The following is a 68,239-nucleotide window of genomic DNA, read 5'->3' on the forward strand; positions in this document are numbered from 1 at the left end:
CATGTTTTCAAGCTCTACCTGTCTATCAACTTGCCTTATAGAACCAGTCTCAGATTGCTGTGTGGGTTGAAATGGAGGGAATCATTCCCTCCACAAAATATACGTCATGACAAAAACCTTGCTTCTGCCAGGGTGTGTGTCATCATTGAAAGTCTTTTAGGAGGCTGAAGTTATTCCTTCTTTAGAAGATCATACAGGGTAGCACAAAAAAGAGAAGCTGCTTAATCCTTTATCCTAAGCAGTCCTGACTGCAGTTGGCATGAGTCAAGACTCCACCTTCATACATGTTAAGGGGTGGTTGGCTATTTCCTTCTGTGCTGGTTTAAAAGACTTCTTCATCCCTGCTCTTCCCAAAGCTCCAGATCCACTACTCTGCTCTCTCCTATTCATAATGTGAAGGGCTAAAGCTGTGACTTCACATCCACTACCTTGTATTTCCTTCTTTGAGGGCTGGTCCTGGTGGCCTGACTATACTGCATACTCTTCTTGCTTTTTGGTGTCTTTCCAGATGTCATTTTGTCATGGTTTGATGTGAGAACCTTTTTTTTTTCCTCCTCTTCCTTCAACAGCTTGGGGGGGGTAGGGAATGGGAGGATGTGGTAAGTCTCTCACAGATGGGCTCTGCTACTTCTCTCTTCTCAGACGAGGACTCCTTGCATTCTTCTCCTGCTCCTATACAGAGTCCCTCCTATGGGACATAGTCCCTAATGAACCTCTCCAGTGTGGGTTCTTCCCAGCAGCTGCAGCTTCTGATGATACAGGGTCCCTCACATGGGACACAGTCCTTAATGAACATCTCTGGTGTGGGTTCTTCCTCCCAGTTGCAGCTTCTGCAGATACAGGGTCCCTCCCTCAGGACATGGCCTCTTCTGGGCATAAGTTTAATGAGCTGCTTTGTCATGGGTTTCTTCCCACAGTTACAGCTTCTGTGAATATGGGGTACCTCACATGGGATACGGCCTCCTCTGGCCATAGTTACTGCCTCTGGCACAGGGTCTTTAACAAAGTGAGTCACTGCCCCTGATGCAGGGTCTTTAATGAAATACAAACAAATCACTGCTTCACCAGTCCTCTCTGCAGGATGTAGGGCACTCTCTGCTCTAGCACACATCCTCCTCTCTTCCCACACTGACCTTGGAGTCCACACGATTGCTTCTCTCTCTTCTCACTCCTTGCACCACTACCAGCCAGAAAAGGGACAGAAGAAGGAAAAAACAGGAAGAAGCTTCCTTTTCCGGCCTCTTCTTAAAAAGTGATCGTGGAGGTGTCTAATTGGCTCAGCCCCAGAAGTGGGTCTGGCTCAGAGCTGGGGAGAGAGTTTTGAGTAACTTCTTACAGGAGCCATCTTTACAGCCCCTTCCCTCTTACCAGAAAAGACTGTCATGTCAAACCATGACACATTTGAGTTCAGTTTCTCAAAGCATTCAGTCAAAGTGGCCATGTCATTTGAGAGATGAAGCTGTAATCTCAGTGAACAGCTCTGCTTGTGCCAGGTAAAGCTGTTTAGTTATGCAGTCATAGTGTCCAACGTGCTTTGTGTCCCACTGGTGTGGTGATGTGCTGTAGTCGCACCAGCAGTGTTGTTAACTAAAGGCTAACTAAGCAGGCTTTGGTGATCTGATCATCCTTTATTGCTTGGCTGTATCACGTCTGAAATAGAAAACCACCTGGGGTTTTTTTCTGCCTGAGTAGCAATGCCAAGGTCCTGGGCCTAGGAGTGTGGTAAGGGCTTGGACTGCCCTTGTTGCTGTATCCCAGAGTTCACACTAGTGAATGTACAGGGATGCTCTGTGCAGTGTTGCTCCCAGCCCTAAGTACCAAGGTGGGCCTTCTAGTATTTCCTGAGTAAATGCCTACATCCCATGGTTTTATTCCCCACAACCTGGCCAAACATGATGGATAACAACTAGGCCTAACAAAGTGCTTGTGAGTCAGACCTAAGAACTGAGAGTTCCACACCATGACTGCTCTTGTCAACTGACTTATACAAAAACCACAGAAATTGTGTTGATAACCTGCATCACTGGGGCACGTGTCATCTCCGTTGGAGTGTGTCCTGGGTTTGGCTGGGATAGGGTTAACTCTCCCTTTGAACATTCAGCCCAGCACTGGTAGTCAGGGTGCTAAAACAGTTATACTTCTGTCCCTGTCACTTCTGAGGCAGCTTGAACTCCTTCATATGCTGCCAATATCTCCTCCTCAGTTGGAGTGTATTGAGCCTCGGATCCTTTGTATCCCCGACTCCACAACCTGAGGGGTTGGCCTCAAGTCTCACCAGGTCCTTTTTGCCAGAGGCTCCAGGTAGGGCCATCCTCTCCTGCTGCAGTGTAAAGCACATTTTTCACATCTGGTCCTGCCTGAATTGGCCCAAGGGCTACTGCCTGAGCAATTTCTTGTTTTATCTGTTGAAATCCTTGCTGTTGTTCAGGTCCTCGTTTAAAGTAATTTTTCTTCTGGGTGACTTGATAGAGAGGATTTACAATCATACTGTAGTTGGGAATATGCATCCTCCAAAACCCCACGGTGCCTAAGAAAGCCTGGGTTTCTTCCTTACTGGTTGGTGGAGACATTGCAGTAGTCTTGTTGGCAATATCCATTGGGATATGCTGACAACCATCTTGCCATTTTATTCCTAAGAACCGGATCTCCTGTGCAAGCCCTTTGACTTTGCTTTGTCTTATGATGAAGCTGGCAATCAGGAGGATTTTAACTGTTTTCTTTCCTTTTTCAAAAATGTCTTTTGTGAATTGCCCCACACAATAATGTCATTGATATACTGTAGGTGTTCGGGGGCCTCACCCTTTTCCAGCGTAGCCTGAATCAGTCCATGGCTAATGGTAGGGCTGTGCTTCCACCCTGGGGCAATCGATTCCATGTGCACTGAATGCCTTTCCAGGTGAAGGCAAACTGGGGGCTGCACTCAGCTGTCAATGGAATTGAAAAGAATGCACTAGCAATGTTGATGGTGGCGTACCATCTGGCTGCCTTGGACTCCAGTTTGCATTGGAGTTCCAGCATGTCTGGCACAGCAGCACTCAGCAGCAGCGTGACTTCATTCAGGCCACGATGGTCTACTGTCACTCTCCAGTAGACTTTCATACTGGCAATATGAGGCTGCTAAAGGGTGATCAAGCCCTGCTGATCACCCCTCGGCTCTCCAATTGACAAAATCAGTTTGTAGATTGGAATCAGAGAGTCACTGTTAGTCTGATATTGCTGCAGGTGCACTGTTGTGATTGCAACTGGAACTTGTTGGTCTTCAACTCTCAGCAGCTACTCAGCAGAAGGATACTTTGAGAGGCCAGACAGGCTGAACAGCTGTTCAGTTTCTTCTGTCTCCAAGGCAGCCACATCAAAAGCCCACCAATACCCTTTCGAGCCCTTGAAATACCCTCTCTTCAGGTAATCTATTTCCAGGATGCGTGGAGCTTCTGGGCCTGCCACAAGGGGGTGTTTCTCCCATTTATTTCCTGTCAGACTCACTTCTGCTTCCAACACAGTGAGCTGTTGGGATCCTCCTGTCACTCCGGAAATACAAATTTGTTCATCTTGTCTATAACTTGATGGGAACCAAGTGCATTGTGCTTCAGTTCTAGGCTATTGGCCCCATTATCCCAGCATCGGAGCAGCCACGTGACAATGTGCTCCCCTGGGTGACGGCTGAAGTCCTTTCACATGTCTCAACTCGCTTAGGGATAGGGATCGGGTGGTAATTGTCTCATAAATTCCACCTCTTCCTTCTCCTCCTCCTCTTCTTGTGATGGTTCTGCTTCCATTTCTTTCTCCTCTCCCTTTGTAATTGGAGTTTCTTCCCTTTCTAAGCGAGTTGATTTCACATCCAACATGTCTTCTTCTCTACAGGGGCAACTGATACTGGCACAGGTTGTTTTCCTGATTTGGCTGCAGTGCCTGCCAGCAGGGTTTGAGTAGCCATGCTGCCTGTTGCTGGGGTCTGTGTAGACACAGTGCATGTCATTGGGGCTGGGGTAGCTGCAGTGCCTGTCAGCCTATCTGTCTTCTCTTCCCGGAGGGTGCTGTCTAATGTTGAGTAGCATTTGATAGAGATACTAGCCAGGGCCTAGCACAGTGCAGTCAGTTGTGCCTCTCTGGAATAGAAATAGCATTTTCTTTTCATGTACTCTATCAGGGTCATGTAGCTGTTCCAGGGTGAAGTTCCAGACCATTGGAGGTGAGAAGTTCTCTCGATACGTGCCCATATTCTCCCACATGCCATTCCACCCATTACTATGCAGTCTTGGGACAGATCTTTGGATGAGACTTTTAACAAATCTTACAACCTTAAGCAAGATATGAAGTGTATTCAGGAGACAGAACAGTAAAAGCAAGATGACTGGAATGTCCCAACAATATCCAAATTTCTCAAATGTTGTTGTAGTTATCCAGAAGGAAAGAGAGGAAGTAAAAGGGTGGGAGAAAGTATCCCTCCCTGCCTTCTCCATAGGTTGAGTGAGATTACTAATTAATTCTGAAAGGAAAAGTCTGAGGTATGGGAGTCACCACAACAGTGTATACAAATACCAGCTAAGCCTCATAACCACACAGTTACTCACTCCTCCCTACCTCAGCAGGATGGGGAGGAGAATCAAGAGAGTTCTAGAACCTTGTGGGTTGAGATAAGGACAATTTAACACAACAGCACAAAGAGTAGGCAGTTGCAGTGCTGGCCAAGGGACCCGGCAAGCGAGTGCTGCCCGATGTTGCTGCTCCCTGCCCGCAGTCCGACAGCAGCTGCAGCTCCCACACTTGCCACAGCGCCTCCGCAGCTCGGCCACTGCCCTGAGAGCCTGAGCGTGAGGTCACGTCCTGGCCATGGCCCCTGGCGGCGGGGGAGAGTTAACCCTATCCCTGCCTAACCCAGGGTAGGGTGCATGTTACCTTGCCACTTTCAGCCTGCTCACTAGCCATCTCCAAGGACCTTACTGCCTAAAGAGAAGGTGTGAAATAGGAAGAGGGTGAGATGTGAGGGCTCTCTCTGGTTTAAGGATTTTTAAAATTACTTGTTTTCAAACTATGATAAAAATGGTTGATCTTTTATTTCTGAGATCTTTGATTGCTTTCTAAGTTAGAGATGCTAAGTATTTCAGCTTTGTCAGCACAGTGGAGTAGATGTGTAGCAAGTCTTGTTTTGCTACATGTCTCCACCTTAATGTGCATTAGCAGAATGCTCTCTTGCTGTGTCTCATGACTGAAAATTTAGGAATGTTTTTCATCCAAGTAAATTGCAACTTTAGATAATTTACAGAAACACGATGGATGCACACTGTGTAACCTGTCACTACAAAACTTGGAAGGCAAGTGTTGTGCACTTCAGAGGGGGTGTGTAAAGGAGAAATCAGGATCTCTTACTTATTAAAAGTTATCATAGTCTTATATGTTCCTACACTTCCCTTTGTTTTATTGGAAAACTCTGAATCCTAAAAGGCTGCTTTATAGGAGAGCATAAAGGCATACCATACAGCTTAGATGTCTTCTACCCTTGCATTCTGTTTTCTACCACTTATGTAAAAAGCTCTACCTGTTGAGAAACTCTGTGAGGTCTACATTGGTAATCTGTGAACTTTCTAAAGTAGGAGGATAGGCTGGAAATGTTGGTCTTTCTTGATGCTCTTTTCATCTTTAGTCAGTAGCATTTGTGTTTGGAGACAGCATCTGGAGCAGCAATGACTATCCTTGATCTTGAACTGTCCATCTCATACCACTTCCTGCACTGTTGGATTGGTTCTGCATGTTTGAGCTGAAGCCTGCTGAAGGCTTTAAGTTCATTTGGCTGCTGCAGGTGATATCTTGGCAACACAGAACTGTAAGTGGGTTATCTTAATGCTTCATTTTGGAAGGTAGATAGCTGACCTGGCCATATTTCCTTTGGCTGTTCACTTACACTTTTTTAAGTGTTCTTTTATTTTCTTCCTTCCTGTGTAAACAGAGAAATCTCAGTCTTCAACCTGTTCTTTTGAGCTAGAAAAATGAAGATAATGTGGGTGATGCACCATGCATCACTATGCAGAAAAAGAAATGGAAAATACAAAGTTCAGGTTAAGGAAAACTGCTTCATGCATTTCAAGCTTTTAACCAGTTTAATATTCAACCCTGTTATAACCCCTGCTATCTTTACACCATATCTCTTTTAAGGGATGATGCTGTGCCAAGGGCTTGTTTACCTGCACATTCTGTATCAATGCAATGGTCCATCCAAAGTCTAGAGAGCTACCTACTGGCAAAGCTACATGAAGACTGCACAGTGCCAGTGAAAGGACTATCTTCTGTGGCTAGAAGAAAGCACAATGATCAGAGGAGCTATGTGTTCGTCCTGGCTTGGGGTCAGCTTGCCAGGCTGTTAGTAAGGTGTGCTGATGTAAGCTGGAGTGTCCCGGGACAGCTTCTGCTTCTGTAAGTGGTAGGACTGTTTAAAAGAATTATGTGCTGGAAAACAGATATGCTTCCAGAAACAACTGAGAGCTGTTGTATATTGGAAAAAAATAAAGCAACAGAGCCTTTCCTGGTCATATATTATAAGGTGTTTTTTGTTTATTGTGAGCAAGAGTTGAGAAAGCATTACTTGCAGCCAGGCCGTGAGAGAAGCCCTCATAAAACTAAACCTCAGGTATGTATCAGCAGCCTGACTTCTCTCCTTTAATTCTAGTGTTCCTGGAATGGCTCATTCCTTTCTCACCATTCCTTGAGAAGTTACTAACATCAAACCAGTAGATCAAACTCAATGTCTCTTTCACTTTACATCCCTGCTCTCCCACTTATACCCTCTGGTGACCCCAAAACAGCAGGATCGGGTGTTTGCATGTTTCCTGCTGTGCTTGTATTTTTAATCTGAAAGAAATTACATTTTTGAGATTGTGTTCTCTGTTCTCTACTTCCAGTTCTCTACCATCAGACCCTAGCTGAAAACAACCTGAGAATCAGAGAGTGACTTCACCTGCAAGCACAAGCTTTGAACAAACAACTTACTGCAGTGTTAGCTATGCCCAAACCCCAAGTTTTTACAGGTAGCACATCTGTGAATGGAGAGTTTAGCAGTTTCCAGCTACAGTACTTTGTGATGGGAAAAATGTGCTAATTGGCATTGTACTTTAATTCAGTTTAAAATCATCAGAAGAGATGCCAGGTGTATGTCACGTCAAAGGGCACCATATCTAAGCCTAGAAACTGTAAAGTGGCCAGAGGCATGGGTGTTAGTTAAACATAACTCTCCTAAACTATCATCTTGTTGATGAACAGCCCTTGTTCTTCAGTCATGACTCCTTGCGCAGTGCTATTTAGACATGGGACTGGGGAGCTATCCTTCTCATGCCTTAGCTTCTGATATTGCAGTCTTTACAAAATTGCTAGCTGTTAGCCTGCTTCAGCTAACAATGATTGGAATTATTGTATCTTGGAGCCTACTACAGTGGTAGAGTTGTTTTATGATCAGTGTGGCATTTCACAGTAAAACATTTAGAAGTATTTTTTAATCTTGTCCTGGTGCAAACTTAGCTGCTTCAGCTTTCATTTATGGGGGTAGTAAGTGTTGACAGATTTGTGTTTCACACTGGATTTGTCGATGAAGGATGCTTAAAGCTGCAGTATTTGGTCCTGTCACCAATCTATGATCTCTGCTTGACTGCTTCTAACTCCCCAAGGAACCCATTTATTCAGAGTCTTAAGGCTTGCCATGAGTATGAGCACAAGCACCTTTCCTAGGTACAAGTGCTCTATAGGACAGAGAAGCTGCTGGCAGCATAAAGCTCTCCTTTTGTCCATTCAGAGGAAAGGCAATGCCCTGAAAGCACAATAGAAAGGTAACTGGCAGTGCAATAGTATTTGGAATATTGCCAAAAGATGCACTTGGTAAAACATGGTAATGTGGAGTGTTTTCCCCCACAACACATTTCCCTCAGTGAACAGAGGCAGTTACGTGATTGTGGTTTCTCTTTGTTGGTGTTTCCTCTGTTATTACCCTGGAGTGGTCTCAGCATGCTACTGAGTGAAAATATGCTGGGCAAACTTAATTTTCAGGTGATAGCATGTGAAAATTGCTTCTAAATATAGCAGAAAAAGAGTGTGTGTGGGAGGAGGAAAAAAATCCTACACAATTACTTAAGGACAGGCAGTCCTTACAAAGAAATCAGATGCAGAGAGACTGTTGCTTTCCATGAGTGTGGTTCCAAAGGTCCTGTGAATATGTAGCTGCCAGAATCCCTGCTCAGCCTATATGTTTAGATAGGATGCTTTTTGCTACTGTCAGCTATTACAGGTCTTGATATTGCTCCTGTTGGAAACAGACAACTTTTAATTGTGACCCTACCACTAGACACCACCTCTGCATGGTAACATCCAATGCTGGGCTTTACAGCAGCACCCAGAGCTGCTGTAGCCAAGTTTGAGACTGCTTCTCTTGCAACTCAAACAATGGTCTTGCTGCCTATTTGTGAGTGAGTGTGGCAGCCATGTCTGCTTTGATGTTCTCTATCTCAGTATCCTAAAGCTTTGCAGGTTTCTCATCGTGGCTGGAGCTGGATGGCAAAGATTCCATTGCAAGTGGTTTCTGTGTATTATGTTTAGGAAGTTGAGATTGAATAGCTCAATCCAGAAATGCTTTTTCAGTGGGATTCTCTTCATGAAAGAGAAGCATGCTGTACAAGGCTTTTCTTTTTCTTGCAGTCCAAGTGAAAGTGATTAGCTCACTCATGTGGCATGTGAAGACATCCAATATCTCATTCTCCAGTCAACTAAACCGCGCATCTCCCCTCTTTCAAGAAGATGACTGTCTATCAGTCTATAAGCTATTCAAGTACAGCCTACTGTTAAACGACTCTATTTGCATTTCTATGGAGCACTTAATCTTCTTCAGGCTGAAATAGTATAAACCCCAAAAATTTATCCTGGAAACAGGGAGCTGTGGGTTCTGGTCACCTTAGAGCAGAGCACTAAATATCTGTTTTCCATTTTCTTGAGCAAGGGCTGTAAATACAACCTGGTATGATGTTGGTGGGGGGGAGGAGAACAGGAACACCTGACTCCATTTTATGCTATTGAAATCCTAATCCTTCATCCCACTCGTGCTTGTAGTGAACATGCTCCAAACAGAAATGAATCTGTCAGAAACAGACATTTTCTCAAACTTGGAATATTTTTGTTTGCTTCACAAGGATGATATCTTAAAAGTTTTCACATATTTTGAGGATAATCTTGATGCTTCCTTTTACTGCCCTAACTGAAATTCACCTGCTGAGCTGGACCAAACTCCTCTTTCTGTTGGTTTGAAATGATCATTCAAGCCTCGGAAAAGTGTGTTGGTTAAAAGCCTCTTAAAGCAGCAAAATCTACACAGCAGTCTGGAAATCTACATGCTCCTCTCTAGGTTGTATTGATTTACTTGCTCATTTTTGTAAGATAAGTTTCTCAAATGACATGTTTTAAAGCCTTTATGTAGAAGAATCAATGGGTACAAGAAGCTGCACTGACAGTAAGGAAGTCTAGACTGACTGACAGGATTCTATATCTTGGCAAGTTATGGCTAAACCAGGCTCTCTTCTGTCAGGTATGTAAGTGTGTGGAGGGCTATGTTCTGTAAATTCTGTCTCCACCGTGTCTCAACTGTGATGCTCCAGTTGTGCTTCACTGTGCTCTCACACTGTCACGTGCAGCAAAATCTAGAGATTTTTTTGTTTAGTCCATTAAATTAAACGTGAATAAAAACTGGGAGTCAAACTGATTTAGATTCACCATTCAGAAATCTTCTGCCAGGCAAGTCAAGGCTACTCTTTTTGCCAGTTTATAATAGAAGAATCAAAAGGATCTCAGCAACTGATGTCTAAAGGCAAGAGAGCCAGGATAATTTTAACAAGTTTATTTGGATTGAAGCTTGGGCTGAAAGTGTTTTTCCTTTCTGGTGGAAAAAGCAGACTCGATATGAGGTATTCACAATATTTACTTTGTGCATCTGAACTAAAACCCAGAGGAGCAAAGAGGGCAGCCTGTTTTACCTGTATAACCACTGTTAAGGAAGACTGTCTAGGAGGAACAGTTGTTGGGTCTACCATAGGAAGGTATCAAGTGGAAAGTATAAACATGCTGCATCTGCGTGCTGTAGAAAACATTTTCCCTATCCACTTAATTAGTATATGTGTGTATATGAGGATGCCCATTCAATAAGGAGGATAGAACACAGCCGAGAGTTGTTGAAAAACAAAACCAAACCAAAAACTCGGGAGAGCTTTATATCAACATGAGTGAAGGTCATGTGTAAAGTTATGGAGATTGTTTCTCAGTCGAAGTGAATGTCCCAAGGACTTTCTGAAAAAGTCTGAGGGCAAAGGTAGCCTCAAATAACTAGTTCCCAGCGATCTGATACCTTATAAAGAGGAGTGGAGACAAACTGATAGTAAAATTTCTTTATAGTGTTACGTATTACAGGAAAATCAGATTAAAAAGACAATGCTTCTCTTTCTTCAAAGTTGCAGCATTTTGAAGATGTTAAGACAGATCTGAAGAATTTTAGATGTACCTGATTCAACCAAGCCTTCTTGGTTGTTCTGGATCTGTAAGATGAGACTATCTTGGACTATCTTGTTTTCTTGTTTTCCTTTCTTCTTTTTTTTTTTTTAAATTTTATTTGGTTTTTTTTTTTGTTCCCCAGCCCTTTGAGTTTCAAGTAAGGCATTGATTTATTTTCCTTTTGAATGAGGTTTCAACAGAACAAAAGACAATATCGGTGGGTTTGGTTGTCAGTAAACTTTAACACTTAGCATGCTGACACTGTCCACTTTGATAGTCAAGTGCATGCTTTGCAATCAAAAGGTTATGGACTCCACTCAGCCTAATATCCTGAAATCCCACACTGGGCCATATGCCTGTTTTGTTGTCTGCCTTATATAAATGGTTCAGGTAGGTGCCTTGCACTCTGTCTTGTCAGCTCTTCCAATTCCCTCTGCCTTTACTCTGGTTTTCCATGTCAAGCTGACATCTGCAGTGTTCTGAAACTCTCCTTTTACTTAGGGCCATGTACAACACCCTCAGTCAAAACCACTAATTTCTTACAACTTTTGAGTTTTACTGTATCAACCAGAAAGACCTGCAAAACAAAACTTCTGGAAGGGCCAGTGAGAAGAACTGTGTGCACAGCGTTCAGGCTTTGCGCCTGCGGGATAGTTTTCTGGGTTGGGTTTTTTTTTGGTTGCTGCTTTCCCTTCCCATCAAATGTTAAATGAAGCAAGGCTTCATTATTCATTGTGGCCAGCTTCATGAAGAGAAAGGAAATGTCAATATGCACCAGTTAGACAGATGCCTGTGGTGGTGGTGTAGAAGTGTTTGAATACTGCAGTTACATTGGTCAACCTGTTCATGATGATGCAGTTTAGCAGCCAGGCTGCACAAATGTACTGCCTGTGCTGCAGCATTTTGGGGATTTCAGTTTTCTACTGAAGCAGAAAGACTTTGTATACATGGAGCAATGGAACTGGAGCTGGCTGGTGCCAGGTGGGATCTACTGAGTCATTGAAGCACAAATTCAAGCTGAACTCCAACTCGAGATGTCGTTCCCTGTACCATTTTCCCATCTTGCTTATGCTGGACAAACCTGTCTGTTCTTCCTCCATATCATGCCACTTCCTCAACCCCTTTCTTTTGTATCCACAAGCTCTTGTGGCTGCAGTCCCTCAGGCTGCCCCCAGAGGCTGGCCACCTTGCACCCACACCACTCCCTGGGACAAACCCTCTTGCCTTTGCATCTTCAATCTCCAAGACCCCTTGATGACAGATCCTCTAGAGGAAATAATTGACCTGGGAGGTAGAAAAGAAATGGAGGAGCAGAATTTGGACAGCCTCCTCTTTGTGTGGGCCCTCTACAGCTGCTTGGTCTCTGTGCTGACTGCACATGCAGTTTGTCCCCTGTCTGCCCTGGGACTTCGTGGGGTGATGGAAGAGGATACAGGCTTTTTGTAGAATTGCTTCAATCTGGGGTGTGTTGGGCTGGGACAACTTTGAGAGAGGTTTTGTTGAGAAAATTTATACACATGAGATTAGAGGAGACCAGAACTATTTCCTTGTGAAAAAGGGAGAGGAAAAAAAGACTGTGTCCACTTTTAGTAGAGATTTTGAAGGGGCCTGAATGAGAAAAGAGCTTTGGGGATCTACCATAAACAACCTTGAGTATTCTTCATTTCTAACCATATAACTGGGAGGTAATTGCAGCTAACTGAAGGAAAGAATCTTAATTTTAAGAGTTGGAAGAGACCTGGAGAGATTCATCTAGTCCAACCCCCCGCCAGAGCAGGCCACCTAGAGTAGGTCACACAGGAACTCATCCAGATGGGTTTTGAATGTCTCCAGAGAAGGAGACTCAACAACCCATCTGGGCAGCCTGTGCCAGTGCTCCGTCACCCTCACACTGAAGAAATTCTTCTTTGTATTTTTTTGGAACCTCTTATGTTCCTATTTATACCCACTGCCCCTTGTCCTACCACTGGACATCACTGAGAACAGCCTGGCTCCATCCTCCTGGCACCCACCCTTTACATATTTGTAAACATTAATGAGATCACTCCCAGCTGAAGAGCCCCAGCTCCCTCAGCCTTTCATCATAAGGGAGATGCTCCGCTCCCCTAGAATCTTCGTGGCCCTGTACTGAACTCTCTCCAGCAGCTCCCTGTCCTTCTTGAAGATGACTGGATATTGAGATACTCACTGTTAGAGCTGCAGACAGCAAATGTCTTCTTTTTTTCTCTACAGAGGATTGTGCCTCAGTCCCGTCTGTTTCTAACAGAGACCAATCTGAGTAAGGCCCATCTAGCACAGAAATTCTTATTTAATGTGCTTTGCTCATTGCTGAGTTAGCTTGCAAGTTTCTCTGCATTTTTCAGTCTGTTAATTATGTGGCATGTCAGTTTGCTTCAAATTAACTGTGTTTGTATTGGATTAACATTGTGCACGTTTGCACTCAAAGGATTTTTCTTCGCCATTTAATTCAGAACTATTAATTTAGCACAAAGTGACTCGTTTTGCCTTCACTAGAGCTCAAAAACTTGTATCACCATGTGATATTATCATGTATTCTAAATACTATACTGGGCAGTCCTAGGTGCTACCAGTCCAACCCATTGCAATAGCAAGCTTCTGCTGGCCTCTGTGGGGTTTGAGTCAGGTTGCATGTACATAAAGCAAGTGAGTACAGAGCATGTCTGCCTGCAAACTATGGGATGGTGCACCTGGGCTCTGCCCTCTGTTGTGTCCTCTCCCAGGCCTCCAACAAAACCAAACAAGTGGCTGCACCTTGTTGGTGTCCATGGGAGGGAGAGTGCTTTAGGGAAGAGCTGGGAAGAAGCAAAGAGGGGTACAGTGATGAAACAGATATGATTCTCACTTTTCCTCATCCCACCCCTTCTTCTTCCTGATTTTGGCCACAGTTTGGCTGCATTTAATGGAGGCACCAGAAAAGTGCTCACTGTGGTAGTCTGAATAGAGTCCTAACCTTTTGAAGGCATTGGTGGAGTTATCCATTATAAGGCGTTTTTGTGTCAGCATTAGAGACCAGGAAGGTTTTCTTTTTCTTATGAGAAAGATCTTGTCCTTCTTTGTTCTGAAGGTGATCTTTGACAAGACAAGTAATACTATTCATTTTGTTAAAACCTAAATAGCAGTACATTAGTGTCTGGTACAAAGAACTGAAAAATGAAATCAAACAGGTTTTATACTCAAGCTTATAATTCAGTCTTTCTTTCTCTTTTAGAAAAAAAAAAAGATTGTGGGAAATACTATACTTATTGTGCTTTCTTATTGTTCAGGAATCCATTGGCAGCAGCAAAGTAGTCCTTATGGAAACCATTCTTGATTTCTCTTGTGACAGGGGTTTCCTTTACAGCTGTTCTTGAAGGTGCTTTCCGGTATGTCTATAAAAGCAAAATTCAGATGGATTTACTTAGTGCCTCCTCCAAACACTGCTTATGGTCAACAGTGGAGTTGTCTGATGTTGTTCAATACAGGTGTTCATATTTGCTTCGGCCTGCATTGAGGGGACTGCATTATTTTCACTTGCATAGGTGATAATTACCTTACTAAGTATTACTGTAATACATCTACTAGTATTACCGTAACACTTCTTGTTGTCAAAATAGACTTTAAACCTTTTCTCTCAAAGCAAGCGGGGTGGAGCCATCCCTGCTAAAAAAAGGTTGACATAGACAATGCAACGACAGAGCAGCTTGCAGAGCAAATTTAGGACTCTTAAGTCCTGAATGTGGTACATGACTCGCTATACGAGTGCAGAAGAGCTGAACTGCAATGGAAAGGTCATAATTACTTAATAACTGACTCTTGAGGACATTATTGTTATCTATGATTTCTAGCTGACATATATATTTTAATACAAATACATTTTAAGGACTGATGCTCATTCTACACATGAGTTCATCAGGACTACTATCTGAAAAGTTTGGGTGGTTTGTTGTTTTGGTTTTTTTTCCCCCCACTCTTGTCAGAGATCTCTTGGAAAACTGCTTACCTTAATGTAGAAGTTTATGAAGAGAACGACCAGTGTGGCCATATAGGAGGACTGGAACATGAGGCAGCCAAAGGGAAATCCACATGGTTTCACAGCTGCACTGAGTGTGTGCACAATGGTGAGCAGAAACTGGATCTGTGGAGGAAAGGTCATGCATGCGTGTTTGCTGAGAAAGGGGCAGTGCTAGCTAAATCAGATATAACAACGTAATTTAGTCCTGCTTTTCGAAAGCTTGAGTACTCTTGGAAAGTCTTCCTTTCTGAACCTGTGAACATATTGTGAGGGTTAAGTTAAAATGGTGCTTATACCTTTTTGGTTTTTTTGGAAAGAACAGCAGTTGGAGGTTTCTAGAAATGAGTTTATAAGCCTAGTTGGCAAAATGAAAGCTCTTTCATTATTTTTTTATAGGAGTTGTTTTATCTTCCAGACTCATGCCGGGTACAGCATTGTCTCTGTTCCTGGGCAGAAACTTGAGAAATCCTTGTGAAGACTCCAGGCAATAGCTTTGGAAGTCTGAAGGGAAAATGGAAATCCCAGTTCAGGAAAGTTGTTGCTTGCATTAATGGAATTAAGATTGGGACAAATGAAGTAAAAATGAAATGCAGAACAAATTGCAGAAGGCTGCCTGTGTTTAGGACTGTGACCCACAGTCCACGCTGGTGCATCTGATTCTCCTCAGCCAGCTCAGAGTGCTTTTTGGATTGTTTTTCAAACAGGACAGCAAGTTTCAACTGCAGGGATGGTCTCAGACTAGACAGGAAGCATTTGCTAAACAATTTCGACACAGGCATTTTTAATATTAAGAGACCTAAAGATAAAAAAGGGAAAGGGAGATATATTTTATTGATAGAATCTCTTGATGTGACTCTGCTCTTTGGGTATAGCAACTGCTGGAACAGACTTTTAGAAGTTGTACAACTACTGTCTTGTGTAAGAGTTTGTTTACATGATTTGCCCTTTGGAGCTGTACTGTGAGGTAGTGGGTTAGCCTTGATTGGCTGCCAGGTGTCCACCCAACTGCTCACTTCCTTCCTCTCATCAGTATAGTAGGGGCAGAAAATACGATAACAAAAAAACTTGTGGGTTGAGATAAAGTCAGGGAAGGTAGTTGATATTACTTACCAATTACAATCACATGCAAAACAGGCTTGGCTTCAGGAAGATTAAATTAATTTCTTGCCAATTAATAACAGAAGAATTGTGAGAAATAAAACAAAACTAAAACTACATTCTCCTAAGTCCCTGTGTTTTCAAAAGCTCAACTTCACTTGTGACTCTTCTACTTCCTTTCCCCAAGTGGTGCAGTGAGATCATGAATGGGGTTTGTCATCAGTCCATATTGCTTTGGATATGCCACTCCTTCCTCCTAATACTCTTCCCCTACTCCAGCGTGGAGTCCCTGTCCTGGGAAACAGTCCTTCATGAACTTCAAGGCAGATCTCTCCTATAGGCTGCAGTTCTTGAAGACCTGCTCTGGTGTAGATCCCTTCCACTGGGTACAGTCCTTTCGGAACAGACTGTTCCAGTGTGTGTACCCCACAGGTCCTGCCAGAAAACCTGCTCCTGTGTGGGCTCTTCTCCATAAGCTGTGGATCCTGCCATGAGCCTGTTTCTGTGTGGAGTCCTCCACAGGCTGCAGGTGGAGCTCTTCTCTACCATGTAGCTTTATGGGCTGCAAGGGGACAACCTGCCTCACCACGGTCTTTGCCTTGGGCTGCAGGGGAATTTTTGCTCCTTCCCTCCCAGCTGCTGTGCAGCATTTTTACCCTTTATTAAATGTGGTATCACAGAAGCATCTCCAGCTTTGCTGATGAGCTAATTTTTGCCCAGTGGTGGTTCTGTCTTGGAGCCATCTGGAGCTGATTCTGTCAGACAGTTTTTATAACCTTTTAATCAGTCCATTTGTCATGACTAACCACTGTCCATTTTCTAAGCAGGAGATCAAAAATAATAGAATTTTATGGACTGTAGAGTTTCTACTTCATTGTAGAAAATTTCTGAACATTGTTACCTTTATTAAGTTATATTAGTCTGCACTAGTGACTTATTCTGTATGATAGCTTTATTATAATTGAATTATGAATGGCTTAATTCTGCAAATGGCAATGTTTTTCCATCATTCATTTTTTTCCTCTCTGAAATTTTGAAGGGTTTCTGGTAGTTAAAAACAAGAATAAAATAGATACATACCAGTTGTGCCTGAGTGAGGTATTTTTTCCACCAGAGATACTTGCGCATAGAAGGGATGACTGACAGTCCATAGTATGAATACATAAGCACATGGATAAAGCTATTCAAAGTGGGTCCAAAGAAACCTGTAAAAACCCATCAAGGAAAAACATCTTTATATATCAACTGCTAAAACATGAGAGAAGATACTGCTAGCCATGTCTCTTGCAGAGAATAAGACTTCTCTTTGTGCTTATCCCTTGCTAAAGGCATTCCTGATGTGAAGAGACCCTATCCTAGGGACAACTGACACAGGGTTTTTCTCATGCTGAATATTGTGTTTTCAGCTCGTATTTTTTATTTGCTCCATTTTCCTTTTCCATTTTGTAGTTTGCACATTACTATTTTTGTATCCCTCCTAAATACTCTCCTTTGCATGAGTCCTTCCATTATTACTGTAAGCTTTAAACACTGAGAGTGACTATGCTGCTGGAACCACAGTTTAGGGCCTTGAGAGGTGACTGCTCTGATGCAGTACTGAGGGCTTTACTCTGGATTTAACTGGCCATCTATGACTCAGGAGCATTGCTTGCATCATCTTCTGTGGCTCTTCCAGAATTTCACTCCAGATAATACCTTGCCACTCTAATTAGCTTCACTTAGTAAATACTGATTTTTAGAGCAAATTAATTACCTTTTGCATTACAGACTGAGAAGTAGCAGCGCTGCTATCTGATGCATGCTTATCGTGTTTGGCAGTGCTTGGCAACTCAGCAATTGTTTTAATTTTCCACTGACTTATTACTTAATTATTACTGATTACGTAGATACTGATCTTTCTAAGCTGTTAATTATAATTGTGCACAGTATGAGGAATATGTCCAGACACAATAGAATGCACAAACCCCTGCTGATTTCTTTACACCTCTAAAAATATCTCATAATTGCTGTGAAATCCTTGATCTCTGCTTCAACCTATATCAATGATTTATTATTTGTTGTAAATAATTTTTTGTCTGTAATAAGTGCCAACAAATATGAATTCTGGTTTTTTGTTCTGAAAAACATCCACAAGTTGCTTTACAAAATACTACAGTGGACAGAGGTGACTCTTTTTAAGAGCTCAGAGAAAGAAAACTGTCATCTTAACTCTGGTACCAGTGGCATAGGAAGACACTGGCTATATGCAACTCTGGAAAAGTGTGCATCTTATGAGACACATGAAGCAGTTCTCTGCTGTTTTGACACAGTATACAAATGCCAAGTGACCAGCCTGTGGCACTGTACATCTTCCCCATCTAAACAGGGAAGATGATGGCAACTGCATCCTCCTAAGAATCAAGTTGTTTAGCGATTACAGTAGTGGAATATACTGAACCCAAAATATAATAAGGGAAAGGGTGCTGCTACTTCTGCTATTTCAATATGAAATGTAAGACCATATCCATCAGATCTGTCTGTCAGTAGTTCCACTACTTGAATGAGTTATATTCTCATCTGGAATGGAACCAACTCAAACTGGCATTTTAATTAGCAGTTATGTAAATAAAGTATCTTGCTAAAGCAGAAGAACTGATTCAAGTTAAACTTGTGAAAATGCTACCGCGTTCATTTGTCATGACTGACACTGACTTTACTAGGGTCTTGATTTCCTCTTATCTGCTTTTGGAGTAGGTCTTGTATGCAATTGCTCTCATGTACTACTTAGCAGTGTTATCCTGTCTAAAAGTGGTTTGAAGAAAAGCAAATATGAGTGGTTGTGGCAGCTAAGTGGAAAATCTAGAGCCTAACACAGATATTTTTGTCCTCAACTTTTAACCATACTTTTAATTTACTGTGGTCCGCGTGTGTTGAGCAGTTGTGGAAGGCTGTGAACCTTAAAGCTGCTATCACATAGCACTATGACGCACTTGCTTTGCATGGTAATGTGCTTTTCCTCCAACAGCAGGTAACTTGTACCCCAGGTGATGAAGTGAACACAGACTTACTTTGCCCACAGGGTATCCAGTTCAGAACACACCACCAAATGTTAAACATAGTGGCATGGTGATACACGTGAAGGAAGGTGATCTGGCTGCTTTTCTTTCTCAGTACAAAGAAGATAGTGTCCATGAATTCAATTACTTTGGAAAAATAATACCACCACAGCACCTTGGCTACCTGTACAAGCAAGAACAAAGGAGCAGGAGGTCAATAGCTATATAAAAAGGCTAAAATATTGCTATACTTCAAACAGTCCCTAGGTGTGCAGCTTCCCAAAAGGCATTAATAGCCTATTGAAAGAGGGACACAAGCTCCAGCATCAGGTTTTTTTTCACTTTTGAATGAGGCAGTTTAGAAAATAATGTGTCATTTTTAATATGATTGTATAAATATCAAATATAATTTCAGAAACAAACTTTCAGGAGGGGTTTTCTAATTGTTCAAAGATATGTTTGTGTGGGGGGTGTTTTTTTGGTTATGTGGTGTGAGGTTTTTTTTAAGGGTGTTACCATTTATGCTTTTCTTGGCACTAAATAGATTTTTCTGGCAGTTGCTTCTTTTTAAATAATAAATTTGATACTACAATGGAATATATCCTCCTCTAGAGTTGAAACACTTTATCTGAGTTCAGGATATGTCCTAGGACAGTTAAAGACAGCTAGTTAAAACAGAAATGGGGAAAAAAAACTTGTCAATTGGAAAAGGTATTTAACTGACCTTTTCCTTGCCCCAAAACAGGCAAATTTTGAGGGTTGGAAAAATTGTATAAGTTTAATAGTCTTTCTGCCCTTGAGCTCTAATGTTATCTGGAAAGTAAGCCTGACATGGGAAATGACAGAGAAACACTTATGAAACTGCTGTGACGCAGAATAAGGGTTGAAACTAGAGACAAGTCATGCCAGCAAAATGTCTGTGCTGTTTTCCAGAGTTTGGAGCTGGGCTTAATCCATTTCCAGCTACAGCCCAACAAGTGTCATATCTCAGATAACTGATTTTTATCCCAATTTTTAAAGTATTTGTATTCTCTGTTTTCATTACTTGGCCACACTGTTTTGCTCACAGACCTCGAGATATATACTTTTATATATATATATATATATGTGTGTGTGTGTGTGTATGTGTATATATATATGGCTTTTCAATATACCCTCTGTCATGCTTTCTACAATAAGGATGCTTTTAAAACCCTCATGTTAAAAAGGTCACTTATAACATCCTTATAAGTGCCCTGAAGACAGAAGTGTTACACCAGGGCCATGGAGGGAAGGCCTGCTGCAGATACAGATGCTGTGTCTCACCCGAATGTCTGCCTCCCCTGCACTGTGGAGGTTCTGGCACTGCAAGTTGTACCCTCCTTCCCACGTGGCAAGGATGAGCTGGAACAGAAAGCACAGCAATTACATTCACAAGCAGATGCAGCAATTTACTTGCAGGTTTTCTGTGTTTATTGAAAAAAAGCAGCATATAAGTACAGTAGGTTCCCACTCCTTCCATGAACTGATGCTCTTAAACCAGACAACTTGCTATCACGTCTTCTGCTTTGAAATGAGAAAGGCATCCGGTTGTTTTGGAGATATACCATTTCAGTGTATATCCACTACATTTTTATGGCTTTAGAGCCTTCAGGGTATCCATTAAAATCTCTCATTATTTAATGCAGTGGTCTGAGTCCAAAGTTTGTGCTTGAATATTATATCTCTGTCCTGAAGCAGTATGAACAGAGCTTAACATAGTTACTTGTGCAAAACTGTCCTTGAGAAAACTTCCCTAATGCCAAACCATCATGTGTATGTTGTACTGGGAAGCAGACAAAGGAAAGAAATGTCCGGCTACCACACTGTGATGGAGCAGAAGTTTTACAGAAAGCCATATGGTAGCTTTTGATGTGGAATATTTTTATAGTAATGACCACCCAAAGCAGCCCTTTTGGAATAGGGAGCATGATCAGTTGTGTAATTGCTATGTAGAGTCCATTGGTTTTAAAAGATCTTGCTTATGCTTGAATGTACGAAAAGTGGTTTTTAGGGCTAAGCTGAGCAATGAATGTTCAGGGATCTGTCTCCCTCTCTAGAGAGGATGGTGGGAGAAGCCCATCAAAATGTAAACTGTAAATACAGTTGCAAGATGATATGAGAAATGGGTTGTTTTCAACTCTGGCATTATGTGCATGGGGAAGGTGTGTATCAGTGTCTGTACAGATGTTTTCTTCCACTTTAGACTGAAAAGGAGTCCTCTGTGTTGGATGTGTGACAGTCCATTCAAAAGCAAAGCAGAGACATTCTGCTGAATTAATTCCTAAAGTAAATATACTAAAAAAGTAATTATTGGAATTATCTGGAGAATTAGAAGATAGCCCAGAATACTTATTATAACTTTACATTGAAAGGCAATTAGGCCTGGAGAGTCAGGTTCTTCTATTATTTTTCCTCTGAATCGTAATTCTGTGATTGTCTTTGTAATCCAAACGTAACTGGTATATGCAGCCAGAGATTGCAGAGAAAGATGAAAAGACAATAAAAAAGTGTTTTGCAGAGAACTGCTGTATGACAAGTGAAACAAACTTACTCCTTTTTGGAACAGCCTACATTTTGATGGATCTACCTACAGTGTGTGCCAGAGGTCAGCAAACCAAACAAGGTGGGACCATAGTCTAAAAACAGAGCAAACAACAAAAATCCAGCTAGAGATCCCCATACAAATGCTCAGTGAAGCTGAGATTACAACTGGTCTTGCCAATTTGGCCTGTGCTTGGATGCTGTGCCTGTAAGCGCACAGAGCTGGGATATCTGGGCTTCTTTCCTTTCCTGCTAAGGCATGTGGGTGGGAAGGAGAGGCGTGGGTTGCACCTCTCCAACTAACTTAACGTGAAGAGGATCGTTAAAAATAATTGAAAAAAGAAAATGCTGCCATTTCATTTCCCTATTATTTTCCAAAAAGCAGCTTCATGGAAAAGGGATCATTTCTGTTCTCTGTGTAGGAGGCAGAGGGCATGCAGTTCCCCAACTGTCCCTCCTGTAGAATGTCCTTAGTCCCCAGATCGAAGCTTATGCTGTAGCAGGCAATAGGTAGCAGCTCCATGAGGAGACATTACTGCATGGTTGCTTTCTGGGTAGCTCGTCTCAGCTACCCTCTTTGTGTACTCTTCTGTCCTGGATTTTCTCTCAAAAGGAGAGGTGTATGAGTGATCCTAAAACTGAGACTTTTGGAACAGGCAAGTATCATTAACAGGCTGTTGCTGAAGATTCCCTCTCAACTCTCTCTTGTTACTTGAGAAATGCTGAAGAAAATGGAATTGTTATCTTTTTCTTGGGTGAGGGTGGTATGGCTAAACAGTGCTGGAGCATCAGGAGCTTATCTAGAGACAGCATCCTGGATACCAGCAGGCCCCAGTAGTGACATCTTGGAGCTTTGGTAAGATATGGCCTCAAACACAAGTATTCATGGCTCTGCTAGAAACCTCTCCTAGTTCTAGTAATAGCAGTAGGAAGTAAATGATATTGCCTCTTGCTATTCTGATTTTTCAGTCAACTATAACAAAAACTCTAATTGACTTTATAGGTAGGAATTGGTGATACTGGGACCATTTCTAGCCCTTGTGACTGCAAGGAGTTGACATCACGACTGACAAAACCTCAGAACTCAAAAACAAATGAAGGAGAAGAGGTGACTCTTTTTCCATTATTGAGCAAGGTTAAGAGATATAGTGTGTGTTTCATTGTATTTGTACTCTATATGAAGATTTGTAACTTAGCTCCATGTACATGATGTGCCTAGAAGATTTTTAAGCTAAAACTCTTAATTTTACCTTAAGAAAGGTATGAAATTTTAAATATTTTTCCAAGATTAATTAAAACAATTTCACCTAGTTGATTCTATTGCATTCTATATCTATGAGTTCATACTTGACCTATGCTTAAATGGGTCAAAGTTCTTCTTCTTTTTTTTAATGTATCTTTGGGAATCTGCTTTTTTTCAGTTTCCAATTGACAAGTCACTCTTTTGACCTCCTCTTCCTTTAACAGCTAACTCATTTTTTTCTTTTGCTTTAGATATCCAATCTCATAAAAAATTTCTGCTACATGAAGTGAAATATCTCACTGAACTTTGCTAGAAAAAGATTGCTATTTTAAACCTTTTGATTAGGCTGGTTTTATAAATGTTCTGATATATGATTATAATAGCCTGATTTTCCAGTTTTAGTTTATGTTCCCTTTCACATACTGAGCACTCTCTGCCTTCAGAGCCAATGGTATCACGCAGAAACGATGCAAGTGTAGGATGTAGTAAAGAGGTGAAAAATCTTCTATCTCTTTCGAACTAAAAATTCCCTCTCTTTCAAAATACAATTCCTCTCTCTCTAGAAAACAACTCTTTGAATGCTTTGCATTCTTGGCAACCAGTCCTGAAAATAACATTAATACATGTCTTGTCTGAAGTGATTTAGAAAAGCAGATCACATAAAGAGGAAAAGATTGCTTTATGAAAAATTTCTAAGTGACAACATCCTGTTATTAGTCAAGTTTTCATATTTTGCTGCTGTTCTGCTTGTAACAGTTTCCAGTTGTTATGCCAACAAATTACCTTTACTCATCTCCTTGAGAATAAACAGCACAAGCATTGACACTTGCTTCACTACAGCCGTCTAACTCTTTCCTTTTTGTATTTTTAAAGCCACAATGTTCAGGCATAAGAGCTGGTTCCTCTGTAAGAAACCTCATCAGAGCAGGGCGAGCAGCTGCCAGGAAATGATGCCAAAGCCTCTCACCTTGCTCAGTAGCAAGCTGAACACCAACAAGCCAGATCCAGGGGCCTGTACCCTGTCCATTTTGAGCTTTCAGCCTCAAAAATCTCATGGCTGTAGCTTGTTGCTTTCAGCACCTGTCCTTTTCAAGTAGGCTAGAAAGGAAAGCAATGTGATTTTTTTAATGAATATTCCTGTTTCTCCTAACTGCAGTTTCTCTGAGCTCTTTGATTTGGGCTTTCTCAGAGAGAAAATGAGTGGAAGCAACAAGGTATTCCCTTTGTCATAGGGCAGGAGAAAGACAGAGGCTGAGGCACCAACACCTGGAGGATGAACAAGCCTTGTAAGGCATCCCAAATATTTTCAGTTTACTCAGAGAGACGGTTGGTGTTTGCAGTCTCAGGGAAATGCTCAGATCTCACCCACTCACTCTTATATTTTTTTAGTTCATTTATTAATGCTAATATTTATACCTTTATTCACTACTTTCGCCAAGTTTTTAGCGCCTAGTTATAATTCTAAAATCAACACTTCAGCAAAGCTTTGCTTGTTCTGCTTTACCCTTTGATTTCTAGTTCATGTCTGTATCACAGACATTCTAAATAGTTCCATGCAGGTCACATTCCAAGGAAAAGGGGTCTAAGCAGAGGCTCAGGTCAGTGTCTCAGGAAGGAGAGAGGAATGACTTTGTTTTCTTTGCATTTTTAGTTTTAAGTGAATTTTAGAATGAAATGCCTCAGAAGATTATCAGTCTCTAAAACCAGAGGCCAGATATTCATCTTCTCACTTAACTTTCCGTTTTCAGTTCTTAAAGTGAGAAATCAGCTCCTTGACTCTAACTTGTCTCAGTTCCAAAAGCATGTATCTGAACTGGCCCATCCTCAAGAGGCTGTGGTAAAGGCATGCTGTGATGCTACTAAAGCAAATGGGTTTTTATTTAGTAAATAAATTAATAGAGAAAGGTTTCATTAATTGAGGAAGGTTCCATTAGTCTTCCTTGATTTATCATTAAATCAATTTTAAACAATGTCTAAAAAGCTGTCTGGGACATTCAATAGTAAAATAATCTGTGAATGGTATTTGTAGAACAATATGTTTCTATATAGGCTGCCTATTTTTAGATGAGCCTTCAAGAATCCGAGATTTTTGATGGATAGCTGAGATGTAGAACATCTTGCGTTTTCAGATTGCTGGTCTGGTGTCCTGAAGATCTTAAATAAGATGTAGTCTAGCAGGACTATAAACCCTATAGGAATGCAGCAGGGATTCCAGGAGCCTAATCCCAAACTTGTTTCTTGGTCAATACCTCAGTTCCTCAAAATGTAGAGTTACTTAGCAATAGTGTTGTACCAAATAAGAAACCGGTGCTGGATGGGAAACACCCTGCAAGATTTTTTCACAATGAAAATATGTTGTTATCCCTCTTTATGATGCTGCCAAGATACTTTTTCATTGGGACAGATATGTAAAGAGCATGCTCTGGGCTGCTCCTTAGCAGGGCTCTCCATCTCTCCATTTATCTAGAGGTAAAAAAATCACAAGCATGATGGCACCAAAAAAAAAAAAAAAAAAAAAAAAAAGGCTAATTCTGTAATACACTGACTGGGCTTTGCTATCCTGACTGGCAATATGTACAGCTGGGCTCCATGCTGGGTCTCTCATTCTGTCTGGGCATCCTAACTGGAAAGATACTGGTTGGTCTACAGCAGAAGTAGTAAGTAGTGTCATTCTTTCTTCTTATTTTGAAGTTAGAAAGTTTATAGTTTTGATAAATGCCTGTTTCGTTGTTTTTTCTTTCAATAAAAACTGTTTCAAATGTAAAGCCACATTGTTGAGAAACTTCTAGCCAGTTCCATTTAAATACCCCTTAAGTAAACGGGAGACTGCTGGGAGGATTAGTGAACCAATGACTCCAGAATGACTTGAACTTATGAATACTGATTCTTTTGTGTGTTTCTGTTGTCTAGAATAATAAAACAGGCTAAAACAAATCCATTCCAGGGTAATATTCTATGAATCTTTGATTATACATCTCATTCAGAACAGCTCCTGTATATTACTTTGTAATAGTGCAGTAGCGGTTTACACATGTGAAAAAAATCTCATAATAGGAAATTTTACTCTTGATTTCCAATAAAGTTCTACTGAAATGTATTTGAAATGGGCAGGTGAGATCCAGAGCACTGCCTTTTCCATGAGCAGGCCAAGTGTTTTACCTAAACGCAGAGCTCAGAAAGGTCAGTAGAGAAGGCAAGAACTCTGAGGATGAAACCTGAGAAGCAGTGACAATGTGTCCAGCTACAATAACAGCAGGTGAGAACAGCACAGTCAGCTCCTAAGTTCTCTAACAAACTATCTGATTAAGATCGAAGAACGCTGAGAATTCAACTGTATCCAGACAAAGTTCTCACTTGCTCAAAAAAGCCGTTTACTTTTGACCTTACTGCTTTACATTGCACTCTGTGACCTTTTGCTCTTTAGTTTGTGTTTTTCGCTTCCTTCTTCCAAATGACAGAAGATACTTGATTTCTCTGGTTTCTCATTCTGTTCTTTTCCTCTTGCTCCCCTAAGTGTTTCTGTCCTAGTTAAAGAATTATTCAAAGGAGGCCTTCACCTCAAGCACTAATTCTTATGAATGTAGAATAATTTCTTATTTCTTTGTTAAATTAACACTTGCTAAATTCTAGAAAACTAATGAAGGACTAAATAATTTACCACAGTTTTTAAAAGAAGAAAAAAATATTGTGTTGAAGCTGGGTTTCTATAGTAAAACTCAAGAAACATAAAATCAACTAGGTTCTATGTCTTTTTTTTCCCTTTCCTTGTCACGTGCACAATATTCAAGTTTTACTTAGACCTCCTGCTACTCAAGCTCTATCTTTTTAATATTTGCATGATTAAGAAGCACATTTTTCCCATGTCAGCCATTAGAGTGGTGGAATAAAACAGAGTTGACATGCTCCTTCTATTTTTGATTTACATCTTTCATTTTGCCAGCAGTTTTCCCAAACTCAGGCATTCTAGTAATTTGTGAGATGCAATCCTAGTTGCAATGTGTAGGGCTAAAAATAGTCGCAGGTGGCCCTGATTATGTGCTTCTGACCTTTATCTGATATCAGAGCATGCAGAGAAGGAAACTCTGGTGCACTTGGTGCACCTTGGCAACCTATGGATCTGCACTCTAATTCAGAAATTTGACTTACTGTGTGGTGAATTTTTAGCTTCTAGAAACAGATAAAGTGAAAGTAATGTACTGGGTCTTATTTATCCTGTAAAGTAAAAGACTTTGCTTCTGGCTTTACTAAAAAAGGTTCACGCATTGGGCTTGCAATACTTATGCAGTTCTACTCTTTCCCATTTGCTGTGAATCAAGGATTCCTCATATGTATATCCTTCTTCCCCACGTGGATGTGGCTGCTCACAAGTCCTGTGAATTTATAAGCCATCTGTGAAAGCACCTGGGGATACAGGCAGCTTGAGACATCACACCACCCCTATGCTAATGACTCTACATCTCTACATCTATGCTAATGATCTCTACATCTCACTTCCAATCTGACCCAGGGGATGTAACTGTCCCGATTTTCTCACTGCCTGATCAACAAAAGGACTCAGGTGAGAGCTTGATGACTAGCTGGGATTTCATTTAAATAGGGCAGAGGTGATACTTGGCTGGGGAAGGCAGTCTAAGACCTTAGTAGAGATTAAGTATTTTCCTATTAATGATAGAGAGTATCCTCACCTGTGTAATTTCACAATTGAGAGATCAGCATTGGTCTCCTTTGTTTCCAGCTTTAATTTATCTTTTTGTGACAGTTTTATCCTGTGGTGAGCTTCAAAACCTTATTTTGGCCTTCGGTGCCTCAGACTGCATTCCTGGAGTGTGGTTTGTGAGTCAACTTGCACAACAAATACTTTTAAAATATGCAAAGGTCTGGTTGCTTTTCACAGTAAGCTGGTTTTCAGCTCATAGATGAAACTTTCAGGATCTCAGGCAGAGAGTTGCATAGAGCAAAATTGTGTATTTTTCTTCAGTAAAACTGCTGAAAGTTTTCCTTAATAAAGTGAAAAGGTGGTGGTTCTTTATAGAGTTTTAACGGGAAATTGTTGGATCAGTAGACTTGATCTGTGTCTGTGAACACGTACTGGTACCAAAGAGTACGCAACCAGTAACAAACCCTTGATGCAGGTAGTGGCAAGTGTGGAGGGAGTTGTCTTCTGGCCCCACAGCAGTGCACTTACAGCCTGCTCAATTTAAGGACAGGACTTGTGTCTAAGCTTTAAGTATTTGAAAAAGCCATATTCCAAAACCAAGCATTCTACTTCTCCATTAGATTCAAAGAAAAGAGGTACATGCCTTTGACAACTTCAGTAAGATCCATTTTCCTAGCTCGGAAGTCTAAAGTAAGGTCTAATGAACTGCCCTTCTGCAAAGCCTTCAAAGGCACCTAACTTTTTCTGAACACTAAACTTCTGAGATGTCCTAGTATGATGAGAACAGCTGGGCAGAGCTGTTTTTCTTTAGACCTCATCCTTTGGGGACAATGTCTGAGTATCTGACTTTAATGGTACATCTTAGAATAGTTCTGGAGCTGTTCTTCCTAGTTCATTGGTTGACCTCAGAGCTTATGGAGCTTGGAGCTCTGGCTCAAAAGAGGAATCTGCCCTTGGAGATTTAAAACCATCCTTTTTATTTTGAGTCCTTGCTATAACCTTTATCCTCTTGCTTTCAGATTGTAAAAATCAGCTGTAGTCAAGGGATAGCTAAACTAGGTCAGGAGGTGAAGGTGAGGAAACGAAGAATTGCAGCACAGGTACCCCCATCAGCTGGTTTACCGTGCTTCTTATGAAAGCCATCATGTGGGGTAGTCTGAATTTAGAGTTACACTCTTTTTTTCAGATGTGATATTTTCCTTTCTGAATATCTAAGAAACATGCACTCCATTCTGGAGCTAGCCCATGGAAAGATGTGTAGCACCTTATAAAGAAAACCAAGAAGAGATAAGAACAATGGCAATAATTGTGGTTTTGAGTGTGTGGTTTTTTTGTTTTTTTCTTTTTTTGTGGTTTACCTCTGCTACAGAGCTCAGTATTTTGTGAATTATCTCTGTTACAGAGATCAGAGGGGTTCAGGTGCAGAGAGAGGACAGAGAAATAAGACAACAGTTATAGATGTCTCTAACTAGGAATTAATCCTGAATCATACTCACTGGAGGGATCGGTTGTGTTTACATAAGAATCTACTCTGCAGAATGCTCTAAATATAGGTAATTCTTGCCTTAAAGAGCTTACTGGCCATAAAAGACAGGGAATAAGGGCCAGAGACAAGCTTTGGGAGTGACATGTTTTGAAATGTTGAGTTGCCATAATTTTATTCAGTATTGATGATGATCTCTGCTCTCCTGTTAGCCTGTTTTCCTTCAACAGGAATGTACAAGCTGCTTCAGGTGGGTCTGCAAGTCTTAACTTCCGTTCTGTTCCTTCACAGAAGGAGCTGTGATAGCAACTGGGCAAAAAATGCAGAGCCAGTGTTACAGAGGAGTGTTTTGTACAGTGTAAATCCAGCCTAATTGACAATCCAGAGCTAAGAGCAAAATCTGCAGTAAAACAGCTGGTAGTGCAGATCAGTTGTGATGTTCCCTGGGTTCCCAAAAATGCAGAAAGTGGAGCTACAAGCTACTGACAGCCATGCCCAGCTGCAGCCTGGGAGGAGTAAATCAGAAGCCTCCAATTACAGAATCAAGGTCTACAGAGACTAATCTGAGGAATAATGCAACTCAGTGATTGCCTGCATCAAGACAGCCTCATGAAGGACAGGGAAATGAGGTGGCTGAAGAGGACATGAAGGTGGCAAAGTTAAGGTTTGCTTCATTCCTGTAAATTCTGCTAACATTGTCTTTGTTCATTATTTGCTTGTGTCAGGCCAAATGAGCCTGTAAAGGGAAGGGAGCAGCATTCTTGGTTTCTATTCAGCTAATCCATTTTGCTGAGCCCTGCTACTGAAAGCAGTTATCTGTATAGCTCCAAGCAAAATGGGGATTTAAACATCAAAGTGCTAATTTAAATCCTGGAGGAAAATCAGTATGGAATTAACAAACCCTCCAGCATTTGTGATGGTTTCTCCTTTGGTCCTGGTCAGATCCTTCACTCTCAGACATCCATATCAGTTGCTGAAGCCAACTGGAGCTTTGACCGGGACAAAGCTCTGTGTGGCACAATACGTCACTTGTAAAGAGGCACAAACTTAAACTGCTGTTCATCCTTTTGACCAGCTCAGTCACTTGGCATTTATCTCAAAAGCTTTGAAATATTTGGGGTTCTGTTTGGCTTCTGCAGAGTTTCTTGTCCAGCTGACAGAAGAGTCAGTCCTTGTTTATCCCATGGAAACTGCTGTTGTGGCCACGAGCTCAGGGAGCAAGAAATACCGTGAAGCTCAGCGGGCAAGGCAGCAATGTCAGTTCACACCTCCCCAAGTCACATGAAATCAAGCACATCCTTCAGCCAGGGCTTCTTATGCTTGGGGTCATTTTTTAAGCCAAGTCAGAAAAAGTTTTGTGGATTTTGTCTTTTAGTATTTGGGGCTTGTTGTTGTTGTTGTTGGGTTGGGTTTTTAAGCTTTTAATTTTTTTTTTAAGTGATGGATTATAATGCTTTAATATTAAAAGTACCTCAGATATCCCAAGGCTGAGAATGGAGAGCTCCCAAATAATATCAAATTAATGGAGAGGTGAAAACACACATGTCCTTGCTGAGGAGTGCTGTTTAAGTCTCAAACCTCATCTGTCTATGGATGAATCCTGATGTGGGTGAGAATGTTCCTGACAAGTACTTGGGAAATAATCTGTGTGACCATAGTCTACCTCCAAATCCCCAAAGCACTTGCTTTTGGCTGAAATGGCAGTTCTTTATTATATGTCTATTAATATTTCTGCTGGCTGACTAGATGATGGAAGTTTAGTCAGCAGAGCAAAAAAATAACAATGAGCTCCCAATACCACAAATAAATCTGTACTTACTCTCATATATAAATCTGTTCACATTTAAGCATGGGCATTTTTACCTAGACAAATCATTCCATAAACAGCTGTACAAATAACAATCAATCTGTGGGCATATTCATGGGTGCTGAAGGATGAGATATAGGCATTCTTGAGATGATCAACTGCTGGAGATTCAAATTCATGCTTGTAGACACTGTTCTACCTAGTATCAGCCAGCTGTTCCCAGGGGTGGCCTCTAGCTCAAGAAGGACCTTTAAGACATACTGAGATCTAAGCTGAAGAAATTCTGTACAACTTACTGTTGAATTATAAAGAGGCTTTTCTTACCTTAAATTTACCTTGCTTTTGATGTCAAATTTCTTAGCAAATCTATCTACTGCTAAGATATTTCTGCTCAAATCTCTATATTGTTCACCTTTCTCAACAGTGCTGCATGAAAGAACACTTACCTCTATGAGCATATACAAGGAGAGTAGTGTAATCCCAAGGTTATATACAATGAGATGAGCCCTGAGAGAGAAAGGAGGCCTGTCCTTCATGAACTTGTTGCCCAGCCATATGCAGAGTAGGTATCCTCCGGTAAGGAAAAATGTGGGAAGGTATGAGTCCAAAAGGAGCCATCCTCTAACCCTGGCATCTGAAAAGAATGCATCAGGCAATTAAGATGACTGTGGTAAAATATTACTGTAAGGCAGATCATGAAGAAGTCTGCTAGAAATATGAGAGAGAATCTGACATGCTCTGCTCCTATTACGAGTTCTGTCCACTGCTTTTACCACCCCAAGGTGCTATACAGTATGTAGGTATATAAGTATGAAGGTATATCACATTTGCTAGAAAACATTTATATAATCAGAGGCTTTTTCAAAGACATTAAATATGAAAAACAAACAGCAAATGTTTACTTTGATGGTTAACAAAGATACTTGGCAAGGCATGGGCTTGCTTTCTCATAGCTTCTGTCCCATTTGCCTGGTCCTGAAATGAAATATTAAGGTCAAATCCTGCTTGCCTTATTCACACTAGCAATCCTATTGGCAGTAATCAGATAGTCAGGGTATGTGAGCAAAATCTAATCTCACATGCTAATCTGGAGGCACTGCTTTGTTGTCCTATGAACAACTGGATGTCATGAGTGAAAGGAGTATGGGTTGGTGTTTTGGGTTTGGTTTTTTGTTTTTTTCCAAGATGGAGCAAGATTTAGAGTTAATTTTTCCAGAGAAACAATCTGCAGAGATTTACCTATCAAAAGAACAAGGAGTATCATGGCTAGGTTTTCAAAAGTTATTCTAAATCTGTCATGATTTATGGAGTGAAGAAATAAGTCATCGAGAAGCTATTGTGAAGGTCACAGCAGTTCTTTCTGCTCTTAGAAACTGTTCCTAACTGCTTAGTTTATTTTTTACAAAGACTAAGATTTTGTTAAAAATTGTAAAAGAAGAAAAGTTATTCACCATGCATGAAAAAACCACTTCACTATTTTTCCACCTGCATTGAATTTGGAAAGCACTGGGCAATGGATGACGCACAAACTGCATGTGCCCAAACTGTTGCTGATTGCAATTTTGTTGTACTGTTTTCTTCCTGACTATTCTTTTCTCAGAAATATATGTAATACAGTTATAGGTAAAGTGAGATTTTAAGTGAGTTAGTCTAGTTATCACCAGGGCTATAAACATAAGTTTTCTTTCTTGTTACAATCTCCTTCCACTTCCCACCTTGCTTCCATTGCAGTAACTGTAGTACGCATCTGTTGGATTTAGGCTCTGGATTAGTTGTTAGCTCTTTCTTTTGCAGGAAAGACTTTCAACCAAACCTATGTTACTGTGGAAGTCCAGTGCTCTCCTGGTTTTGACTCTGCTTGCTGGACTCCCAAGAAACTCTAGGAGAGGAGAGGTGTAGGATTAAATCAGTCACAATAGCACAACTATCTACGGCAAAGCACCGTTCTTCCTTTAGGGTGGCGTTGCTTTGCTCTGTGTTACCAGGATAGAATGTCTGCTTTTCTATCTTCAAATCTCAATATCTAAATAAGATCCTCTCAGTATGAGAGTGAAACTCTTCCAACAGCTCTTTTAAAGTTCACAAGCCGTGTGTGAAACTCTGGAATGGATACTTTTGAGGAGATTCTGCTCCGATGTTGTTTTCCCATACAGGCTCTAAACAGGACACAGGAGTCATAGGACAGGTAAAGATTGTGTGCATAAGCATTGATCTAGTCTACTTTTTACAATCTTAAGGATTTAATTTGTTTAAATAGCATCCTAAATGAAGATACAGACAGCAGTCATGTTGGCAAGGCTGCTATCTAAGGCAGGGTCTCCCCATACAAGGATTGCAACACTTACATGCATAAAGGTTATTTGTGTAAGAGCCAGCTGGCATTGGTAAATGATGAAACAGCATGTTTACTCAAAGAGGAAAGGTAATTAGAAGAGATGAGACTACAAATTGAACTAAACAGCACTAAATGCTGCCTCAGTACACTCTCAGAAAGTTTTCAGCTTGCTGTGAGTGGCCACAAGCATGTGGGCTGATTCATACAAAAGCAGAACTTGTGTTTGTTCAGGTCAGCACGTCAAGAATTTTTAAGATCTATACTGTTTCAGTTTCAAGAGAAAATTATTAAAACATGCACCCTTACTGATTTTTTTCCACCCTGACTTTAGTATCCCGAAGGGTAAAATGAAGTGGCAGAATGCTGTTTATAAAAGGCAGCCAAAGAATGTGACTGGTTTGTTTCTACTTGCATTTATCTCTGAATGACAAGAAGAGAGAGGTTTTTATGTCACATGAAAAGAGAGGAAAAAAGTTATCAGAAAGAGAGACCAAAAGTATTTCTGTTGACTGATAGTTCAATCTCCATGTTCAAGTACTAAAAATGTACACTGCCAATAGGAAAAAGGATTATTTTCACAATGTTGGACCCATACAACATCTGAGTTTGAGACCAAGGCAGTGAATAAAGCCACAGTGTGGAAGTGCTGGACTGGAGCAGAGGAAGGAGCAGGCACCCACAAGCTTTGATTGCTCTGTGAATAAGTTCATTCACAGGCACTAGCCACAGAGTGCCAGACCCTTGGCGTGAAATCTTGGCTGCTTTGAAATGAGTGGCAGGCCTCCCAGTCTCTTTAAAGGTATCTGGATTTTATCAGTGAGGTTTAGAAATATTTTGATTCAAGTTTCTGTATAGCTTTGGGCAGTTGGTGTCTGAGTAGATTGAGGTGCAGAGGGTAGATGGTTTTGCACAAATGCCTTGCTACTGCTCATAATTGAGAAGTGCTTTTTATTTTATCATAAATTTATTAAAATGTATCTGTTCTTGATGCCCTCTGTTTCTTTCATAGATAAACAACTAATTAACTAGATTTAGCTCCTGCAATTCAATATTCCTTAATTTTGTGTAACACCAAACAATACTCTGCAGGTGAGGGCAACTTAGGAAACAGTTCTTACAGAACAATAAAGCTCTTGCAATGTGTTTCATTTTGCTCTGAGCCTAAATAATCTCCTAACCAGAATAATATGGACCAGCACCAGATTGTGAGACCACTTAGGAATAAATGCAACTGATTCACATGTGGCTTCTGTTCCCTAATTCAAAAGGCTTGGTCTGCTAGTTCAAAACAAATATTCAGGTAGTTTTCTGTACAAATTCCATCTGACACCAGTGAATAAAGGCACAAAATATGCCTCTACAGGAATCAAATTCAGAGCTTTGATAGTACACCCCTTATTCTAGTAGTGCAGTACTGCAGCTTGTGTTAACCTGGTACTGCGGAGGTTGCTGCTGGGAACTAATGCATGGCTTTCTGTCTCTGTTTGTGACCTCAGTCACATCTGGGTTATGATGGCTAAAGCCAGTATAGAAATATCAGTATTTCAGAAGTTACTGCCTACAGCAGAAACCAAAAATATGGGATTGATTTTAAAAGTCAGAGTTTCCATTTTTTTTAATCTACATTAGGATGGAAAACTGAAGTCCTATGATAGTCCCAGAAACAAAGGACTTGCAAATGTAGTGATTGTTTTGTTAAATAATAATTTAAAAAATTGTTTTAATTTCTTCTTTCACCTTCAGTATAATCTGTGATTGGTTTAAATTAGTATTACAGATAATAAGTCAGTAACAACAAAAATCTTTCTACAAATGCAGTGTATGTTTATTTTTCATATTATTTCTATAAATGCAGGCTTTCTATAAATCCAGTGTATTGATAGATTTCTTATAATAATGATTTGTTCCTGCAAATACAATGATTCTGCCTAGTCCACATTTTTCAGTGAGAATTTCCATTTATTAGAATACTTTTGAGTGCTAATCTGCATAGGTATTATTTCCTAACAGGGTTATAGGTGAAGCAGCCTACCTCGAGGTCCAAACAGATAGTCCACAAATGCATTTACTTCCTGGTCAAAAGCTTTCAGGTGCTCCTGAAAAAAAAAAAAATATAGAAAGAACATACAACAAAGACATTATCTCTTGAGTCAATGCCTTTTGAAAAAGAAAATGCAATTTAAAAAAGAAAAACAACCAACCAACTGGCAAAGAACATTTCATTCTCAAGTATTTCCAGAGTACACAACATCATGTCTACTGAAAAAAAAAGAAAGATCTTTTAAAAAATTAATTTAGGGCAGATTGTGGTCTAGATAACAATAGAGGTCTTGTTACTGGAAACTCTGCCAAAAGCAGAACTCTTTAGGAAGGGAAATCAAGGTTTTACAAATGTAAAAGAACAAGTACTACAGCAAAACCATCTGTGATGGGTGTTATTTTCACTCTAGTAAAGATGGGGGCTTTTGTTTGTTTTTGTTCTTCTTCCTCAACTGAAATAAATTTTTGTAGAGAGGAGATGGTGATTCCTTTGGTAAGCTTCACAAAGGTTCCCAGTTGCAGCTAGCTTAGTGACAGTGCATCAGCTGAATATACCAACTTTTCTCTTGAAGAATGGGTGTGACAACTGAAACTTCTCTAAATCAGGCACTGAGTACCTAAGAAAAAAAAAATGAACCCAGACCACCAGTAGTAAAGTTCAGGCCATGTAGGGAGGACAAAGAGGACTATGTTACAGAGACATTGTGTTTTGAAGTCTAAGTCAATGAAGCTTCTTGGCTGGGAGGCTTAGCAAGTTTGTGTCTGACTGACTGCATTGGGAACTAAGCCATAATCAACACGCTCTTTCCCTCAGTTGGACACAATGGCCTCTCCAAAATACTTCTTCCTGGGCTCTGGTTCTGGGCAGTGACTTCCTGCATGCTGGTGCCTGAACAACTCTTTGTTACAAGCCTGATGTCAGACAGGTTTTTCTTTTGCTCCCTCCAACAATGCCCAGCTATGTTTGATAAATTAATTTTGGTACTGAGAAAAGGCAGCCAAACTGAGGAGAAAGACACAGAGCAATGATGAGCATTACATGACAAGAGCTGCCAAGGGCTGTCTGTTCCTTTTGATACTAGATATCTCCACACCAGACTGGTCTGCAGTCACCATTAATAGATCTGACTTGTGAAGAACCACATTTGCAGCCTGGCAGGTCCAGCCTTGGCCTCTGCATTCATCTGCTGCGATTGGGTTGTGGTATGGGCAAGGAGGAGTTCCTGGCACTCCCAAGCCCTTTGTGTTTCTTTCCCTCTTATATTTTGGATGTCAGGATGTTCAAAGGAACAGACTTTGTGGGAATACATGGCAACAAGAGGTTCTGCAGCATCTGTGTTCATCTTATCTTAAAGAGAAGTCCAACAAAACCAGTAAGTACTTTTTTTTTTTTAAAAAAAAAGGGACTTGCTCTGAAAAAGTAGAGAATCAAAATGATGATTCATGATGATTCATGATACAAAAAGATTTCTCATACTTTGCACTACTGAGGAAACTAAACTAGCCATAGTAAGGCATTTTGTTGTGGCCTTGTGTAACCAGTATGGTTGGTAACATAGAAAAGCATTTTGTTGTGGCCTTGGTTCTCACAACCAGTCCTTCCAGACCACCTATCCCCCCACCCCTCCCCTCTTTCCCAGCTCAGGCATTACCTCCTGCTCACCCCATGAGTGGCACAGAGAGGCAGGAAAGGGGGGGTTTAGTCATTCCTTTCTTGATAGCTCCTGACACTCATTTCTCCTCAGGGAATGACGATTCCTTGACCCATCACCCTGCTTCAGCACGGGATACCTCACACACCCAGCAGCTCTGCACAGGCCACTCCAACATGCGTTCATCCCGAGGGCTGCAGCTCCTCTCTGCTTCCTGTGTGTGTCTCTGGGCCCACAGGCTCTCCAGCATGGCCTGTGCCGTGACCGCCTCCTCACACAGTCTCCTGCCTGTCTGTGTGCAATTCCTCCCCTGGCATGGGATCCTCAGCACTCACTCCCTCTGGCATGGGGTCCTCTCAGAGCTGCTGGCAACTATCACTCCCACTATTGCCCTCCATGGGTTGCAGGGGGACAGCCACCTTCTCACCACAGGCTGCAGAGGGATCTCTAGTCTGGTTTTCCTCCCTTTCCTTTGCTGAATGCAGGGTCCGCTGTTCACTGGCCATTGCCCTTCTTAAATAGTGATGGCAGAGGCACCAGATTGGCCCAGCCAAGACAGAGGTGGGGCCAACTCAGAACTGGGGGAAGTTTCAAACTCTTCTTATGGGTGCCAGTACTGCAGTCACCTTCCCTTGTTACCAGGCAAAAAATAAACAAGGCTACAACCCAACATACCTGTGCAGAAGATCTGCTTACATCTTTACATCCTTGACCTATGCAGTCTTTCTGCTATTATTTCGTGATGAGAGTACTGCCATTTGCCACACTGCTGTTTGTCTGTGACATGCTCACCTGCTCCATTAATTTACAACAGAGCTACTCCTGTGCTTGATGCTTTTGTGGTTAACTTAACAGACTGTTTCAGAAAAAATACTTTAATAGGTTCAAGTGACTTGTATGAATCAATTACAAGTTGATTTCATGTTGCTTTCATGCTTCCGCTATACAAACAAATCTTACATGTCAAGAACAAAATAATAAACTATATATATTCATTTTAATATAAAATACTATTGAAAAATGTACTCTTAACTTCATTGAAATGGAAACTATGGACTGAATTCTTCTAATAGTTAGATGGAACAATTAGAATTGTAGAATAATTACTAAGGAGAAAGAGCAAATGGAATATTTAAATAAAAAAAAAAATTGGAAATATCATGAAATTATTTAGGTTGGAAAAGACCTTTTGGATCACCAAGTCAAGCTGTAAGTCTAACACTGACAAGTTAACCATTAAACTATGTCTCTAAGCATTAAGTCTAGACATCTTTTGAATACCTCTAAAGATGGTGACTGAGCCACATCCCTGGGCAGCCTGTTCCAATGTTCTTTCAGTGAAGAATTTTTTTCTAATATCCAATCTAAACCTCCCCCGGTGCAGCTTGAGGCTGTTTCCTCTTGTCCTATTGCCTGTTATCTGAGAGAAGAAACTGACTCCCACCTCACTACAACCTCCTTTCAGGTAGTTGTAGAGAGTGATTACGTCTCCCCTCAGCCTCCTCTTCTCCAGGCTGAACAACCCCAGTTCCCATAGCTGCTCCTCATCAGACTTGCTCTCTGGATCCTTCACCAGCTTTGTTGCCCGTCTCTGGGCATGCTCCAGAACCTCGATGTCCCTCTTGTAGTGTGAAGCCTAAAACTGAGGTGTGGTATTTGAGGTGTGATCAAGTACAGGGGGACAGTCACTTCCCTGGTCCTGCTGGCCACACTATTTCTGATACAAGCCAGGATACTATTGGCCTTGGCCACCTGGGCACGCTGCTGGCTCATGTCCAGCCCCAAGTTCTTTTCCCCTGTGCAGCTGTACAGCCACTCTGCCCCAAGCCTGTATTTTCGTGTGTTAGTTGTTGCGGCCCAAATGCAGGAGCCGGTACTTGCCCTTGTTAAACCTCATACAGTTGGCCTCAACTGTCAACACGGCCTGTCCAGATGCTACCCCTTAAGCAAATCAACACTCCCACCCAACTTGGTGTTTTCTGCAAAATACACCAAGATTGCTTTTTGCATAGGTTAACAGTTTTCATTGATCCGACTTGTGACAGTTGACCTCTTACACCTGACTAGCATAAGCAGACGGCATGCTGAGTAGATGAGCCAGTCTCAACTTAAATCTACCTCCTTATGGATGTGCTTAAATTACACAGTGGGGACTTGTACAAGCTCCCAGCCCTGCTCCTGTCTATCTTAATTAACACTAGATCATTTCAGTGTCCGGTTTGCTTTCACTGGTAAGTTGTCAGTAGAAATTTTTCTACGAGGTAGAGCAAAAAAACAAATACAGTTCTTAAGAGTGTCCCGGTATTTGCCTGCCTTTTAGCTTTTTTGGTACCTTATCTTATTTTACAAGAACAAAAATAGAGATTTGCAAAATATAGATTTACAAAGTTGTTAAAGACATTTGTTTATATAGCTAATAGTAGAAATAATAGTTTGGGAAAGAAAAATTCTTACTTTAAAAAATGTAGGTCATTTTGTGAGACTAGTCTTATCACCTTCCTGTCAATACCACTATCTCTGAGCAGATTAGACACAAATGTCTTGCTCAGCATGATCTGTGGTATTTCTGAAGAAGAGCAAATAAAACTGGCCTGAACAAAACAATATGCTTAGACAACCCATTTCTCTCTGAAAAAAAAAAAAAAAAAAAATCACTGTAACAGCCTTTATCGGTGAAGTTATTTCAGTTACAAAATTAAAGATTAATGTGTATATTATGCTTTTCTTTCTGTTGTACAGGCTATTGCTCTGGGCATTCACAACACTAACAGTTTAAGTAGGATTTAGACAGATTTGTGGAAGACCTATGAAAAAGACATAAATTATCTAAGCAAATCAGATCACCCAGAAGGAATGATGGGAAGGGAGCATAAAGCCAGTGATGCTAAAGCAACACAGAGCTTCAATATTTTGCAACAGAAATGGAAATAAGTGAATAAGTAGCATGGTGCACATATACAAATTACTATTTTCATGCCGATTATGCTTCAAACCACTATTTTAGAGTCACAGGTATAGAAAGAATATAACTTCTCATTCTATGCTTATGTCTTTGTTAGTGTTGGTCTTCACTGAGATACCAATGTCTACTGGTTTCTTAACAGTTTTAGTAAAATTAGTATAAACTATGCAAAAATTATACACATAATCTAAATAGTTCAGTTATGAAAATACCTTTGATTTGTTCAAAATACCTTTGATTTCTGAAAATACCAGTGATTTGTCTCTAGACATTTTCTACTGCCTACTGAAAATACTGACTCAAGTGACTCAAGTTTCCCTTCATGTAGCTATAAAAACAGCCTACCTGGATCCAATATAAACATGAAAAAAATCCTTCTCTGTACAGAAGCAACTGGATGCTTGTCCCTGTCAACTGTTATTCTCAGTGATAATCTTCAAAAATCCCTCAACTACTACTTTAGTGAATTAACAACACAGTCTAGAAACCAGGGGTTTCTATCCAAAGTAACTTTTGTTTGATCTTTTGGGACCAGGAATGACCATCAACAAGCTAGGGAGCCAAACAGAAGTTCTGGACCCTAGTAGCTACAATCACAGACTCTTCAGAAGGAAAATACTCCCACAGACATGGAGTCTCTATAACCTGTGTTAGTACACAGATGGATATTCTAAAATTAAAGTCTCCTTGAAATTCAGAGATGGTGATACCAGGCCTTTCTGAGCTGGGATAGGAACTCATAATCAAAATCTTCAGGCATAAAGTACTGTTACAATCAATAACTTTGATTAAAGGGCAAATAAAACCCAAATATTAAATATACATATACACACTGAGGTACGTTTTTGAATGTTTTTTTTTCATTTGATTATGCAGAATTTAAACAACTTTCTGAAATAAACTTCCTACAGATGAATAAACTGCATTCAATCTTACTTCTGCTATCTGAAAGCTTTTTGTATTAAAGTTGGGGGGGGTTTAATGCAAAAATCCTTAATGTCATTCAATATCTAAAAAATCCAAGATAATTATACAGCTATACAGAACTTATAATACTCTGTATACAATGAGATCCCATTTCAGGCTTCAAACAAAAAACAGAAACTTGTGCCAGCCTCTGCTCTTCAGCAGAGCTCCTTGAAGTAAGTGTGGTATTAGAAACAGTCACAGTAAAATTGGTTTTTCTTATATTTACATGGAACTTTTTGTGTTCCAGCTTCATCCCATTACCCCTTGTCCTGTTGCTAGGTACAATAGAGAAAGGGGATTCCCCAACCTCCTGACATCCAACGTTTAGATATTTGTAAATATTAATGAGATTCCCCTCTCAGTCTCCTCTTCTGGACTAAACAGCCCCAGTTCCTGCAGCCTTTCCTGTATGAAAGATGTTCCAGTCCACTGATCATCTAGGTGGCCCTGCACTGGACTCTCTCCAGAAGTTCTCTGTCCTTCTTGAGCTGAGGAGCCCAGAACTGGACACAGGACTTTAGATGAGGCCTCACCAGGGCTGAGTAGAGGAGGAGCAGAATCTCCTTCGAAACTGCTGGCCACACTCTTCTTGATGCATTCCAGAATGCCATTAGCCTTCTTGGCCACGAGAGCACATTGCTGTCTCATGCTTAGTTTATTGTCAAACAGGACTTCCAGGTCTCTCTCTGCAGAGCAGCTCTCCAGCAGATCAATCCACAGCCTGTACTGGTACATGGGGTTGTTCCTTCCTAGATGCAGGACTCTGCACTTGTCCTGCTGAAATTCATGAGGTTCCTCTCTGCATAACTCTCAAGCCAATCAAGGTCCCACTGAATGGCAGCACAGCCTTCTGGGGAATCAGCCAGTCCTCCCAGTTTGGTGTAATCAGCCAACTTGCTGAGGGTACACTCTGTCCCCTCAATCAGGTCATTGATGAAGATGTTGAACAAGATTGGCCCCAGAACCGATCCCTGTGGAGCTTCACTAGCAACAGGCCTCTAACTGAATTCTGTGCCATTGATCACCACCCTCTGGGCTCTGTCATTCAGCCAGCTCTCGATCCACCTCACCGTCCACTCATCCAATCTACACTCTCTGAGCTTTCTGATGAGGATGTTATAGGAGACAGTGGCAAAAGACAGTGCCAAAATATAATATAGTATATAATATTGTATTTTTTGCATTATATTACATAAAAATATATTATATAGAAATGTACAATATTAATAATATATATGTTATATAATTATATTTAGCATTTTGTTGCTTGGAGCATTTAAATTTAATCTAGAACAAAGATGCACAATAGGGGACAATTTTTCATCAAGAGATTGTTTGAGACCATCTTTTAGGGTTTTACCAGCTTTTTCTTCTTTGATTTGTGTGTTATATCTATAGAGGAAATACATGTATACTAATCCCTAAAGAAAGCACTTCTTTAGGGATTATTACAGACAAACAGCAATATAGATTAAGCTGAAGGCAGAAAGATGAGCCAGAGGATGTTATCTGTAGTGTCAGCAGAACAAAGAAGATATTCAATGAGATTGGTAGACAGAAAATATAGAAGCTGCTAAAGTATTCCTTCATGTAATTGGTAATTAATATATGGAATTCACTGCTAGACAAGGTTAGATGGCTCCACTTGGGATGTTTTTGCTGGCATAGCAATCTCAGTGCCTGGTTCCTTCCTAACAAAGGCTTAGTGTGGCAGAAGTGCTGAAGCTAAGCAATACTACAGCAAGGAAATTTCTGCTCGTGGACTGGTTCTAGAAAGGTGCCCATGTAATATTTTGAAGAAAATAGCCAAGAATAGCCAATAAAAAGATCTACTGATGACTCCATCTAAAGATACAATTACTCTGGGTTCCAAGACAAGAGAGAGCTGTATCTTTTTTTGGAAATGAAAGTTGTGTAATACATTTTAATTTAATGCAAAAATCTCTGAAAAATATGGTATGGTGCAGAAAAAACACCAAACACAACCAAACAAAAATGTTGTTCCAGCTTTAGCATAGAAAATAAAAAAGGAAAGATTTTAATTGGTTTCTCTTCCTATTTCCTTTTCTTGTCTTTTCAAACAAAAGAAACAAACAGAAAACCCAAACTGCTTAGCATTTTGTTCATTAACATATCCTTACTGAAAGCTATCTTCATTAGGCTTGGGCTTGTAGAAAAACCTTTAAATTAACAGGAATCTCTCTGTGATACCAATGAAGAGAATATATTCCCCTCTCCAGTCTGGACCCAGGACTGCAGTGGTTGTGCCTGCTAGTTGGAAAATAAGGTCATCCCTTATTGCAAAATCACACCGTTGGCATGCCTGTGCTCTGTAACAGACTGCAAGGACTGATGTTAAAGATCTGTCATAGTGGGAATCCCTCCTACACCTTCTTTTCTCCCACTAGTGGGTATTTTGGGGTTATTGCTGGGTTCCAAAGGCATCCTTCATAGTACTTTCAGTGGCATTATGTAGAGTACTGATTCTCAGGCTAATTTCCTACGGCAAGGCAATTCTGTTATCAGATCTCTCATGTCCTTATGTTGATTTATAGCAAGGAGAGTGGAGTTCTACATGCTGCCTCCTGTAACTTGAGAGTCAGTATGCTGAGGTCTTTGGAAGGAATCTGCTCTCTCTGAGAAAAAATGGCTTGAGGCCTGAAGGCTTAGAGATGTAGCCACTGTACATTAAAACAGTGATAGTCTTGAACTCTTTTTTCCTTGGATTACAGACAGAAAAGAGGTCTTAAACATGCTCTGTTGTAATAAAGGGTGAGGCTTTTCAATTAGTTTCTCCCATCAGCTGCTCCCTGACTATTCAGGAATACTATTTCAGAGTGCCTTTTTTTCTGCATTGTTTCAAGTAATCCCAGGCTTATACTCAATATTAAAACAATCTCTGCCCTGACAGAGGTGATTGCAACTATTCATCAGAAATCTTTCCTCTTGATAATATACCTGTGTTCTTTGGGGAGTTGGAAACTGGTCTTTTGGCAAATGTGCACTTAAACCAAGTCTAACCTAAGGTCTCCATATATTTCTGGTAAATAATGTCACCTTTATGCAGTTCCACTTGTGCTGATGGTATATTCTGTGAGTGTTTTCACCCACAAACCATTAAAGTCATAGGAACTGTGAGCCCCAGAAACATCCCTCCTCATTGACCACAGTGGAGAAACAGTAAAAAGTCTCAAACCAACAGCTTTCATGGACAGACCTAGAAGCTTCCACAGGAAAGAGCAAGGCCAGAAGGGGCTTGGTACAGATCTGCCCTAAGTTAATTTCCATCTTTTGCTAAAGCAGCCAGTAGCAGAAAGCTAACCCCATCTTTCAGTATCTGTTCCTATTTTAAATCCTTCAATGTTTTACGTGAAAGTGCTTTCCTTCTGGCAAAAGGAAAACAGATAATTTAGAGGCTTGAAGGCTGAGAAACTTTCATGTCCTCCTCTGTGGAGTGTGAACTTGGGTGGCCTACATAAGAGTCTTAACAGCCCCCTGCTTAGGCACCTTACTACTGTCAGAGTATTATTCACAGAGATCAGTACAAGAAACGATGGCCTACTAAAGGCAGAGCTTTTGCTGTGCCACCCACACGGCACTCATATCCCCTCACACTGAGGAAGCAGAGCCCTTTGGTGAACTTGCTTCTTGCCCATCAAAATAGCATGCTCTGTGCAAGGGGAACAGACCAGGGCAAACACTTGCTTCAGGAGATTTCTGAGCTCCAGGAAAGTCTTCAGCTGTCAACAGAAATAGGTCAGTGACCCAAGGAGAGCAGTTATGCTTGATTTTTCACACAGCAGGTCTGCACTCCATCCTTCTGTCAGTAGTAACCACAACATAGATGCGTACCCCACATCAGCTGTAATCCACCTCATCCTTAGCTATAGCTGCAATACCTACCTTCAGGGATGCCTTTTTCCTTGTTTTTTAATAGATCTGAATCTATAGGCAATGCTTGCTGCTGCTGAAAATTCTGGAAGTACAAAGTTTTCTTGCACATAAGATTGTTTGGGGAAATGCAACTGATAACCCAATCAAATATACTTTTGAGTTTTCCTAATGTTCACTTTTCTGAAATAATTTAAAAAAAAAATCATGTAAAAATCTAACTTTAAAATCTTTGTGCGTTTTCACTCTCTCTTCCTAATACCCTGCTTCCCCCCCCCCGCCATGTTTTAACTCTTGATGCTACAATGCTTCACAAGCTATCATAATTCTTATGACTCTCTGAAGATGCTAGGTTCTAGCCATATTGGAGTGGAATAGCAACTTCTGTCTTGTACTGCTAAATTTACAAAATACATTAAGATAAACCAAACCCAAGCATGTGCTGTTTCAGTGCAGTTTTATTTGTGTAGTGAGTTGTGCATCATTGTATCACAGAATCACAGAATCTTAAGGTTTCGAAGGGACCTCGAAAGCTCATCTAGTCCAATCCCTCTACCAGAGCAGGACCACCTAGAGTAGGTCACACAGAAACCCATCCAGGTGGGTTTTGAATGTCTCCAGAGAAGGAGACTCCACAACCCATCTGGGCAGCCTGTGCCAGTGCTCTGTCACCCTCACAGTGAAGAAATTCTTCCTTGTATTTCTTTGGAGCCTCTTGCGTTCCTGTTTATACCCATTACCCCTTGTCCTATGGTTGGATATCATTGAGAACAGCCTGGCTCCATCCTCCTGACACCCACCCTTTACATATTTGTAAACATGAATGAGGTCACCCCTCAGTCTCCTCCAAGCTGAAGAGCCTAGCTTCCTCCGCCTCCCATCATAAGGGAGATGCTCCACTCCCTTAGAATCTTAGTATGTGAGCTATTTCAGCCATCATTCTTTGTTTCTGGAATATGCAACCTGCTAGGAGTTGTAGAAAATATTTTCTCACATGAAATAAAGTAAGCCTTATTTTACCAGCCATGCTACTGTCAGATCATATATCATTGTAAGATAAATTGCTTTGGGGTTTTTCTAAGTACGATGAAAAGGAATCTGGAAGGTTTCTGCACTACAATTGCATGGGTTAGAATGAAAGTGATTTAAGAAGCCATTAATATTTACTTGATTTTCAATCTATTAATTATTTACATACTTCAAAGCATTCAATCTTTTACAAACTTTTCATTGATTTATCTTGTAAAAGGCTGAATGTCACATTTGTCTCCAGGATGAAAAATTCCCTTTCTGGAATCCCTGTTTGCAGGATTTCCTGTATAGAATTTCCAAACTTTTTGCTCTGTTCTTTACAACCATATTAAGTAATCACTAAAATAAAACACGGCAATTGCAGTGCTCAAAATAAAAATCCTCTGGCCTTAAAAGAGGAGCTGAAAAGAAGGGTGGCTGCTGTGGCACAGTTTTCAGTATGTGTAAGTCATGTACACTACCAAGAACTGTATATTTATAATCCATCTTCTTGCTTGTTATCAGAATTTCAAAATGAAACTGTCACCAAAGCAGATCAGTGCAATCCTTTTAAAAGTAATCCTGCTCAATTCTACCTGCTACACGGGGGAACATCAGCTTAACTTGTAATTAAAGAAGATTTGTCTAGGGAAACCTCAGATGTGGCCTGTCAGTTCCCAAGAAAATCGTAGCAATTATTGACCTCTTTTTTTTTCCCTTTGCTCTAACAATCAGATTTAAAATGACAGTATGACCTGAGATGGAGCATAATTCCCATCAGTGACCATGTGATGAGACTGTATGACTGTGAGGGAACAAATAAAAAGAAAATATGTCAGAAATGAAAGGGTAGATAAAAATTCTGCCTCCTTCTAATAGCCTGAGTGAATAAGTCACTTTCTCATGCAATGCGACAATCCTTGGGAAGCAATCCTGGATTGAATAAGAGGAAGGTTTCTTTGGAGCAGGAAGGTTCTTCGGTTACAAGAAAAGAACAACAATGAGGTTTTTGTTAAAAGAGATTAGTTTTGTTACAGTTTGTCGTGGTTTGGCCCAGCTAGCACAACAGCACCACGACAGTTTCTCGCTCGATGCCCCCATTCACCCCCACCCTCGTTAAGATGGTGGAGGACCCAGCAAAATGGGAGTAAAAAGATAAGCAAGATTGTTGTGGATTGAGACAAGGGCAGGGAGGGCTCGCTGCCAATTATGGTTCTGGGCAAAACAGACTCCAGTACTCGACTTAGAGAGGAAAGCAGGAAAGTTTATTCTACAAGAAACAGAACAGAATAAAAGCAAAAAGGGAGTAGGATGATGAGAAAATTACAACCAGCACTTTAAGATCTCCCTCCCCCATCCCTCCTTTCTTCCCGGGCCCAGCTCACTGCTCCCGATATCTCTACCTCCTCCCCCCGCAACAGCTCAGGGGGGTAGGGAGTGGGGGATGTGGTCAGTCTCTCACAGATGGGCTTTGCCGCTTCTGTCTTCTCAGATGAGGATGACTCCTGGCATTCTTCCCCTGCTCCAACACGGGGTTCCTCCCCCGGAACACAGTCCTTAACAAACTTCTCTGGTGTGGGTTGTTCCCAGCAGCTGCGGCTTCTGCCGATACAGGTTCCCTCACACGGGACACAGTCCTTGGTGAATATCTCTGACATGGATTCTTCACCGCGGTTGCAGTTTCTGCACTTGCAAGGTCCCTTCCTCGGGACATAGTCCTTGGTGAATATCTCTGACGTGGATTCTTCACCGCGGTTGCAGTTTCTGCAGTTGCAAGGTCCCTCTCTCGGGACAAGGCCTCTTCTGGGCCTAAGTTTAATGAGCTGCTTTGTCGTGGGTTCCTCCCCACAGTTGCAGCTGTGGATATTGGGTCCCTTCCTCGGGACAGGGCCTGCTTCGGCCATAGTGACAAAGGGCCCCTCCTTCGGGACAAGGCCTCCTCCGGCCAAAATCACCGTCCCTGGCTCGGGGCCTTTAATGAAGTGAATCGCTGCCCCTGGTCCGGGGTCAGCTTTAGCAAAATGAGTTTCTGCCCCTGATGCGGGCTCATTATCAAAATGAGTCTGTACCGCTGATGCGGGGTCTTTAAAGAAATGAAAATAAATCTCAGCTTCACCAGTTCTCTCCATAGAATGCAGGGGAGACTCTGCTACAGTACACCTCCTCCCTTTCATCACTGACCTTGGAGTCCGCATGGTTGTTTCTCTCACTGTTCCTACTCCTTGCACCACCACCAGCCAGAAGAAGAGAAGAAGGGGCAGAAGAAGGAAAGAAGATGGAGGAAGACACCTCCCCTTCCGGCTTCTTCTTAAAAAGTGATCGTGGAGGCGTCTAATTGGCTCAGCCCCAGAAGTGAGCCTTTTCTGAGCTGGGGAGAGTTGTGAGCAACTTCTTGCAGGAGCCATCTTTGCAGCCCCTTCCCTCATACCAGAAAAGGCTGTCATGTCAAACCATGACACAGTTGCTTCCTTAATGGTTTGGTCAGTTTTTGGGTGTTGGGAAGACGGTATTATCTGAATTAATTTTACATCAGCAATAGGAAAGCCTGAACAGGATAACATACCTGCTTACAAACAAAGAGGCTTGGTTGAGGATGCCTAACCAAACTACTAATGAAGAAGCAGTGTATTATTTCTCATTATATGAGAGCAAAACAGCCAGCTGCACTTCAAGAAGCACAGGAAAATAATTCTACAAGAGCAAGTGAGGGTTCTTACCCTTTTAAGGCTTTGGATTTACCAGGTTACTAGATTTGGAATAGAATATTCCCCAAAGATGTGCCTGGGTATGTCCTATCTGCCCAATGTGTGCCATGTATGCAACTACACAATTTTTGCAGCAAAAAGGTGGCATGCTATATTCAGACCCATGCAATGAATAAACAGGATGAGGTCAGGGAGCAAATTAAGAGGTAGGAGAGAATTACAGCAACAAGTTTACAAGGCAGATGAGTTTTCTCAGTATGCCATATCTTAATAGTTTGTTTTCCTCACTATTTGCAGGCAGATTTTCTCCCCACTGAGAAGATGATTTCTTAAGTTATTACAATACATGCAGGGCTTTGTGTTGTAGTTAGCATACACGCTTGGCCATTTTTCTAGAGAATGCAACAGTGACAGACAACATTTCCTTTCTAGTGCTGTGAAAATCTCTTAATTTTCTACTGTAACGAACTTCAAGATCTAAGATGAATAAAAGATCCTAAGCCTCTGCATAATATCTCATGGCTTTTTGGACAATGAAACGTAAAAAAAAGCCCTCAACAACTGCAAAAGCAAGAGTTCTGTTTTTCCCACAATCCTGGCAGCCCAATAGACAAAGGACACTCTATGGAGAAGAAGTAGGTTTCTTGGTTGCTGTCCCAGATGTCTGCCATGTAACACTGTGTCCCCAGGGCACGGATTAATGTGCAAGGGACTGCCTGGCCCTCCTTTTGCAGGCAGGGAGGATCAAAAAGGATTTTCTAAAATGTGTTCCCTGACTGGGGCTTTTTACAACTGAATGATTTTGCCGTTTCTTAAACGGCTCTTACTAGTGCTCTAGGGCACTTGCCTGACAGGCAGCAGGGATGAGGCAGGAGTATTTGAAAAGCTAGGAGGATAGCATTTCTAGTTCCTCTAGACAGACATAAAAGTAGGGCTGTGTGGTTTTCTCTTTAAAATATCATAAATTAAAAAGAAAATCTTAAAATATGAACTTATAAAAATTTAAATAAATCCTCAGGGTTTTTTATTTTTTTCTTCTGTCTTTTACTCTTTGACAGCCAATTGTCAGCAGCCCTTCAGAACAGTGTAAGTTAGAAACTCAACTTGTGATATATTAACTACTTAATTCTCTAATAAGGACTTTTTTTCTGCAATGCTAATGCCCTTTATGGATTCACTTCTGCTAAGGACAAGAGTCGTAGAAGATTGAATACAGCCTGTGAAGCATGTAACAAGAAAGAAAGACTGAGAGTTGGAAAAACTAACAGCTATATAGATATATGTAATTAATACCTGTTTCAAACTAATAACAAATTCACATAGTCAGGATGTATGACGTAAAATGGGCTTCTGATCTAGATAATGCTAAATGTACTGCACATAAGAAAATGAATGAAATGCAGCACATTTTGTCATACATTGCTTGACTGCATACTGTATTTGTAGTCAATGTATTATGAATTTCTGAAGTTCATTACTATTAATTTTATGCTTATGAAGCATTAAAAAGTTGCCATAGCTACTGAATGTGTACAGAAGGATATTTTCAGGATAAAAACTTCTAGGAGCAAATAGACAATTATAGCATAGGATACCTTATTTTTTCAGAAGAAAAAACAATGGTCCTGAAAAGACTTTCATCCTCCTGAGCTAAACCATCTCCAGTTGATGCAGTTATTAAACTGCACTGAGCTTCTTATAAATAAAAATCAAATCAGAGCTAGAGAGCTGTTGCATTTTAGGCACCATGAGAGTCACTGTGTTGGCTGTAGAACTGAGTTCCCATGACCTGGATTCTCAGCTGTGCTTCCTTTGGGTTAAGAACATCACTGCAGACTTCTTGGCAGTGCTGGTTATACAGCTGCTGCATATTTCAGATGAAGCGACTGTGGTTAATTGAAAGTATCCAAACAGGAGCTCTTAAAACATGCTATGCAGAATTCATGTTTGGAGCCAAGCCGGACAGTGACCTGCAGCAAAGAGATGGTGATGTATGGCTGGGAGCAGTAATCTCATCTACGCACAGCTGGAACAGGATCAGACAAGTGTTCTCATCCTTGGTTAGCTTTTGTTGCAACTTATTCAGTATAGATTCCCTCAAACGAAAGTCCCTCTGTACTGTATCTTTACTGAGCTAAACCACTAAGTTCGTGTTTCATGAATTTATGTGCTCTAGAATTTACTCATGCCTTCACTGCCACAGTGAAAGTAGAATTATATTAAAAATAATACTTGTAAATTGAGATTATTATTGACTTCTGTAAAGTCAGAAAACCCAGAAAGGAACAAATTGGGATTAAAAGCCTCAAAAACATATCTATAATAATGCCTATGTGTTTGCTTTGCTTCCTAAATCCTCTATTGAATGTGTTATTTAACTCTCATGTAAAGCTACTGAGATGAATTCTGCCCAGATATATTTCTTTTCAAGAACCCACAAAAGACCTCATACTCACATGGGAATGGACCTGGAAGAAGTAGGAGATTTACGAGGGGATGTGTTCATAGCAGAACACAACACGTATCGATAGATGTTGTGCTGGCTGCTGAAGAGACCAGCGGAATTCCATATGGGTGTAATAGTCTGCTTGACCAGACTTGTTGGACCCATTGCCAGGAGCGAAGCCTTTGTAGTTTTATTTATTTTCAAAACTTGGATTGAAGGAATTTGGCAAAGTAGCTTAGTGCTGCATGTTAATGCACATGTGTGCATGCTTTTTTTCTGTTGCTCTCCATTCAGAGATTGGTAAGATAAGTCATGCTATGGATTGCTTTAGACACATCCTTAAGATTAGCAACACTCAGTTTAAAGATTTGTACTTATTATTGTTATAGTTTGCATGAAATAAGCCTACTTGTGTTTATTTGCTAGTTAAAGAAATTAGTTGTTCCTGTTTTGCAGTGATTTGCTGCACCATTTCTTGTCCAGTTGCTGCCCAAATGCATAGACCCTTTCCTGAATTACTTATAGACATTCAGTGGAATAAGGGGAAAGAAAAGAATGGGTGAGAAGGAGATGTTTGTAGCATGCTGCTGTGGATTACAGAATTCAGATCTCAGTTTCTAAGGTTTCAGCCTTAATCTTCCAACATATGCAAAGCCTTTCAGTTTCAACTTTGAGGTCATTACCCATGTATAGAGCAGTCTAACTGCTGTGTGAAGAATGCATGTACAAAGGTCAGTACAGGAAACTTTTCAGTTAGTTATGAGTATAATTGACTCTGGAAAAGAAGGTTATAAGACAAAATACCTGCTTATAAAATCTAAAATCTGTAAATTAAACTTATGATCAAATAGATTTCAAGCTTATGAGTTTTAATATTTATCTTCTAATATATTAGTTTGATGCTAGATGTCACTTACAAATAACTGCTGATTTAAGAAGAAAAGTGTAGATCCAGAAAAATGTTAAAGGATGAGCATGTCACAAAATCTAATCTTATGGGATAAAAAGCACAACTAGGATACATGCACTGCTTCACTGATTATTCTGGTCTTGCAGCATATTTTGTTGTTTCCTTGATTACATCCAGTATTAGAAGATCAGCTCTCTTGGTAGAGGCTTTTCACACAGCTTCTTCATCATCTGGTAAGATCAGCCTAAGCTAACCTGTAAAATCAAACATCATTGGAGTTGGGAATTTCCATGTGACATTGCAGCTACATGAGACCGCTGCGCTGCATTGGCTGCCACACCTGTCTGAACTGATTTAATTGATTCTTAGAGCAAACAGCCTTTAGAAAGGTAGAGATCATATGGAAGAAGATTGTTTCCCTTAATGATTAAGTATCTATGAGGTTCAGTGCTGTTCTGTTGCAGCCAGATGAGGACAGGAAAATGGAGTTGCCAGCAAGGTTAGCTTGAACTGAGACCTGATATACATCACAAGCACTGATCAGGTACCTCTTTCCAGAAAAAGAATATCCTCATGAGCTCAAGTTTCCAACAAGTGAAGCAGATGCTCCAAGTCTCTCTAGTTTTACTACTGTTTCAGGGAAGGAGAAGCATCACTTCTCACTTTGCATTAAATGTATTTTGTTCAGAATAACTACTTGAAGAGATGGCAATTTCCTACGAATAAATGTAATAAATATATGTATTTTACAGGACAAGTTAGAAGTAGCATTGATGATACCTGCAGCTGATTTAAATATCACTACAGATATCCTTAAAGACAGACAAAACTGGAAGCTTCCATCCTCAAAACAAACAAACAAACAAATAAGGAAAGAAAAACTAACTAGCAGACATAGTATAATTATTTGCCAGCAAAATCTGTTGTCTGGCAGAAGTGGCAACAGTAATGATGGTAAATCTAGTTATTAAATATCATAGAGAATTAAAACATTACAGAAAAAAAAGCATCAACAAGAGACTTTCCCCTGAAAAACATCGTAGCAAGAAGTATTCATCTCTGTTTAAGTCTGTGTGATTTGTAAATGTGGTGAGGGAACAAATGTGTGATAGTTGCGAGAGTTAAGCAAGCAAGTAAATAAAGAATTTTAAGTATTATTGGTTTTAAAGACAATCCACCTATTTAAAATCATTTATTTTAGGAAGATACTATAAAAGAAACCAGTAGTTGATGTCCTTTGGTACTTTTCCCAGCTACATATACAAACTGTGTTATTTGAGATCTCAAATTGAATGCTTCCTTCATTCTGACTATGCACATTTCTCCTTCGTAATTTAGATTCAGCTATCTGCAGCATTAACCTGAAGATCTAATCAACTGGATGATTGTCAAAACATATCTCAAATTGACTTATCGAGTCAAATGCAAGACCATTTCAGATAACAAATGCGCAAACCTCTTCCAATTCTGGTTTCCGAATGAAGTGTCGTAGGTGTTTATTGATCTCACTTTGCTTTCTGCAACACAGATGCCTATGTTTCAGTGAGTACCTTGTTATTTAGCTCAGTATTGTTAATTTACAGGCCATTATTTCAACAATACTCTGTCTTCTTCATTTAACTAGATATCTTATTGCATTCATGAGAACTGCTGAGAATCACATCACATTGGCATCATATCAATGCCACTCATATTTGCAGAAGGAGCACTGAGGGTTAGGAGGACAACTTTGTAAAAGACAGAAGGGCACATGAGTTCCCAAATGTGCTGAAGACTGAGGGCCTGGTATGGGTTTCTTGTTTTCAGCTGATCAAGATGTTCCTTATGCTACTGAGTGTTCAGGAGTTATTGAGTATTTTTGGGTGATTGCAGCACACATACTAAGTTTCAGCAAGCCCTGAGGCTTAATGTGTGAGTATTTAAAAATTCTGGCTCTCTAAACTCATGAAAATACATCTGGAGGAAAATGGGATAGAGTTGTGTTGTTTCCCTTCTGTGGCCCATCCTCATGACATGGCTTGGCTTTCAATTTTGCATCTTCCCATCAAAATAAATTCTGATCTGAATTTGCCATCTCCCAAAGGTGTCTGGCAAACAGAACAAAACAACTTTCTGCTTAATGAAAAAGAAACTATTTTATGGAAAAAAAAAATTAAATGTAGGCTTGAGGAGACATTTCAGTGATACCTGATCTGAAATAAAATGATGCTGGTAATTTAGATAAAAGGGGGAAAAAAGTAGTGCTTTTGCCTCCAGGGTAGGCTATGGGGGATGTTTTCGAGTAGTCCTTTTAGTTACTACAAACAAAATAATTCTCATCTAGTCTTCTATCTTTCAAAGTTGGGTTTGTTTTTTTTTTGCAGATACTGTTAAATGCAGGTTTCCAAAGCCTCCAGCAGTAACGAAGAAACAACTGCATTAAACCCAAAAGGTTCTCAATATGGCTTTTCACTGAAATGGAGAGCCACTGGTGTTTTGCAGAGGAATGAGGCTAAATGCTATCTTTTCTATTTTCTTGAACAAATTGCCTATTTGTGAGCCAAATTTCAATTGTGTTTCAGCACCAAGAAATCACAAGCTGTATCTCAGCTTCCAAAGGAGAGTGTGAACATCCTGTGATGCTTTGATACACATCAGGAAAAAATAAAGAATCTTAGAGAGGATATGTAACCTTCTGCCACAAAAGAGACCTCTGGAAATGGATGAAAATTCCATAAAACTAGAGATATGATATACTTGACTTGTCTGGTTTCAGGGATGGGCTCATTTAGTGCTATCCTCTTATGGCTCTTAATCATCAAGCTTCCAGATAAAAGCCAGTAGCTCCAGCTTTTAAGGAGGCAAAATTTTCAAGGGTGATTTTGAGGGGGGATTCAGTGTTCTAATACCTTTTTCAATGGAAGCACCTGATTTGGATTTCTTAACTCATATTAAAATAAGGTGTCTCTTATTTGGACAATGATAGTAACTGCTGAAATGGAAGACACTTGCAACTGTCATGTTGTCATGGTTTGACATGATAGCCTTTTCTGGTAAGGGGGAAGGGGCTATAAAGATGACTCCTGTAAGAAGTTGCTTGCAACTCTCCCCAGCTCAGAGCCAGACCCACTTCTGGGGTTGAGCCAATTAGATGCCTCCACGATCACTTTTTAAGAAGAAGCTGGAAGGGGAGGTTTCTTCCTCCATCTTCTTTCCTTCTTCTGCCCCTTTTTCTTCTGGCTGGTGGTGGTGCAAGGAGTAGGAACAGTGAGAGAAACAACCATGCGGACTCCAAGGTCAGTGATGAAAGAAAGGAGGAGGTGTGCTGGAGCAGAGACTCCCCTGCATTCTATGGAGAGAACTAGTGAAGCTGAGATTTATTTTCATTTCTTTAAAGACCCTGCATCGGCAGTAGAGACTCATTTTGATAATGAGCCCGCATCAGGGGCAGAGACTCATTTTGCTAAAGCTGGCCCCGGACCAGGGGCAGCTATTCACTTCATTAAAGGCCTTGTGTCAGGGACAGTGCCCATGGCTGGAGGAGGCCGTGTCCCGAAGGAGGGACCTTTTATCACACTATGGCCGGAGCAGGCCGTGTCCCAAGGAAGGGACCCAATATCCACAGCTGTAACTGTGGGGAGGAACCCACGACAAAGCAGCTCCTTAAACTTATGCCCAGAAGAGGCCTTGTCCTGAGAGAGGGACCCTGTAACTGCAACCGCGGTGAAGAATCCACCACCAGAGATATTCACCAAGGACTGTGTCCCGAGGAAGGGAACCTGTATTGGCAGAAGCCGCAGCTGCTGGGAACAACCCACACCAGAGAAGTTTGTTAAGGACTGTGATCCGGGGAAGGAACCCCGTGTTGGAGCAGAGGAAGAATGCCAGGAGTCATCCTCATCTGAGAAGAGAGAAGCAGCAGAGTGCATCTGTGAGAGACTGACCACATCCCCCATTCCCCGCACCCCTGAGCTGTTGAGGGGGGAGGAGGTAGAGATATCAGGAGCAGTGAGCTGGGCCTGGGAAGAAAGGAGGGATGGGGGAGGGAGATCTTAAAGTGCTGGTTGTAATTTTCTCATCATCCTACTCCCTTTTTTGCTTTTATTCCGTTCTGTTTCTTGTAGAATAAACTTTCCTACTTTCCTCTCTAAGTCGAGTACTGGAGTCTGTTTTGCCCGGAACCGTAATTGGCAGCGAGCCCTCCCTGCCCTTGTCTCAATCCATAACAGCATTGCTTTTTACTCCTGTTTCTCTGGGTCCTCCGCCATCCTAACGAGGGTGGGGGTGAATGAGGGCACCGAGCAACAGACTGTCTTGGTGCTGCTGTGCTAGCTGGGCCAAACCACAACACAGGTTGGAAGACATCTCATTTCTGCTTTCAGCAGCAGTAGGTCAGAAGAAGAAAAGGACCTATAAACACTTTGCTAACCTGAACTTTTTTTTTAAATGCTTGTTTTCTGAGTTCTTTGATTTTTCTTTCTCTTCCACAAAATGTAAAAGATGGAGGTTTTATCTGGCTTCATGCATAGCCTTCAGTCAATATTAAAAGAAGTCTAGTCAGGGTAAGAATGTACTCCTAGGTACGAAGAGATGATTTAAAAATTTTAAGCTACAGTTCAGTCTCTGGTGTAACAGTGAAGTAACACTGAAATGCTACTCTAAGAAGGCATATAATCCTCATAGCTGAGGAAACAGATGCAGCTGTTCCTGTAAGCATTACATGGGATATTCTTCATAGTAGACAAGCTTCTGAATTTGGAGAGAAGACTAATTTTGAGTACCAGTCAGCATCACATAATCACAGAATCTTAAAGTTTCGAAGGGACCTTGAAAGCTCATCTAGTCCAATCCCTCTACCAGAGCAGGACCACCTAGAATAGGTCACACAGAAACTCATCCAGGTGGGTTTTGAATGTCTCCAGAGAAGGAGACTCCACAACCCATCTGGGCAGCCTGTTCCAGTGCTCCCTCACCCTCACAGTGAAGAAATTCTTCCTTGTATTTCTCTGGAACCTCTTATGTTCCAGCTTGTACCCACTGACCCTGTTCTATCATTGGACAGCATTGAGAACAGCCTGGCTCCATCCTCCAGACACCCACCCCTTACATATTGGTAAACAGTAACAAGATCACCCCTCAGTCTCCTCTTCTCCAAGCTAAAGAGCCCCAGCTCCCTCAGCCTTCCATTATAAGGGAGATGCTCCACTCCTGTCATTATCCTTCTGGCCCTGTGCTGAACTCTCTCCAGCAGCTCCCTGTCCTTCAAAAACTGAGGGGCCCAAAACTGGACATAAAATTCCACATGTGGCCTCACGAGGGCAGAGTAGAGAGGAGAACCTCTCTCCACCTACTGCCCACAATCCTTCTAATACACCTCAGGATGCCATTGGCCTTCTTGGCCATGAGGGCAAATTGCTGACTCGTGGTCATCCTACTGTTCACCTGGACCCACAGGTCTATTTCCGCTATACTACTCTCTAACAGCTCATTCCCCAACCTGTGCTAGTACCTGGGGTTATTCTTTCCCAGATACAAGACTCCTTGTTGAATTTCATTAGATTTTTCTCCAGTCTGTCCAGGTCTTGTTGAATGGCAACTCAGCCTTCTGGTGTGTCAGCCACTCCCCACAGTTTAGTATCATCAGCAAACTTGCTGACAGTGCCCTCTGTTCCCTCAGCAAGGTCATTAATGAATATATTTAACAGTATCAGTCCCAGCACCAACCCCTGAGAGACTCCGCTAGATACAGGCCTGTCCCATTGAGCACAACTCTCTACTTTCTTCCCTTCAACCAGTTAATAATCCACCTCACTACCTGATCACCCAGCCCACACTTTCTCAGTGTTGCTGTGGGAGACAGTATCAGATGCTTTACTGAAATCAAGATAAACTACATCCACTGCACTACCACCATCTATCTACCTGGTTACATCTTCATAAAAGGCTATCAGGCTGATGAAACATGATTTCCCCTTGGTAAAGCCATGTTGACTGCTCCTAATAATCCTCTTGTCCTTTAAATGCCTGGAGATAGCCCCAGGATAAGTTGTTACATCACCTTTCCAGGGATGGAGGGGAGGCTGACCGGTCTGTAGTTACCCAGCTCCTTTTTACCCTTTTTGAAGACTGGAGTGACATTTGCTTTCCTCCACTCCTCAGGCACCTCTGACTTCCGCCAGCTCCCTCAGCACCTGTGGGTGCATCCCACTGGGGACTGGATTTATCAGATTACTTAACTGATCCTTAACCTCGTCCTCATCAACCAAACTCCTCTGTTAACCTAACTTCCTTTGGAGCCTGGCGCTCCTTAGGACAGTCTCCAGCAGTATAGACAGAGGCAAAGAAGGCATTCAGTAACTCTGCCTTCTCTCTGTCTTCCGTCACCAGGGCACCCAAGTCATTCAACTGTGGGCCTACATTGCCTCTAGCATCAGTTTTATCTGTAATGTATTTGAAGAAGCCCTTCTTCTTGTCCTTGACCTCCCTTGCGGGGTGTAAGTCCAATGAGGCTTTAGCTTTCCTAATTGCTTTCCTACATCCTCTGACATCAGCCTTATATTAATCCCAAGTGGCCATCCCTTCCTTCCATGATCTGTAGTCTCTCTTCTTCCACTTGAGTTTGCTCAACAGTTCCCTGTTTAACCATGTGAGTCTCCTGGCTCCCTTTCTTGATTTCTTACCTGCTGGGATGCTCTGATCCTGAGCCTGGAAGAAATGGTCTTTAAACAGAGACCAACTATCTTGGCCACCTTCATCCTCTAATACCCTGTCCCGTGAGATATCCCCTAGTAACTGCTTGAAAAGGCCAAAGTTGTCCCTGCTAAAGTTCAGGGTTGTGATCCTGCTTGGTATTCTGTTCCTGCCGCACAAGATCCTGAACTCCACCATCTCGTGGTCGCTGCAGCCAAGGCTGCCCTCAACCTTCACCACTTCAACCAAACTCTGCTTGTTCATGAGTACAAGATCCAGTAGTGCTCCTCTCCTAGTTGGCACATCCACCATTTGCATCAAGAAGTTATCGTTGATGCTCTGAAGGTACCTCCTGGACTGTAAGTGGCAGTACTGCAAATTGATTTAACTACTTAGTATATAAAGAGATTTGAATAACAGATTGACAAGCATATGAATATGAAAACCGATTTGATGTTTTTTTCCCCGGAATTGCATGAACTATTTTGACAAATGCTGAAAAAAATTAAACTATGTACATAATAAAACATTGTTCTGCCACAAGTGCCAACTCCTAGGAGATGCAGAACCCTCATGACCTCACACCTGACCATTTAAACTGCAATAGAAGTAACTCGGCTAGCTGCAGTCAGCAATGGGAGAGAAAGCAGGTGTGGATGGCATTATTCAGAACCACCTCATCAAGAGATGTACCAATTGCCTGACACGGAAGTCACCCTCAGAAACTTTGCCAACCATTTATTCCCTGCCAGTCTGAAGGCACTTTGCTTTCTGGAGCAGTTTTATCCATGCTCACAGCAAAATGCAAGAAGCAAAGTATTTTTTTTTACTTCAAGCTCTCTGTGAAAATGCACGTGTAATATAGAGATATAAAGAAAAAGAACCTGGTGCTTGTTTTCCAAAGTGTCACTTGAGAACATAAAATAACATTTGAAAAAGAAAACATCTCCTTCTATTAACTGGTCCTTATATATTTTTTTCCCCTTTCATTTCTTTCTTAAATCCTTGAAGGCAAAACCTTGTATTTCAAATGCTAATTCATGTTTTGGACTTCAGTCATGGTTAAGAATACTGAGTGAGGAGAGGAAAGGAAATGATTTTCAAGTATAGTGAGGAAGACATAAAGAGTATTTAAGTGCTCTTATGTCTTGTCCTCCAAACCAGTTCTTAATTTATCTCTTTAAAAACCCTGAATACCTTAAGGCTACCAAACTCCAAGGACACCTCTTCTTAAAAGTGGATGAAACCCAAATAGGAGAGCACAGTCTGCTGGCACAGGATGAGAAGGTGCACAAGCTAATTAGCTCTCTTCCTCCATTAACCTCGACAGCTGGTATCCTAGAGTTTAATCCATGTATAACTAGAATTTTAAAGCTCAAAACCATTAAGCCCCTCATACCATGGAAACACCCAGACTGCCACTTTTCTCTTAACAAAATAAAAATGCTAATGACTGTGCTCCAGAGTAAGGCCCTAATAAGAAAATGGCTTTAAACTGCAGCAGTTATTGGCTCAGAGGAGGAATAAAAGCAGCTGCAGGCTCTCCATGTCTGTAAGTTACTTCCCCCCCAATATAGGCTGCTATACTTCATTGGTTTTGCTACCTGCAAAAGTGTCATGATCGATAACTACTATCATACTTTAAGGGGGCCTTTGACAACTAGGGAAAGAATAGTTTTGTTGAGCTTCCTTATGCTTGGTTTTAGGATATTTATTTAGAAATTGGCCACTTCCAACTTCCATTTCTTGCTGTGTTTGGCTTTCAAGTATTCACACAGAATATGAAGTACTACTTGTTTAATTTCTATGTCTATTCTTCTTAGGGGAAAAAAAATAAAAATGTCTTCCAACAGTGATGAAAATAATCATAACTTTTTTATTCTCTCATTACACATCATCATATGGAAATTTCTGCCACGAGGTTAGATTTCTTTCCATTTGAAACATCTGGCTTTTACTGTTTTATCATTGTCAGTTTTGACTGGAGAAGAGGAAATGCAAGGCAAGTCATTAGCTGGATGAACTTAATACTTTTTTGAAAAAAAAAATCACTCAGTTGCTAGCTTGACATCAAATCAAAGTACTTTCAGTATTAATACCAATATAATGTTAATTGTCATATTGAAGATGTGAAGTGTTCTTTCTCCTAGATTTGAGCATAACTAGCCTTCAAAAACAAAAGCATTTTTGCTGTTAGTTTGGTAGATGTAGGCACAGATGTAGCTTGGACCAGCCAGCTTGAATAAAGATGGTAGGGATAAGTTAATGCAGCTGGCATGCTACTTCAGAAACAGGTGCTGCAAGTTAATCAATTGGGCCCTGGGTGATCTCATGGGCAGAAGCAGCATATAAGGAGGTAGCTAGCAAAGGAAGGGTGGCTTTGAGTCAACTCTGGTGGTTGTACTGTGTTGCCCCTGTACGTCTCTGCACGTGCATTACTTATCCCTACCATCTTTATTCAAGCTGGCTGGTCCAAGCTACATCTGTGCCTACAGGTAGATAAGAAGCCCCACAGAAGATACACTCAGTTGAACTCTACTTGTCATCTGTGTAGCAGCCTGGGGGTAAAGCTGCAATCACTCAGATATTGTGGCCCATGTATTTAGCATACGATAAGTCAAGTTGTGAAGCCAGGAGGTTTGCACGCAGATAAGATTTATAAGCTCAGCTCAAAAAGCCTGCAGGCCCCAGTTTCACAAGATCTTTCTTCTCTCTTGCAGCTGGACAATCCTTCTGCCCTTCCACCATTGCCTCACAAAGCAGACTTATGCCAGCAGCTTTCTGTCTCTGAACAACCAGCAGTACTCTCAGTTTCATCCTCCCAGTTTCCCTCTGTCATAGGTTTGTGTGGAGCCGCCTTTTGATTGGTAACAGGAGGAGGGCTGCAGCATTGTCCCTGTAAGCAGTTCTTGAAATATTCCCCCAGCTCTGAGATGGGCTCACCTCCCAGGAAAAAACTCCTAGCTGACATGATTCTTTTAAGTTACACTTGAATTTGGCTTAGATCATGGAATAAAACAGCCCTTTATATTGACATTAATCTGAATTCTACTGATATGTAAAAAAATGCTACTGCAGGGTTTTTTTAATGAGTCAGAGATTCAGTACTAAAGTGTTTGCATCTGATTAACTTCTTCTTTAATTAAATCAAGAGATGCTATTAAGCAAAATGAATGCAAGAACAAATGCCTGATCAACAATAGGAGTCTGTTTCTTTTCACAGGCCAGAGATCTTGTTGGCAGGGAGTGCTGTAGCACTGGCTGCTATGTCAGCCAGGAATTTGTGCTGGACTGATCTCTACAGAAAATATTCTCTTCCAGCTACTGTGTCAGTGTTCAGGGGCTGTAATGTTGTCTTTGCATTACACTTCTTCAGGAAGTGCTCAGAGTCATTAACAAATACTAATGGACAATGAGGCACTGTTTTTTTTTGGCTACTGCCAGCAAAGCAGTGAGATTTGTTGCTGCCTAGACCCCTTTCCATATGTCCAGCAATCAATGTATGCCCATATCAAGCATATGGTGACCACGATGCTTATGAATGCTTAGCAGAGTTAGATGGCTGTCTTCATTGATTTCAGATTACACCAGTTATCAAAATCTCTTAGGGAACTTAAAAAGTTATTCTAGCTTCTGTCTAGATAACCCCTCTGCAACTTGACTATTGTAGAAGTACAGATACTTGAACATATTAAATATAGCTTCATACCATCCTCAAGTTTATGCTTACCTCACTGTTACCTGGCCTCTTTGTAAGTATTAGTTGTCATGCACCGTGCAAGGTTATACACTCTCTTACTTTGTAAAAGTGGGATTTGATCCCATGGAAAATACACTGACAAATCAAAATTTATAATCGGTTTAAAGTTCAAGGGTGCAGCCAAATCCTGAGCCAAGTGTAATTTGACCTAGATTTGCTGAAGTAGAGCTGCAGTGAACTACAGAAACAAAAAGCCATCCCATTGTGGTTGCTCTCATATAGTGGAGAATGCAAGGAAACACTTAAAAATCTGACAAAGATGAACATTTGCTGCTTCAGCAAAATTAAGTTGGTTTTACTTTATTTTTTTATTTTTAAAAAAGTTTCCTTATGCTACTTTGCACAAATCAGAGTGATTGGACACCTAGGATGCTGAAGAAACTCTCTCAGCTGAGTTGAAGGGACACTACCTGCTTATTTCTATGCCACTAGAGAAGGGAGTGCTAAAATACTGTTCCTACTACTTTAGCCAAAAATCTATGTTTGACATTCATTTGCTCCTGATAACTCTGGTAGTACTCTCCCATGTCTGTGTGTTTCCCCACCCCCAAGCTCCAAGTCCAACTGGACATCACATGCTGCAACTTTTAACTCTGCCATAACATAATTGCAACAGTTTCCATCAAAAGTTCAGGTTTTGGATTCAGTAGCTAAGTTTCCAAGGACAGTCTTTCAAATTTTTAGAGCCTAAGCAACCTTCAGTTGAAACACTTTCCTAAATTGGCCATTCTTCTCCCAGTATGTATGAGTAATAGAGTTTGGGGAAATATCAGTATTTTCAGCGCTAAAGTTACTGGAGAGAGAGAAGAGCAAAACTTGCTAATAGAAACCCATCTCTGAATAGAGATTTCTGGATATTGCTGACAGCCATTTCAAGAATAATTTCCAGGTTGGTCAGCATCTCTAAGAAGCAGAAAGAAGTTTAAGGGTAGGTCTCACCTATCATTTTCATCAGTACAAATCCAAAGCTGCCAATGTCTAAGTTGCCAGTGACTTGTATCAGTATAACTGACTTCATCTCAGTACTGGAAGGAGTCAACATGAAATATTCTAATTGGTTCAGGCTATTTTCACTTTCTTTGCAGCTGTCTTGGGACTTCTAAGCTCCTGGATGTTAGCTGGTTACTTGATACATAATGCACAAAACCTACAGCACCAGGTGTCTTTGTATCTGTCTTTGCTATATCATAAGGAGGATATTTTGAGTGGCTGATACTAACTTTGGCTTTGTGCAATCATAGATTTTGTGTTTATATTCCACACTACATGATAAGAAACCAAAACTCAATAATGTAGTGGAAAATCATTCTGGGGACCCTAGACAGCATAAATTACTGCAACATTTCTGGTCTTTTCGTATCTATCATCTGAATTCTGAGCAGGTTGCAAATAGACTGAATAGGAGAAACAGATTCAGACTGGCAACAGATAGGTACCTGACTGTTAGGAACAGGACTCAAGTTAAATCACAGAATTTTTTAAATATTGAATTATTATTTGAATATTATTCATGACTGAATCACTGAGGCAGAAGGGGATTTCCAAACTGGGGTTTTTTTGGGCAAGACAGGCAGAATGTACTATGTATGATGCAAAGATGTTTTTTAAAAGTCTTTTTTCTTGTTAGAACATATGAAAGAAAAACTAAGTTCTGTTGTTAATTATGTCTCGAGGTTCTGATATCACAAACTTTGACAAGTTTTTCAACACCACTGTATGTCAGACTGTCAGGCTGCAAAATACCTGTATGATACTGTCCTACTTTGTCAGGTCAGCACTACACTTAATGCATTACTGTTTATAAACAGGATCAGCTCTTTGGGTGAAGTTCCTATGACTGCAAAGACACGATGCACTATGGGGAAATGATTCTATCCACTAAATAGGTGATTGCATTGCTCCACCGCAACTCTCTCAAGTACTAGACTGCAATCTAAAACTCCATTGTTCATTCATTACACGGAAAAGAAGGGAGTGTTACACTACAGGCATTACAACTGCCACAAGAGCTTCCCTTAACACAGCGCCGGGAGTAATCTGTTTATGCAACATGCTCAAACGCACGTCAAAATAGAGAAAAATGAACCTGTTTGGAGCGGGGAAGGGTGGAGGGGCCGTGGGTGCACTCAGGGGCTCCCATATGCCACCTGGGGACCTGGATGCTTGGGGGTTGCACCCTCCGCTCCCGGCTGCGTTCCTCCGGTCGGCCGTGCCTTCTCGCCTCCTGGCTCCCCGCGTTGCACAGGGGTGCACTGGTCTTCCTCCCGCCCCGCCGTCGCTGAGTGCTCACTCCCCCCTTCCTTCCCTCCGAAAAAACACGCCCCGAATCTCACCCGTAGGAACGGGGGAAGGAGGGAGCGAGGGAAGGCAGCGGGGCCCCTCTTTGCATCCGGCCCCAGTGGAGCGCGCGGGCAAGAAAGGCCTCGGCGGGAGGGGGCTCCGCGCTCAGACCCAGGTGGGGGCGCAGAGGGACGGGCGGGCTCGCAGCGGCCCCGGACACTCACCATGGCGGCGGCTCGGCGCTGTCCAGGGTACCGGCGGCTCGGCTCGGCTCGGCTCTGCGCCGCTGACGCCGCGCCCGCGCTATAAGGCACCGCCTCCTCCCCGGCCCCGCCGCGCCCGCCCCTGCCGGCTGCTGGCGGCATCGCTGCGGCGCCCGCTGACAGGGGGGCTGGGCTCCGCGCCGCGGGTCCCCGCCGCGCGGCTCCAGTGCAAAGGCAGATAGATGGTGCTGAGCACCCGGTGAGAGGGGGGAGGTGCCCGCCGCGCAGCTGGTGGTGAGCATCCGCAGAGAGGTGGAAATGCAGTAGCCGAGCAGGGGAAGGAGCTGAGCCCTTCCACCACTACCTTAAGTGGCACTGTGGCTGGTGGCCATCGGTCTTTGACAAATCGTTTGGGAAGGTTCAATTCAGAGGGCTCTCAACTGACAGGCTGATTTGGGAGCAGATAAGGGCGCTGGCTGGGCTACTGTGAGCCAGATGTGATTGTGGCATTAACAGAGGGTTCGGTCTATAGCTCAGCACTCTTACGTGCAGGTGAAGTTCTCTGACCTGAAGCCCTGCAGACTCCATGCCAAAGTAAGATCAGTGTTGCCCTATGGCCTAATTGTGGCATCTCCCCGGAGATCCATCTATTAGGGAACGATTGATAGGCAAATGTTTGTTTAGGTTGGCTAGGGAAGGGTCAAAAATCACACAGAGCAGGAGATAGTGACCCCGTCATGACTCTGTGGCTGATATAACACAGAAAAGGAGAGCCTTTGTGCTTGGTGGAACAAATACAAAATGTCATGCCTTTAAAACTGGTTTTTGTTCTAAATGCTAACAAAACCTTGTACATGACACAGAACATTTATTTAAACTACCAAAACTTGTTGCAAACATCCTGCTTCATTCCCTTGTTTTTAATAAAGCAGTTTTTGGCACATGAAATCAAAACATTATTTCTTAAAATATTAACACCCTTAATTTTAAATTTATTTTCTAAATGAAAACTTGTCCAAAATGACATGTTCATACATGCACTCCCATTGTTTCCCTCTCAATTCTGTCTGTTCAGAGTTTTGTCAATCAGAACTCAAGAGAACAGGCTTTTGCACTTTCAGTGGCACAAACAGTGGAAATAACATAAGGGGGACCCATGTGTTGTGCAGGACAGGTAAAATCTTCACAAAGCAAAGTGCATTTGATGTATAGACTGCAGTACTTGTTTAAGATGTAGCACTGATGTTCTAAACCTCAAGAATTCCTTCCTGCTAGGCTCTTTGTCCATGTACTACTAACCCCTTGCTTTCTTTTGGACCTAGGTGCAGCAATTCACTGAGGGTTGTGAGAATGGCTATCTTCCCAGTGCTGTCTACCCAGAAATGATACTGCCAGAAGCTTCATGTGAAAGTGTGTCCTCACGTAACTTCTTAACCCACTTTTATAGATGAAGGCTTGTTTGCTTGAATTTCCAAATTCCAGCATGTTTAAACTATGCTGAACTGCTGTAATTCCTGAGGTTGACCTGCTGGTCTTTCCTCCAATTGATCTTTTTGAAGACTTTTTGATAGGTTATTCATTTAATTTTTTCTGTATTACTAAAGACCATCTTGAAATACCGAAGAGGAATACTTTCTGATATCCATTCTATCCCTAAAGAAAGTTGTTCCCTGAGCAGAAAATTGTCCTCTTTGTCCAGAGATTACTCTTTAGGTGCTGTAGAACAAGAAGCAGATTGGAAGCTGAATGACAGAGAAACATAGTAGTGACTCAGTGTGTTGGAATACTTCAGCCTCACAATTTTTTTTTTTCCAGTTTCTTTATAGTCCAAACAGGCTGGAGTTGGTGTGTCAAACCAAATCCAGACCTGACAACATGGTAATACAAAATATTTCTTTCTTTATTCTTGATTTTCTCTGTCTAAAACAGAAAGGAAACATATGTTTAAGATTAGTAAAGATGTAATACAGACAACACGACACAAGACAACACTTACGTACCTAAAGATCTTGGTTGTGCTAGTAACACCATGGGGATTTAAAAGGTCAACATGACTCTCAGTGAGTGCTTAAGAACTGTCAGTAATAAACCAGCACTGAATCAAACCAGAGTAATCAATTTAAAGCAGAAACACTTTGTAAGTTACCCAAACTGATTTTAAAGTTTTTGTCTGGTATGGTTATTTTTTCTATAATGTAAAAATTTTCTATGCTTTTCAGTTTTGAAAGTATAGCTACTGTAATATGTCTGTCAAGATAAAGTTAAAACTTGTATTGAACTTTCATCTGTGAGCATGTAAAACAAAAACTAAGCCATAATAAATTTATGCTGAAGTATTGAATTGAGCAATTGAGCAGCTTTGCAGGCTTTGGAATAAACATTATGTTTTAGCACCCTCTTTTGGAACAAAATAATTCTGCAGGTATTTACCCTTAAAGGCTCTGCTAAAGCTGGAATGCAATTGCAGCTTGTCCAAGAAAAATCCTTGACTGCAGTCACAGATGCAACTGAATTATTTACTTTGGTCTTCTGTACATTTACATAAATTTATACATACCTAGTATAATATAAATTTACTCCTCAACAGGCTGTGAGGAGACTGGTGGCATTGTTTCTCTGTGAATTATGGTAGGACTTGAATGATCTCACTCATAAGAGCTAGTATTTAGTGTTAGGATAACACCTGAGGTCTCAGTTTGGGGTAACAGTCTTACTGTGTTGAGACCTGCACCAAAGAGATCATGGGTGTGATGTGTAACAGTGTAACACAGAGAGAAAGGAGTGGAAGGAAGGTTCTGCCCTGGGAAATAAAAACACGAATGACAAAAGAAAGGTAGTGGGGGAAAGGTCATCTTCTGGGTAGAAGTGCTACACTTTGAACCTTCTGCATGAACTATCACTATCTGGCTAGCTTCTGGGGTACAAGAGACAAGCAGTTAAGCTCCTATAGGTTGGTTGTAGTTGGTATGGTTTCTAGTTACCTTAAAAGATACTGTACGTGCCAAGAGAAGGATTAAAAAATTAGGACACTATAGAACAAAAACTGCCTGGATTACTTGAACTTGCTTTTCTTGCACATCTTCATTTTCATCAGCCTTACAATAATAGCCTTTGACAAGATCCTTTCCATCACTGCACACTGTGGGTGGTAATAAACAAAGAGGAGGCCATGAATCATGCAAGTATCTGGAAAAGGAGAAAAGACAATTATGTTAAAGTGGCCAAAATTCATTTTCAGGACTAGAACACACTTCTTATACCACATATTTTGGGCTACCAAGATGATCAGGTGACTGGAGCATCTTTCTTATGAGGAAAGGCTGCAGGAACTGGGACTATTCAGCCTGGAGAAGACCGAGGGGTGATCTCATTAATACAAGTATTTAAAAGATGTCTGTCAAGAAGGTAATGGGATGAAGCTGGAACACAAAAAGTTCCACTTAAAACATAAGGAAAAACTATTTCACTGTAAGGATGAGGGAGCCCTGGCACAGGCTGCCCAGGGAGGGTGTGGAGTCTCCTTCTCTGGAGGTTTTCAAAATCCGCCTGGACACGTTCCTGTGTGACATGATCTGGGTGAACCTGCTTTAGCAGGGGGTTGGACTAGGTGATCTCTAAAAGTCCCTTCCAACACCTACCATTCTGTGAAAATTTTCATATGGCTGTCACTGAAACTGGGAGTAAACTCCTTAACACCCCTGTAACATTAAGAAGCAGGCATTCTCTTTATTACAGGGCTGTGTGCGTGGGGGTTCACTCCACCTAACGTGCACACCAAAAAATGAAAGAACACTCCTTATATACGTTACAGAGAAATGAACTGCCCACCTAGCCATTAGGCACACAACACAAGGTAACAGGATTTGGGCGGAGAGTTAAGGAACATAGTTATATATGTTTAGCATGTACCCCTTTTAGCTCATTACCTTTATTGGGGGTATCAAAGGGGTGTAAGCTGTAATATTAACTTAATGGTTAATGAAGCAATTACCTTACTTTG

General features: G+C 41.2%; 1 protein-coding gene across 1 annotated transcript; it reads right to left on the reverse strand.

The window, feature by feature from the left end:
- Positions 1–13,769: 13,769 nt before the first annotated feature.
- ELOVL2 (ELOVL fatty acid elongase 2) lies at positions 13,770–55,574 on the reverse strand. Its single transcript, XM_061994923.1, has 9 exons — positions 55,549–55,574; positions 35,341–35,398; positions 34,774–34,837; positions 30,853–31,040; positions 19,960–20,037; positions 18,667–18,838; positions 16,700–16,824; positions 14,510–14,644; positions 13,770–13,898 (listed from the first exon to the last, which is right to left on the reverse strand). The coding sequence occupies exons 1-9, from the start codon at positions 55,572–55,574 to the stop codon at positions 13,770–13,772; spliced, it is 975 nt and encodes a 324-aa protein (XP_061850907.1).
- Between the last annotated feature and the right edge of the window lie 12,665 nt (positions 55,575–68,239).

This window comes from Colius striatus, chromosome 4, assembly GCF_028858725.1.
Source record: "Colius striatus isolate bColStr4 chromosome 4, bColStr4.1.hap1, whole genome shotgun sequence".
Taxonomy (NCBI): Eukaryota; Metazoa; Chordata; class Aves; order Coliiformes; family Coliidae; genus Colius; species Colius striatus.

What these genes read in the sequence shown, in the direction of transcription:
- ELOVL2 (XM_061994923.1), bottom strand. Translation starts at nt 55,574, where the DNA reads ATGGCGGAGGACCCAGAGAAACAGGA. An exon ending in GAGGACCCAGAGAAACAGGA is followed by an intron (nt 35,399 to 55,548) that starts GTAAAAAGCAAT and finishes TTTTTTTCTTAG; the next exon opens with GTACTCAGTGCCTGATTTAG. An exon ending in TCATAAACTTCTACATTAAG is followed by an intron (nt 13,899 to 14,509) that starts GTAAGCAGTTTT and finishes TTGCTTTTATAG; the next exon opens with ACATACCGGAAAGCACCTTC.